Source organism: Nansenia antarctica (assembly GCF_963989245.1).
Source record: "Nansenia antarctica genome assembly, chromosome: 2".
In the NCBI taxonomy this organism is placed as follows: Eukaryota; Metazoa; Chordata; class Actinopteri; order Argentiniformes; family Microstomatidae; genus Nansenia; species Nansenia antarctica.
Window position 1 is genome coordinate 66770489 of NC_137675.1, and position 71493 is coordinate 66841981.

Genomic DNA, 71493 nt, shown 5'->3' on the forward strand with positions numbered 1-71493 from the left:
AAAATGCCTATTTTAAGTAGATAATGTATAATTTGTATATTTAAACATAAAAATTCTGAAAACAATAAATGTACCCATCCATGGGTTTGACCTAGTCTCCAACCTTGCCTTCCTGTCCAAGGTGCTAGAGAAGGAAGTTGCTTTCCCTAGGTTTGACCCTCACCTGACCTTCAGTGACCATATAAAACACCTGTGCAAAACCTCCTATCATCTCAGAAATATTTCCAAACTCTGTCCCACTCTAACCCTCAGATGCAGAGAAACTTGTCCATGCCTTTATCTCCTCAAGACTGGACTACTGCAATGCGCTCTTCATCAGGATTCCTGGCAAAAGCATACAGAAGCTGCAATGCATCCAGAACAGCGCTGCCAGGATCCTGAGAGTCCGCAAATACGAGCACATAACCCCCACATAGCCCCCATTCTACACTCACTACATTGGCTCCCTTATTCAAAAAGGCCTTTGACTGTTGAACTGTGTTCATTCTTGTGATTTATTTTGTGTGTTTTTTTGTTAAAGTTAAATGTTTTTAACTGATTATGTTTTAGGCTGTTTTTTTGTTTTTAATCTGTAGCACTCTGTAGCCTGCTGTGTACCCAGGCTTGAGACAGGGTTTTATATTGTAGTAATATTAATGTAACTTAATTTACGTTACATTTACAGAAGATTCCTTGTTTATAGCGCCTCTAAGTTGTAATGAGATCTGCCCCAATTACTGCACCCTGACAATATTTTAGTTTAGAATAAGGTTGGTAATTTAATGTCAAACTAGATGTATTCCTCTATTTCAGAGACCCGCACTAGTTAAGGCACTAGGTGGGCCAAATGCTACACCTGTTTAGTCTTCTACAAATAATTTACAATTCAAACAGTGCAGTTTTACATTTGTTAACTTAATGTTTTCCTTTTGAACCATTTATCTAGGAATCAAGGTAAGGCAAATACATTACAAAAAAGAAACAATACAAGACTATAAGATCTACTGTTCAGGAGACTCAGGTGCGTAAAAAACCCTCTGGTCTCACGTCTCTATCACAACCACAGCCCGACCTACGAGCGAATCATACTAGATGATGATATTAGACTAGAGGGAGCAAGATATGGCAGGGGACTTTTTCTGGCAAAACTCTTTTTTTGAAGAAAAGCAGTCCATACCTTTGAGAGGTGATAACCACTAATAAGCTGCCAAACCAAAAGGTATATCATATCAAAACATAATCTAGGGATGTAAAGGAATAAAATAAAAAATGTGCCCACCCAGATGGTAATGAAAAATGGTTTGGCCCAAGGACGATCTCTACTTTGTCGCTTTTACCACGTCACGCGCGGTATCAACCAATGAAAATGCGTGGGGCATCAACCAATGAAAATGCGTGGGGCATCAACCAATGAAAATGTGAAACACACCCCCATATTTGCATACAGATCTGATAATCGGGGAAAGAATGAAAGAATGAATGTGGAAAAGAAAGAATGAATGTGGAAAACAATGTGGAAAAGAAAGAATGAATGTGGAAAACAATGTGGAAAAGAAAGAATGAATGTGGAAAACAATGTGGAAAAGAAAGAAAGAATGAATGTGGAAAAGAATAAATAAATATAGAAATGTATTTCGTTATACTGTGTGTATTCATTCATTTATTTGTTCATACATTCATTTATGTGTCTATATATTTATTGTTAATTTTGACAGACTTGGTCCTCCATAGTGGAAGGGATGTTATCGCCATGGGTGGGGGGTTACTTGTGTATTTATAGTGGGGGGGTAAAATAAAGAAGAAGAAAAGTCAGGACAGACACTTATTTTGTTTGGTGTTATAATTGTGAATTGAAAGAGAAGTCCTCTTTCTTCTCTGCCTTAAAATGTGCGGACCTCTAAACATACTTCGGAAAGCAATGGCTTTATATTATAAGATATATAAAAGGGATTATCATTTCTGTCTCGTTTGCCTCCATTGCAAGTGCCAGCTGTCTGTTTACTTTATTTTCGGTAACCAAACGCATGTAGCTACACATGGTTGTTTCAAGTGTTACACAAGTGTAAGCAAATGTAAGCACAGGTATCGGATATGGGTCATTTTAAAAAGTAGATGTAAGCAGGCGTTCGAAAAATTTGGATATAGGCAAAAAATCTGAACTAGGCATTACGACCTGCAGTGCCATTTCTAACACAGCCACAGTCGAGATTAGCTGGAATCAGCCTTTTTCAACTAATCGCTGATTAGTTAGTTACCAGCCTGCCCACCTGCATGGCTGTAGACACTCTTGACACGTGTGTGTGTGTGTGTGTGTGTGTGTGTGTGTGTGTGTGTGTGTGTGTGTGTGTGTGTGTGTGTGTGTGTGTGTGTGTGTGTGTGTGTGTGCGTGCGTGCGTGCGTGCGTGCGTGCGTGCGTGCGTGCGTGCGTGCGTGCGTGCGTGCGTGTGTGTGTGTGTGTGTCAGTGGAGGCTGGTGACTTCTAGAATTGAGGCGGCCACATTTTTTTCCGCTTGCTCGCTTCACTCGCGATGGAATGTTCCCTGTTCTTCTTATCTGTCTTTGTTAAAAATTATTAATTTGTGATTGGCGGTACTGAAGGGATTGGGACACTCTCAGGATGGTGGATGAAGCAGCTTTTATTGCCTGCACAATGGGTCATCAAATAAACAAAACAATTGGCATGAATCTCTGGTCCGCCTGCAGCAGCTATTGTCCCTTCTGCTCAGGCTCACAACATTCACCACAACATACTACATACAATCAATGACATGTCAAAAGCACTCAAACACTATGTCAATCAGACACACAACATACAATTCAGAACAATACTTCATCCATTTCTAATATTTATCCTGCAGAACAGCACTCATACACGCGTGTGGCGGAAAAAGGTACTACATGTGGAATGCAACATGACGTTACTGACTAGCCATGCCCTAGATCGCGAATGCTAGCAACACCACGAGTGGACTCTTACAAAATGCACCAAAACATAGAACTCAAACAACATATGTAATAAGTTACCTGCACAATGGGTCATCAAATAAACAAAACAATTGGCATGAATCTCTGGTCCGCCTGCAGCAGCTATTGTCCCTTCTGCTCAGGCTCACAACATTCACCACAACATACTACATACAATTATTAATTATTAATATTAAAAATAAAACTGTTCAATAAATCCTAAATGTTGTCTACCTATTCGATGTATAAATCGCGCCAGAATCTCGCCGACTTCCGAGGTCATTTTAAGCAAAAGTATTTGGCCAAATGAGCTATTATTTTCAGGGGAAAATGGCTTCATGTGATTGGACGAACAAAATGTCAATCTTTCAGCCCTGGACTCAATGCATGGTGAGGCCAGGCCTCCTCTGCCCACCCATTTTCAGTGATTTGGCCAATCACATATTGCCATGAAAAAAATTGCATTACATTGACTTCTATGAGAAACCACTTTCCGACAGGAGGCCTGGCCTCCTCAATACAAACGGATAGGGATTCTGGCCTGTAGGTGCTTTACAATTGCAATATTGGGTTTTAGCCATGGAAAAATTCAGATTTATGAACAAAACGGAAATAATATGAATATTTAAAAAAAGTATGTTTTTTGTTAAATAAATAAATAAAATTATTGCTTTTTAAAATCTCTCTCTCTTCTCTCAAATTATTGGGGAGGCCAGGCCTCCTCCACCTCTATGGAGGAGCCTCCACTGGTGTGTGTGTGTGCAGAGCTGCCAAGTTTCACCAAAAGTTTGGAGTGAGATTTTTTGGCGGTGGAGCGACCCAAAACTGTGCACGTTTTGGCAGCGGCGGCCCCTCTCTCCCACCCAATTATTTGTGCTAGTTTCCTGCAATTTGACATGTTGTTCATAATAAACCAGCACAAGAAATGAAAATAATTAACATTTTATAAAACAAGAAAAAAAATCAGACAATATATCATATTTATGAAATCTTAATAAACAAATACAGTAGCCTACAGACTCTAAAAGAAAAATGGGCCCCATCAACAGGACTCAGCCCCTTGGTCAGCAGCAGAAAGACCCTTGGTCATCATCTTATATACAGTGCATTGCTCATAGATGGCTATCATGTTATACAGTACATATCAGGGTTTTTCCTGGGTCAGAATGAGGGCTTTGGTGGTTGATCTTGTGCGAGCGCAGCGCGCCCAAATTTGTTTTGAGGGACCCCCAATTGTTGTATTTGTATTGTAAATTGTAATTATTAATTATTATTATTATTATTAATGTACCTGGTTATGTTACAGTAGAGAAACAAAAAACAGTTACCAAAAAAACCTGAGTAATTACTAGCTAAGATTGACAAAAGATTGGCGTGGTGCAACCGAAATTAGTAAACAACTAGTTTGAAACTTGCTAGTAACAACTAGGGGTTCGTTTAGTAACTACTAAATGCCTGCATTTATAATGACTTACGCCAAATTGGTGCAACCCAGTCCAGTAGGCTACCAGATACGATGTTGTAATGTATGCACATAATTTGCTACCACGGTTGCCAGACGGAATTGACAATGTCCAGCCCAACCGGTCTAAAAGCTGCCGAATGCACCCGTCCAGTGTGACCAAAAGTAGCCCAATCTGGCAACCACTGCTTGCTACGTTCTTGCAGCTGCGTGAACACAGGTTCTTCCATCAGCGCTCGCCTGCCGCTTCGATTGCAGACTCAAGTTAACGCGCGTGCAGAAAGATGCCACGAAACTCATGTCCGGTAGCTTTCTTTCAAGGAATTTCAAAAATAAAAGTCCCGTAAAACAATTGTTATTTCTCGCCGTGAGAAATAGAGATGCGGCGTGAGAGCGTGAGAACTGGTTGAAATGCGTGAGTCTCACGGCGATTGCGTGAGACTTGGCAGCTCTGTGTGTGTGTGTGTGTGTGTGTGTGTGTGTGTGTGTGTGTGTGTGTGTGTGTGTGTGTGTGCGCGTGTGTAGACTAGCATTCTTGGCATCTAAGCAGTAGCGTGTTTCTGTGTGGATATCACGTGTGACCAAAAGTGTGAAACAATTTGGAGTTGTGTGAATTCTGATGCACCGATACGGTGGTGAACTAGTAGCATCATTTCTCATGTCGCATCCAGTCAGATGTTTCTCTATAATATTACCTGCCAGCACAGAGTAAAGGCAATATGGGGCTCGAAGGTCTTTTTTTTATACGGTGCCATTTGGACTTCATAACTTGTGAAAATGTAATTGTTGATTTATCTATATTTTAATGTTCTATTATATAAAGGACATATCTAGCTTGCTGAAAAACATAGTGGTCGAGCTCAGGCACCTACATTTTATTTTATTTAGAATACCCTCTGTAGTTGAATAGGGCGAGTGTCTCCAGAACAGAGTGGACATAGGGTGGACACTAACAGGGTGGACATTTTGAGTTAAAGTTAGCCTTTAGCCTGCCTGTGTTAGCATAATGCCTAGAATGACCATGAATACTTGATGAGGAATCTAATTTGCACTAAATACTTTTTTTGAAATTATTCAATTTGATTGATCTCCTCAATATTTAGGCATAACAGGGTGGACACGTTATGGTCAACCACATTAAACTCACTGGATAAAAACATAAAAATCAGATGGTAAAAGAGGTAGAAAATCACACAGCTTACCACATTTTAAATCCCCTCCACTGATGTGATGTCACCTCATGAGAGTGATGTGATTGAGAAATATGGTTTTCTTTTAAAGGGGACATTAACACAGCATAACAGGGTGTACAGTGATCGCAGGGACAAGCAATATTGTAAGCAAAACCTTAATTTTTTGTACAAAATTTAAAAAAAAAAAATGGATAAAAACTATATTTGATTTCAATAGATATTGATCAGGAAAATTAAATAATAATAACATATTTGGAAATGTATATGTTTTTAATAGTTATTTTTTGGATTGAAGTTGAATGAACAACACTGGGGACATCCCAAATCCCATGCAAAATCCAATTTACATCTTTAACCAAAGCTTTTAAAATGTAGAAACAACAACTTAGAAGCCCATATCATTGTATTCATAATAAATAACAATTGACTATACATGAAAAACCTAATGGAATTAGTATTTGTCCAAATTTAGACAAAATACAACATGATTTAGTATATTTATATTTTATATTTATTGTCCTTCTCATTTATTACTGTGCGGAGCAAGTTGCTACACATGTATCAATTACACATTGCTCCACAGTGGGAAATGATTGATCCAGTACAGTGACTGAGAAGCGTCTGGCTGTGACAATCCGATAATACAGGTAAAAAACAACATAATATATTGTAGCTTGTCGTCTTCGTCATCCACTTGTAAGGACATATAGTGGGTAAGAACCAAACCGTTAGACACCTTGACAAGTCGGACGTCTTAATTTGTGGCACAACCAAGCCTGAAATCTGCACGTGGTGCATGTAACATCCTGAAGCCAGCCATTTCTACCATCTACTTAGTCGCAATGGTTGTGGACGTGGAGTGGCATTATAAGTGCCCGGTCTTTATATTGTCATGGTAGTTTGATAACTGTATTTTCGACGTTTTATATTGAATCGTGCTCTTGTATTCTATTCTTCTATCATATGATTGTATAAAACATCATCCAACGTCATGGGTAAATCAAAGGTAAGCAATTAGCTAGCTAGCTAAGTTGGCTCCATGAATTGTGTTTAAAGATGTAATTATTCCATAATGAAGAAAGAGCTAACGTCTTAGAACTTAGTGGATGAAAATGATGTTTTTATGAGAATATCTGACTATGATTACACATTCATGACTGATGCATCCATTATGCAGTAAATTGGCTATGCTGGCATTTTTGTTAACATGACTGAGGACATCGTAATGGCACTATAGGTAGCATAGCATTTCAGTGTAATGTATGCCTAACGTGGGGATTCCGTACTTGCAGACCAAAAACCAGAAGAAATCTCGTACGAGTGCGAACCAAGTGGCTGAGGAGTTGTTCGGAACGGTCCCACACTCCTTCGTGTTTAATCGGGGTCCGGTCGGCAAGAATGTCAGCCAACTCGTGGTGGACATGCGGCGCTGCATGGAGCCCTTCACGGCAGAGTCCCTGAAGGTCCGCCCTGAACATTTGTTGTAAAGGCATTGCTGATTTATAACGGACATTTCCGTGAAATAGATGTTAATGTGTACCAAAGGGTCTATTGAATTTGATAAAATACAAAAGATTTGATAGTTTTTTGACGGTCTGTTTCTGCTTGTCTACCAGGTCAGAAAGAAAAACGTTCTGAAGGACTTTGTGGCTGTAGCAGGACCACTTGGAGTGACACACTTCATGATCTTTACCAAGACGCCCAGCACTCTGAATATGGTCAGTATTGTCCACAACAAACAACTGCACAAAGTCTTTAGATTGATGTACATGCTGCAACAGTCATGCCTGTCATGTTAACCTTCAAAACGCAGATGCAAATGATGAGTCATGAGAATATCTGATTTCATGATTATAATTATTTTCACTGATGCATCTAAAGCACAATTGTCATAGCTGGATCCATCAGAATATCACAGGAACAGTGTTGGGTCCTTTTCAAAATCACTTATTTAAAATAATACTTTTCAGAGGCTGGCTCGACTACCCAAAGGACCCATGCTCCATTTCCGGGTTCTCAAAGTGAGTTAACAAACCTGTGCTTTTTTCTTGCTGACAGAGATGGGCTCAAAAGATGACATTTATGAAATTGACTGTTAAGTGATGTCTTTCAAAGTAAACGCACTGATGTGCCATTTCCTCCCAACGAAACATTGCATTGTGGACCTTCTGTTGCCTCTTGACTTATTGCCCTTGTCTTTCCAGTACTCCCTCATTAAAGATGTGGTCTCATCTCTGAAGAAGCACAGGATGCACGAACAGCAGTTCTCACATCATCCATTGCTGGTCCTCAATAACTTTGGCTCAGATGGCATGCAAGTCAAACTGATGGCCACCATGTTTCAAAACATGTTCCCCTCCATCAGTGTGCACAAGGTATGTCCGGTAATTAAATTCTCGGAGTTGAAGGAGGATTGAAGGATTTGTCAAATATGATGAAAGTATAGTCTTCTGAGATTCTGTGACGATCATTCAAAAGTAAACGCTTTCTGATTTCCTAGAATCCTTTGATCCTCTGTTACCCTCACAAGCAACAGTATGGTGTGATTACACTTAAGATGTTGCTGTCCAGATCTATTTCAATACATTTTGCCTTTTGGGATTCTGTTTTGACACCATTGCTTTCTCTAGGTAAGTCTCAACGCCATAAAGAGATGTGTTCTGCTGAACTACGACCCTGTGTCACAGGAAATAGAATTTCGACATTAGTAAGTATTCAAGATAGTTGTTTGTTTACTCTTGAATTCGTTTTTGTTTTTTTAAATGTATTTGGGAAAACTGGGCTCAAAGGATGACAGACTGTGAATTGACTGTTAAGTGATGTATATTCAAAGTAAACGCACTGATGGACCCAGCCTACCTAGCATGACTGATGCCCCTTTCCCAAACGGACTGTTCATGACCCCATTGTGTGTCCCTGCAGCAGCCTGAAGGTGGTCCCGGTGGGCATGAGTCGAGGAGTGAAGAAGCTGATGCAGGAGAGATTCCCCAACATGAGCAAGTTTGAGGACATCAGTGAGCTGCTGATGAAGTAAGTCTTTTTAGATTGCAGTGTTCCCATTCTGGTGTGATGCTACTTCATGTCTGTTGACTGTACAGTGATCTCTCAGAGTAAACACTCTTGATCCCTTTTTTTGTTGTCGCATTGTTTATTAAATTGGCCAGCAGCTGTTTAGTCTCATCCTGCCTACTTTGTTTTCAGAGGGGCCAACCTTTCAGAAAGTGAAGCAGAGCAGGACGGAGATCACAACATAACTGAACTGCCACAGGTCTATTCCGGGCGTGGCAATATGGCATCACAACAGAGCGCTGTGCGGCTGACAGAGGTAATTAAGCATTTCGTCAGGCATTCTTACTGACGATGTAATTATTGTGCAGATACAATTATTTTGCCGGAGGCTTTAGATAGATTTCACAGCATTGTTTTGTCATCCTCAGATTGGTCCTCGCATGACCCTGCAGCTGGTCAAGATTGAGGAGGGCATGGGTGAAGGGAATGTGCTCTACCATGCTGTTAGTGAGTACACCTGTTGCTCTCTGTCTGTTGTTTCTATCAATTGGATGTACATGATGAAAAGATATCTATGATTACCTGTGATCTTTCTCAAAAGTAAACGCTTACTGACCCATCCACTGGGAATTGAAGGGTAGGATAGATATTGATCAAATTATTAAATGGGTCCCTTGTATAATTTCTCTGCAGTCTCAAAGACTGAGGAAGAACTGCAGGAGATCTTGATCAGAAAAGAGGCACAGATGAAGGAGAAGGCGGAGCGCAGGAAAAAACAAGAGCAAGATGTTGCCCAAAAGAAAGAGAAACGAGAGGAGAACCGGTGAGTTCTCTCAGGAAATGTTTCTCACTGCTTTTTCCATAACTACTATTGAGTTTATTGGAGGTTGAACACTGTCTGATGTTGGTCTCATAATTTGCAGACAAAGAAGCCTGGCAGGCTTAAAGAGGAAACGCCCAGAGGCTGAAGATGAGGACCCTGAAGTAGAGGACCCTGGGATGCCGGAGGGCAAGAATGCACCTGTTGAATCTGACGATGAGGAGGAGTACTACAGAGAGGCAGTTGGGCAGGAGCCAGATGAAGGTAATTATTAATCACCCTTTTGATGCTAAACACTTTCTTGATTTTGTATTAGTCTGTGAAGACTGTGTTGTCCTACCGTAAAGACGGAAGACTGTCAGTGAGCTGCTGATGAAGTAAGTCATAAGGCTATTGGATTAAACACTATTCTCTTGATGTTTTTCATTCAGACATGTTCCCTGCCAAGAAGAGGAGAGATCCAAGCAAGTCCCCAGGACCCTTCAAGAAGAGAAAACTGTCCACTGGCAAAGCCTTTGGTGATGAGAGGAAAAACAAGCGTGGTCCCAATGCCAAGTCACCCCAGAAGCCAGGGGGAAAACACAGAGACCGAATGGGTGGAGACAGAGACAGGAAGGGGGGTGACAGAGACAGGAAGGGGGGCGACAGAGACAGGAAGAAATTTGGGGCTGGGGGCAAACCTTTTGGAACAAGAGTGGCAGGCGGTAAAAGATATGGTGTGAAGAAACCTGGTGATGGGGACAACAGGTTTGGAGGGAAGAAAAAGTTTGAAGGGGGCAACAAATTTGGTGGGAAGAAAACGGGGGAGAGGGGTTCGAAGTTTGGCGGCCAGAAGGGCAAACCTCGTTCAGGTTTCAAAAATGGTCCTGGAGGGTCAAAGCAGGGCTTTAAACAGAAGAAAGGGAAAGGCTGAATTTCACAGTATGGAACTTGGGACTAATGGACATTTGGGTGTACTGCCCTGAAACAACACCAGGTGGCATCATGAACTTGAAAAACAATGTCCACAGCGTTTGTCGGTTCATGAAAAACACTGCCTTTGAGATGTATATAATGTATGTCATACGTTTATGATAATAAATTGCTGTGTGCAATATGTTTTTTTTTATTGTGTGTGAAGTTGTCTGATAGTTAAATATTTATGAAATTGTGCATATTATGGAATAATTACATTTTGTTATACTTGAAAATACAAGCTGACAATGGTTCAAAAGGAGAAGTGACTTTGTCTTTGTGGTTTCCTCCATCCGGAGCACTTTGGGCGGCAGGAAAAGCGCTATACAAATAAGGCGTTATTATTATTATCTTAAATGCCATTTGAAGAAGCTCTCATTGTAGTTCAGATATTGGCTGTAACAGGTTTTACCACATGAACTAACATCCACATTTGTTGCTGTCAACCAGTAAGTAACGCTGTTATGGCTTGTTTTTTAAAGTCATACTTTGTCTTAGAAATGTCTGCCTGATCACTGGGTTAGCACAGTGTAAAGGAGTATTGAAATGGATACCTTGCATTGACTACCTTTTTGGTCATTTGTTTTGAGAAATATCAATCCGTTGTATTTTATTTATTAAAAAGAAAGATAACTAACTGCAATATGACCCAAAAAAAATGGGCCGTAGATATCAGCAGACTTATCTTAAGATAGCCTGAGGATAAGAAAAATGTTACCACATGTTTGGAACAAAAACAATGTTGCACTTACGTAATGAATGTTAATAGCCAATGCAAGCAACGGTGTTGTGTCTGTTGAACATAGTTAAAAGGATACAACTTTAGAATAGGTGGGATCCTTGGGATGGCCCTGACCTTTACCCCTAACTCTTAACCATCTTAACTCCTTGATCCAGTCTTGACTGTTGTTGGGTCGACCGGAGGATCCCACTTAAACTTTTCTGTCAAAAAATCTACATGTAATGATGAATGTGTTTTATTCTGTTTGACCTCTTTCACAGGGATCCTGACTGAAAGACACCCTTGAGACTACAAGCAGTGTATAGAGCCTTTTTTCACCTTCCACAGAAATCAGCACAGAACAGACATGATGAAGAATCACAACTCTTCCTCCTGTGAAACGTTTCAAATGGAGTTACTGCCTTCAGTGTACGGAATAGAATTTTGCGTGGCATTGGTTGGCAATATGTTTGCATTGTGGCTTCTGGTGACCAGGGAGAGGCGCAACTGGCATACTGGTGTGGTGCTGTCCTGTAACCTAGCCATTAGTGACCTGCTATATGTCCTGACCCTTCCCTTGCTGATTGTCTACTACAGGCAGAAGAAACACTGGTTGTTTGGGAAAGCTGTGTGTAAAATGGAACGCTTTCTCTTCACCTGCAACCTGTATGGCAGTGTCTTCTTTATCATGTGTATCAGTGTGAACCGCTACGTGGCCATTGTACACCCATTCTTCACCCGTAAGCATGTGAACCCCGGACTGGCCAAGGCTGTCAGTGTCGTCATCTGGATTTGTGTGACAGCCATTTCCTCTCCAGAGTTAGAATTTGCTTCCACGTGTCCAGCGCCATACAAGAACAAGACACAGTGTGTCTCCTATTGCCACACTGCTGACACAACACCGCTGACACAGCACTCTCACTTCACCTACAAAGTGTTTCTGGCCGTGTTTGGGTGTTTAGTTCCGTTCCTGGTCACTTTTGCGTCATACGTTGCTGTGTTCTGGGTTGTGTGGAAGAATGCAAATATAACCTCACTGGAGAAACGCAAGGTGGCCCTAATGGTGGCATCAGTCCTTGTGCTATATGCCGTTTCCTTTGTACCCTACCATGTCTTTCAGATTTACCACTTGTACCTGAGGATAAAGAGGCCTACTGAATTTGTCTGCTGGGTCTACAACGCCTACCAGGTGTCCAAGGGGCTGGCAACTCTGAACATGTGCATACATCCACTACTCTATATGGCAGTGTTTGATAGCATCAGAGTAGCCTGCTGTGGAAAGAGCTCAGAGGACATTCATTAATGAGGGATGAAAAATATGTTTCCTGTCTGCTGTTTGAATGCTACACTGCTACTGACACTGTTTTTGACAAATAGTTTGCTGGAGGGCTTTTTTTTTCTTTTTTTTTAAGCCAATGCAGATAGTGCCAAAGCCTACTCCTTGGATCATATATTTCAATTGTGCTAGTCTTTAGAGTTTTTAATTTAATTTCACTGTAGACCACGTAGATCACTCTCAAATATTCAGATGTATTTGAATGCCATGTCAATAAAGGATTATGCCTCTACCTATCATAATTGTTTTATGTTATTACATTGTTAGAAGACTGAATACATCAAATAACTAATTTGTATGTATTTTATATTTACATGTTATGGAATTATAAGTGTTGAGTGTTGATCTCATTTGCATACTCACGCTGTGTGTTGTCATACGCATGTTTACGTATGTTGCTTACGTTCATGTTTATAAATGTAAGGGCGCCAAATAAATCTTCCTCTTTCCGGAATGTAAACCGATGCGAGCAGTCATGTGTATTTATTGATTACCAGAGACAGTTAGTAAGCATGGCTTCCACACCGCCAACAGGTTATGGGCCCAGGCGTGAAGTAGGAGGAAGCAGAGAAATTACGAACTATTTCTATTAATTACTATTACATCATATACAAACACTCCCATGTACAGCACATCAGTGGAGGCTGGAGGAGGCAGAAATCAGAGGACGAGGGTGTTACAATGACCTGCATCTCTGCCTCCCCCCATCTGTCTCTAAAGCAGAGAGAGAGAGAGAGAGAGGGAGAGAGAGAGGGAGAGAGAGGGGGAGAGAGAGACAGAGAGAGAGAGATTGAGAGAGACACAGACAGACACATCAGCAGTGGTAGGCAGCTTACATATGATGCCAGCAACCCTCCAGTCACCACCAGCTCACATGACCTGCTGTCACCATGGTGACCTGGCCTGACCGAGAGTACCTGCTGTCACCATGGTGACCTAGCCTGACCTCTAGACTACCTGCTGTCACCATGGTGACCTAGCCTGACCTCTAGACTACCTGCTGTGACCATGGTGACCTAGCCTGACCTCTAGACTACCTGTCACCATGGTGACCTAGTCTGACCTCTAGACTACCTGCTGTCACCATGGTGACCTAGCCTGACCTCTAGACTACCTGCTGTCACAATGGTGACCTAGCCTGACCTCTAGACTACCTGCTGTCACCATGGTGACCTAGCCTGACCTCTAGACTACCTGCTGTCACCATGGTGACCTAGCCTGACCTCTAGACTACCTGCTGTCACCATGGTGACCTAGCCTGACCTCTAGACTACCTGCGTACGTGTGCGTAAAATGCCTGTGTGGGCCACGAATGCTTTAGAGATTTTTAAGTGGGCCTTGAGTCCAAAAAGGTTGGGAACCGCTGCTGTAGTGGAAGATATTATCCTCATTTCCAGTGAAGTAGCTGCCATCTAGTTATGACATTTTTGTTCATCCCGCCCCATCATCACTCAGCGTTGATGACGCGGATGGTTCCGGTTACACTGGTATGAACGCGGGCTGGTTCGCCAGACAGCACCAAGGTTTGGAGGTTTCAGAATGGGAACGGTTCCTTGGCGGTGTGAAAGCCCTATGAGACAACTGTGTGTGACCTATGTCTGCTGGCCAATCAGGCCATCATCATCATCTATAACACAGTGGAGCCTTGGTATACTACAAGCCAAAGCAACCTTTTTTGTTACATTATCTTCTCAACACCGATTTAAAAACTTTTACCCGTCTTCCCATTTCAAGTCGATTTTGACTGACACCCATCACATTTTGAGGGCTGGTTTCCGGGACACCAATTAAGGCCTGCTATATTGGCCGTGATGATGGCGCCCTCGTGTGTCCATCAATTAGTATTGCATTTCTGTAGATGAATTATCCAATAGATTCTTTCGATCTCAAATCATTTCAAGGATTTTTAATGAATGTTAACTCGTTCATAAAAACACGACTGCTGCTTTCACACAGCACTCAAACGAGTGGCATTAATATGGAAAAGATCAAACATGGGAACCTGAAGGGGTGGGAGTGGGGTGAACTAGTAATAATGATAAACATAACTGACTCCTATTTTAACTAATTCCAATTCTTACTCTGGGCCTTCAGAACACATCACTTTATCCAAAGTGCACTGAGACATCTAGCTGGCTAGCTAGAAAACCAACTGTGTGGGATTTACAAATGATTTACATATTGAGGAGTGCATGTCAACACTTTTCATTATTTCATTAGCTCCCTCCGTCGGCCGCTGCTAATTGGAGAGAGACAGACTCCACGCATACTCAGACACGCTCCATTCTCACAAACGCGCTCACTCACACACACCCCATTCTCATACACGCGACACATACACATCCCTTAGCAACGTCTGTAAGCATCAGTCGAATGATGCGCCAGGCTGTTGTTGTTGTTGTTGTTGTTGTTGTTGTTGTTGTTCAGAGTTGTGCAACTAAATTGTTTTTGTTTGAAGAACAGATGGGTCAGATTATTCTCATTGCTCCAATGGATTTCGAGTCAACAGGTTAATTATTACTCTGCTCTTCCTCCATTTCTCTTTTCATTTCTCAAATTGACTAACGGTGATACCGGACAAGTTTGGACACAATTAAATAGGTAACCCAAACTATTAACCCTAACTATTTATATCAATAAGTTACTGTGACTGACGCTGGAAATGCGTGTTTAAGACATTTACTGTATAAGAGGCTTTTATGAGAGCATCTTGCTGCTGATTTATTTATTTAATATCCAGAAATTGTTTTTGGCAGATGATTTTCCCATTTGATGTAGTTCATATTTGGAGTTTTGCTAATTCTATCATCTATGTACCGTTTCCTCCATAAGTATTTATTATTCATTGCGTTTAAATGACAACATAATTAAATTATGATTATATGATTGGAGCACTTTGAGCTGCAACGTTTGCATGAAAACTTTTTAACTTTTCAAAAAATGCCGGTCGAGATTTAGTAGCTAATCTAAAAATTACAATATGATATTATCTACTATAACTGTACTATAACTGCTATAAATGTACTATGTACTATAACTGCAAATGAAATTATCTTATTTGAAGTATTGAGTTGGGAGTGAACCATTTTGGTCGTCTCTTGGTGCAAAATTCAAGCCATGCCATAACAAAAATCTCTCTCTCCCTCTCTCAGTCATGTTACGACGTAGTCCTCGCTTGTACCAAGACGGTAACGGCAGCGTGGTCTCTTACAAAGAGACCCGCGTGAGGTGTGTGTGTGTGTGTGTGTGTGTGTGTGTGTGTGTGTGTGTGTGTGTGTGTGTGTGTGTGTGTGTGTGTGTGTGTGTGTGTGTGACACTTGATGTAGAGGCATTAGCATTAGCAAGGTATGCAAATCCTTGTGTACTAATGTTCTCTGTCCCCCCATCCACACACTCTCTCTCTCTCTCTCTCTCTCTCTCTCTCTCTCTCTCTCTCTCTCTCTCTCTCTCTCTCTCTCTCTCTCTCTCTCTCTCTCTCTCTCTCTCTCTCTCTCTCTCTCTCTCTTAGATACAAAGAGACACAGAGGAAGAAGAGACAGGCAGCGGCCGCCTCCCGTATGACCCCAGCACCTGCTACTGTTCTGGCCCCAGCTCCGGCCGTGCCCCCCAGGGCACTGGTACCCAGAGGTGTCAGGACTACCACTGCCAGCTGTGGTAAGTACAGTGACAAATTGAATTTAGTTTAAATTAGTGAATTAGTGTCTGTGCAGAATTAGTGTCTGTGCATGTGTGTGTGTGTGTGTGTGTGTGTGTGTGTGTGTGTGTGTGTTTGCGTGCGTGCGTGCATGTGTTTAATCGAGTAATGTATACTTAACAATTAGCATTATCTCTCTCCTGTAGATCATTTGTTAGCATTACTTGTTTGTTTGTTGACATTAGCCTTTTTCTCTCTCCCTGTAGCTGGTGCGTTGTTCAACATTGGTGTGAGGAAGGCCATCCTGCTTCTCCTTCTCCTCCTCTTGACTTTCTGTGAGTGTCACTTCACATCCATTTCATTCTAGATTCATTAATTCATTCATTCTTACTTACGGCAATTGAAAAATGTGTAGCCTGTAGATATACACATGCACAGGGATGTCACACACTGAATAACTAATAAATTGACAGAGGGGCGGGACAAAAACAATATCCGGCATATGCAGTCACACAATTATGTATGAATTACCAATAATTAGGGATGGGAATTGATAAGATGTTATAGATACCAATGCAACACAATCTACAAATAGAATACGACCCACACATGCAGACAAATCATTTTGCATTCATTCAAATTCAGTTTTTTAAGTACAAGTCACTGAATTCTATTTGTGCATCATGATGTGTTTGCTAGTGGATTTTGAATCTATTTGTAGATCGTGTTTTCTATCTGTGGATCGTGAAGAGTAAACAAACTCTGGTTTTCAAATCAATTTGTAGATCATGCTGTGCATTTACAATACTTTTGAGATCGATAGTGAGTGGTTGAATACTGTCCTTGTTGAATACTGTCCTTGTTGCCACTAAATAAAACTTTACACTCCAATACTACACCGCGTAGAGTTTGACGTCAGACGCAGAGTTTGACGTCATGACTCATTAGTTTTTGCAACGCAAAACTGTAAGAAAAATATGGCAGCATCAATAAAAGGAATCGATATCCTTGGAGGCGTACGATTCCGATTGATCGAACAATTTGAAACCGGTTCTCAACTGGAACCAGTTCTCGATTCCCATCCCGACCAATCATTTATTTCACCAGTTAACATGGCAAGCTAATATCATGAATTTCAGAGACAGACATTGTAGCTTTGTCACTAGCAGCTTGGGTGCTGTTTCAATCAACCGACAGCATGGAGCATGTTGCAGATTTGTTGAGGATAGTGGAGCATACCACTTGATAACGTATTCAGTCCTATTTTCTATTCTCTGATTCTCCCTTCTCCCTCTGGCTCTCAGGCTTTTGGTGGTTTGTCATCACCCTGCCTTCCAAGGAAACAGTAAGGCAAACTTCATTCATTGTTTTAACAGATTTAATTGTCAGAAAAGTGAGGCGAGCGAGGGAAGAAAAAAATAAAGAAAAGACTATCAGAATGTAGAGTGTACGAAGATCCAGCTTAGATGGAAAAGTATGAGAAATATTATGCTACACGATTATTAAACACATTAACATTAATGAATTTGGTGTCTGTAGGCTTGATCTTATCTTAAGTTATTGGTGTTTTGGTTATAGAAAGGTGAAACAGTTGTAATTAAGTCAAGTCATATTTATCCAAATCCAGGGGGAGGGGTATACAGTATACATTATTTGTAATGTTTGAGCTTTATTGAGAATGTTGTGATTATTGGCCATGTTTGACCTAAAACCTATAAAGCATTATTCAATTGTAGCCTAATGAATGAATGATGAAATAACAGCTGTTTTAAGACCTCAGTCAGACCTCAGCCAGCCAGTGTGTCTATCTTGCATTGAATAGCACTAAACACAGCTGTAATATGAAATCTGTAGTAGAAATCTTCTCGTTTTGTTAATCAGGTCTTGCCTAAAGCCTGGTACACACATAAAGATTGTCTAAATCTTAACAGATTTTTTATCTGAGAGAGACCCCACACATGAAGATAAAAAATCATGGATTGAACAGTTTTGATCGTATTGTGTGTGGTGTGTTCCGATATTCTCAATACAGCACACAACATACATAAAGATCTGTCCTACGACAGAGTCTCGTCACTCAAGCCAGAAATCTCGAAAATCTCGAAAGAAGTCAGCTCGCTTCTTGATTGGCTACATTCCATCCACGTCACAATCGGACTCGGGAGCAGGGTTGCCAGATGGGATTGACACTTTCCAGCCTAACCACAGTCTAAAAACCGCAAATTCCACCCAAAAAACTGCCCATCTGGCAACCCTGCTCGGGAGTTGTTGGGACTCGGGAGTTGCCCACACACAAGAGGACTTTTGATCGTAAATATCAAAACAACTGCTTAATAGGTCAGGTCATGCTCAGTGAATACAGTGCTGACGTTTTTATGACTGCCAGAGTTGCAAGATTGGCAGTTTGCTGCTGCATGTCTACAAGCATCTTAACTCTTTGTGTGTGTGTGTGTGTGTGTGTGTGTGTGTGTGTGTGTGTGTGTGTGTGTGTGTGTGTGTGTGTGTGTGTGTGTGTGTGTGTGTGCGCGCGCATGTCATGCATTAAACAGTTTGGTCAGGATTGCAGTCCTCCAATGGCAGAGAGAATGCCTGACTTCGCCTTAGAGTCACAAGGTTTGTGATTCACTGCTCATTAGCATCTAGATGTGGTGTTTCATTTGAATGTGACACATGTAAATGCTTACCACATCATACATTATATACTCACTGAGAACTTTATTAGGAACACTATACCAATACTGTGTAGGGCCTCCCTTTGCTCTCAAAACAGCCTCGATTCTTTGTGGCATTGATTCCACAAGATGTTGGAAACATTCCTTTGAGATTCTGGTCCATAATGACATGATTACATCACACAATCCATGCAGATTTTTTAGTTGTGCTCTAATTGCGTTCTTCCCCTTCTTCTCCCTCTCCATTTCCTCCATCCACCTTTTCTCTCTCCCTCCCCAGAAGGTTCCACTTGAGAAAAGGATGATCTCCATCTTGCCCAATAACAGCAATGGTTTTGGATTGATTGCAGCTTCTGATAATCATTTAGTTATTTGAATGGCACACAGAAAATGTAAATGTCCATAGAAAATCTATTGAACACATGACCATAACCAGACAAAATCTATAGTCAGGTTATAGAAATTCACTCTATATTACGATCCCTAGTCTGATACTCAAAGTTGTAATAGGATACTGACGTTTTTTAAAGCAATCAACCAAAAATACTTTCAAATAAACTATTTTAGTGCTTGGTTTGCTGGCATACTCACTAAGAGTCCAAATTAAGTTACGTTTGTAAGTTTGTACTGATTACATTATTTTTATTTTTTTATGTGTACTGATTTGTACTGATTACAAAAATGTTAAACAAATATAATATTTAGATAAAATACTAATGGATTCCATGACCTACCAGTTGGATGCTGTTCGCGACCATTTGTGTCTCTTCTTCAATTGCTGTCATAATCCAGTATTCTTCAAATGTCAAAAGCCAAGCTAAGTGTTAAATATTGCACAGAATGAATTACTTCAACTGTAACATATGATTCAAGGTTATATTTTGCTCCCAGTGCACAAGAAGCAGGTTGAAGCTAGGGAGAACACTTTTATAGGGTCTTAAACTGAAGTATTAACCCATGTCCATTAAATGCCACAGCCGTTGCCCCGGTCTTAATATTGCTGTATATATCTGTAATATATCTGTAATCCCAGAAAAAAACTAAAATAATCCTCCACATGGAGGGGGATGATCTTCTTCTGATTATTACAAGCCTGTTGGTTTAATGCTATTTGTATGTTTTGTTAGAATTTATTTGTTAAGAATTGTTTTAATGAATGTATATTGGTTTTAAGAATTGAGCATATATCTACATACTATGTACAAAACATTCATATTGATGCTCTCCAATAAAATACTTTTTAAAACACAACAGTAGTACAGTTTGCGCCATTGCTTTACAATAACAACAGGTGGCAGTGCGAATGTGACTTGAGTGTGTTGACCTACAATGCAAATGCGAGACTCGAGATCTGCAGACACACTCAGCCCAGTGAAGAGGCAGTGGTCTGGGCTGTAGTAGAAGTCCACCTCGTCCAGCTGAAGCACTGTACCTCCACTGAATACTTTCTCTTGTTGATAACATTAAAACTATGTTTGTATACTGACATTTTCAATCGCTCACGTGAAAGGATTGGTGTGTAAGGTCAGGATATCCAGAGGAAGCAGGTCACACATTGTCCTCACTGCCACACGTGGTACTACTCACTGTGTGTACTGTACAGGGACTATTCTCATTTAATAAAGTTAGGACACATAACTTGAATTAATGCAGATTGTTTATTAATAATTTGGACAAAAAAGAACAACAAAGAAATGAAGGCCCATCACCCTTCACCACCATTTTTATAAAATGTATACATAATAAAAGTGCATGATTTCAGAGGAAGACACACTATCTAAGACATTCTGACTGAGATGAAACTTCAGAGAAGATACCAGCAGATACCAACTCAGTGGCAAGCCACACCGGTTGTAAATGGTCCCAACACCAAGCATCTTTGGTGTAACATTACAGCGAGCATAGGAGAGAAAACTTTGCACATTTAAGTAAATCTGGAGTCTGAAACAACTGAGATAATATATATCCAATATTCACAGAATCTTTTGATATATCAGATTAGCTATCAACAGTGATTTGACAGGGATGGTGCTATTACATACATACCTAAATAAAAGGGAAACAAAAGCGACAAGAACGGTAATGATGATTCACTAATTTGCAAGGCAATTACAGTAGAAGGCAGAGACAGATTCAAATAATCTCCATAAAGGTATACGTTTTAAATTAAATAATCAGAACAACATTTTTTAATCACAGCATTATTATGTACAGAACATCATTAATTTCACTTCAAGCATTAAAATGTGAGAGTTAATAAAAAAAAAAGAATGAGAAGTATATTTTGTTTAATGATTAGATTTAAAATGTCACTTCATGTTGTACAGTTGTCTCAAACTCTGGAACAGAAGATCAGTACCCAATCATGAAAGACTCTGAGACATTTTCCCAGTGTGCTCAGACAGCCTCTCATCCACACGAAGGCCTTGCCTAACAATCAGGTGGTGGTGGTGGTGGGGCCTGGTCCAGCTGCTTCAGCTGCTTCAGGAAGCTGGTGGGGGTGAGTATGTGAGAGGAGCCTGAGGAGAGGGACAGAGAACATCAAACCCATGATGCTGGGGTACTGATTTATGGCATGTTAGAAGTTCAGGAATCAAACAAGTTTCCATTACTTACCAATCAGGACCTCCCATTTGCCATCTGTGGCTCGGGTGACCTCATAGGCAGAGCGCATCTCAGAGTGTGACAGGCCACCAATCACGAAGATGATGAGCCGGGGACCAGAGCGATATTCTGTTGGCGACTTGTGTTTGTGCCAGTGTCCAAACCGTGCACTGCTACAGTATGAATTAACATGTATATTTGTAATAATCTTTCATAATGCCTCTTTATCAACACAAGTGCAGATCAGACATTACTTTATATTTCATTAGATAACATTCTATGTTGATAAGCCTCACAAAACCATCCTTTGGTAAGAGGACTGGAAAGGTTTAACATGAATAGCTATATTCCACAAAACAGCATAATAAAAGCACAAGGGAGAGCACAGCTGCTGGCTAAGGTTCAGTTACATTACCAGTTATAAAAGAAAAGTTATGCCAGTAACAGCTGTTATAATAATATCAATTTGACAATTACACTGTTTACAAACAATAGTGTAAAACAAGCTTATATTAGTGGTAAGTAGTGGTATATAGGGTAAGACAGTTGAGACCTGTGTAAGTTATATTCTTCAAGTATCAATGGCTATTATATAATTAAAACAAGTCCAATGGATGTACAAATCCCAGATTGCCCTTTAATGACTACTCAGATTTAAACCCTAAAAAAGTGCTTTTGGCAAAGAGGAAGCCTTGTCCATTAGTGAACGCAGATTAGGAAGCTTTACCGCTTCAGATGAGCAATTTGTACAGTACAGTAAATTTCACCTATTCACCTCTTGCAATAGCTTGGTTTAGGGTGAACAAGGAGATAAAAGCTTTGGTGGAAGCCTGGGGGGTAATTCCATCAACGTTGCTAAAAGAAAATCTAGGCTTATTTTTGATAACTCTGACAAGATTGATCAGAATAAGCCTGGATTTTCCTTTAGTGATGTTGATGGAATACCCCTCTGGTCATCCTCTCAGGTGGCCCCATCCCTGCTCTGACTGAAGCTCTTCTGTATATACACACCTGACTGCAGTCTGCGTGGTGCTGATGGGAGCAGGGTCTGAGATGAATGGCCACTGCCTTCTGTCCAGCTTGTCTTCTATGGCATTCTGGAACACAGATAAGTAACAGAAAGGCTGGTCAGAGACTCACATACAATCTGTTCAGCATTCCGACTGTATGACAGCTATGGGTTGAGTGGGTTGAGTTAAGACAGCTATGCAACACCATGCAGTCAACTACCCCTTCTTTCACTTCTTCCATACCTCCATCACATCTTTAATGGTGGGTGTCCATCGAGAGAGCTGGTAAGTGCTCTCTGTGCGCTCCTTCCTCTCTGGCAGTGTTTTCCCAGCATTAGGGCCCTGATAACACACAACAATTACACTTACTTATATTATATATTTATATATATATATATATGATATTATGGAATTTAAGTCTTCACTCTAGAGCAAAGCATTTGCATGGCACTATACAGAGAGAAAGGCTTACCCCAGCTATGATGGGGCAGCCCAAGTGCTGCAGGTTAGTGATGATGGGGTAGTGGTGGTCTAGTCTAGTGGATAGTGAGTTGGACTTGTGATCGGAAGGTTGTGAGTTCAAATCCCGCCTGAAACCACACCACTACTAGTGTGCCCTTGAGTAAGGCACTTAGCCCTCAGTTACTCCAGGGGGAATGTCCCTGTAATTCGTAATTGTAAGTCGCTTTGGATTAAAAGCGTCTGCTAAATGGCTAAATTAAATTAAATTAAAATTAAATGATGTTGCTGTCTGCCTGCACATTGGCATGCTGGATGAGCTTGGCCAGGTTCTCCTCCCCAATTCCTGTGTAAAGATGACAGTTACATAGAGTAGAGACACATTCTCCCTACAAACACTTCACACATTCTCCACCCACTCACACAACATTGGTCCTGAATGAAAGCTATCATCCCATTTTAATACCAGTCAGGTGGACACTAGGGGTTATATATCAAACTGTTTGTTTGCAATTACTTTGTTTACAAACAATAGAGTAAAACAAGCTTATATTAGGGGTTCTGATAGGGTAAGACAGTTGAGGCATGTGTAAGTTATATTCTATAAGTATCAATAGCTATCATTCCATTTTAATACCAGTCAGGTGGACACTAGAGGTTATGACGTGTACCCACCCCTTTTCTTGTGGAATATAAAGAGCAGTATGATGCAGATCTTGTCGAAGGGGTCAATGTCAGCGTTGAGGAGCACAGGGACGATGCTCTTCATAGCATCCTTTATGATTACACCCTCTGCATCTGTCCCCATGGCCAAGTCCTGAGAAGTACATGGAGAAACAACCATCAGAGACCCATCAAATGCCACATTATATTATACCTCTGAAATAGAGTTTTGTGTGATATATACAGCATACAACCTGGTGTTGTAAAACAAACAAGGTAATAAATAAAAGAGAGATTGGATGGCCTGTCCTGGCTAAATAGTTTGTTGTAATAGAGTTCTTGCCGATATCTTGCATGTGGTAGTGAGCTTACATACTATTTAACCATTTGAGAGAATCCATCTATCTATCTATGCACAGTCAGAACTGAACTGGGTGTTTTCCTCAAATGCCAAATTGAAGAAATAAAACACACCCTTCAACACATGTAGGACCTGTCACCCACATCTATATACATGTGTATATAAGTGTATAAGTGTATATGTATATATATATATATATATATATATATATATATATATATATATGTATATATACCCCCCCCCCCCCCCAAACACAGACACGGACAATAACAACACAGAACATATATGTTAACATTAAAAAGGCACTTAACTTTCCCAGTGCTGAAAGTGGTGGAACGCTCCTCAGTTGTTAGGAGCGCCGCAAACTGGAGTCGGGGAGTGGCTGTATGGCACCTAGTAGGTTTACCACAGTACCTTTGATCAGCGTGCGTAAAGTTCTACTTTTCCGAATAGTCACCGAGGCACGCTGCAAGCGCCCCGTTGTCCAGCTGAAGCCCCGTAATATGGGATTGTAGTGCTGCACACCTGGATTTTATAACGTTGTATTTGATAACGTTTATTCCGTTCTGCTTTTATTTGATAGTCGGGGTCTTATAGGGCTCTCCCAACCCTAGGTGCTCTCCGCGCTCTCTTCCTGCTGATTGCGCGATTTCCTCCGTGTGTGTGTGTGTGTGTGTGTGTGTGTGTGTGTGTGTGTGTGTGTGTGTGTGTGTGTGTGTGCGTGTGCGTGTGCGTGTGCGTGTGTGTGTGTGTGTGTGTGTGTGTGTGTGTGTGTGTGTGTGTGTGTGTGTGTGTGTGTGTGCGTGTGCGTGCTCCGTAGTAGTATGCAGTTATGGAATTGATTGTAATAAAGTTGATCTGGTAGGTATTAAACCTGGATAGGCTGAGAGCCGCTGCCACCACCTTTGTTTTACCGGTCTGGTCCGGATGTCAGAACCCTGAGAATACCACTCACACGACCACAGTGTACCAAAAAGATATATCACTTTATTTAATAAAATACAAGTTCAAGTTCATCAGCTCTGCGCGGGTTACTAGTGGGCCGCTAGGAGACCGGCCCTGCCACGATTAGGCCGTTGATGGCCCTTCCAGGTTTTGGCATGACAGCCGCCAAATAAATCTTCCTCTTTCCGGAATGTTAACCGATGCGAGCAGTCATGTGTATTTATTGATTACCAGAGACAGTTAGTAAGCATGGCTTCCACACCGCGCCAACAATAAGGCATATATGGCTAAATACATTTCTTAAAGCTAAATTACTAGTTTAACACGAACCCAAATGAATGGCTAGATCGACTGCATTTACACGCCGTGTCCACTGGTGTCGCTGTGACTATTAGTGGAGATCTTCTTCCTTCCCTCCAGACTCCACCGCCCTCTCCGGTCTTGCTACTCAGAGAACCGACAAGGATGCCGTCGATCGAATACGACGAGTGAGTCTTTAACTAAATATTTTAACAAATATAATGTGATGAATCGGGTCTTAAAAACATCTCATATTGTACTTCAATTATTTTTCTCAGTTCCAAGCCCAGCTGGGCCGACCAGGTCGAAGAGGAAGGAGACGAAGGTAACTAGCTAGCGAGTGAGCTAGCTGACGTTAGCATACCCAGACATCATCCTCATCCATTACCTTTGGTTTGCGTTCTTGATCGTTGCAGCCGCGCAGCACACCAGATGTTACAACGTCTGGAGCAAAACGTGTTAAACACTATACGAGCCCCCCATAAATCGATGTATGAATCTGCGGCACGACTGTAATATAGGCGACTTGGAACTCCATCTTGACCGCTTATGCTAGGAGGCCAGTAAGGCCTCCACGTGTTCTACTAATTCTCTCATTTTAAAAGCTAATTGGCAAACGAACCACTCCTGTCACTTTTCCTCTGTCTGGGAGTTACTCGTGTTGTATGCCATGATGTACTAGCCAGCGAAGTGTACCCATTTCAATGATTATCGTTGGCGCTGTCAAGTGCTATTGTTGTCAGCCAGCTGACTAGCTGGGAAGACAGTCTTGTATAAAGTATTAGTGAAGTTATTACCAATAGTATTGCGACGGAATCGTTTTCAGTCGTGCTGGTTGTGTGTAATGGTTTCCCCCCTGCCACCTTTAGGTTGACACACTCCATGACCATGTTTATGTTGACATCTCTCCCCACCAGGTACCCTTCCCCCTCTGAAAGAAACTATCAAAGGAAATATTAAAACTATCACAGAGTACAAGATCGATGAAGATGGAAAGAAGTTCAAGGTAATATCATAACTTGTTATCATGACTAAGTTAATTTGAATATTTTGCACATAACCTTTTCATTGTGTGGAAAAAATATATTTTTGATAAGATACCATGATGTAGGAGAACCTGACCTCAAATATTGACCTAATATGTCTCGTGTATTGTGTTTCAGATTATACGCACCTTCAAGATTGAGAATAGAAAGGCCTCAAAAGCTGTGGCGCGGAGAAAGGTAGGTTGAGGAGATCTGCATGATCAGTGTTCAATTAGAAATGTTTAAACATTTTATGCACAGTGCCACACCACCCAGCCTGCACAGTGCCACACTACCCAGCCTGCACAGTGCCACACTACCCAGCCTGCACAGTGCCACACTACCCAGCCTGCACAGTGCCACACTACCCAGCCTGCACAGTGCCACACCACCCAGCCTGCACAGTGCCACACCACCCAGCCTGCACAGTGCCACACTACCCAGCCTGCACAGTGCCACACCACCCAGCCTGCACAGTGCCACACCACCCAGCCTGCACAGTGCCACACCACCCAGCCTGCACAGTGCCACACCACCCAGCCTGCACAGTGCCACACTACCCAGCCTGCACAGTGCCACACTAACCAGCCTGCACAGTGCCACACTAACCAGCCTGCACAGTGCCACACTAACCAGCCTGCACAGTGCCACACTAACCAGCCTGCACAGTGCCACACTAACCAGCCTGCACAGTGCCACACCACCCAGCCTGCACAGTGCCACACCACCCAGCCTGCACAGTGCCACACCACCCAGCCTGCACAGTGCCACACTACCCAGCCTGCACAGTGCCACACTACCCAGCCTGCACAGTGCCACACTAACCAGCCTGCACAGTGCCACACTACCCAGCCTGCACAGTGCCACACTACCCAGCCTGCACAGTGCCACACTACCCAGCCTGCACAGTGCCACACTACCCAGCCTGCACATTATATTTTTATGATTATATATTTAAAAAGTAAGCTGGTACTGTCATGTAGCTTGACTTTTTTTTTTTTTTTGGGTCACTCATTAGAACTGGAAGAAGTTTGGCAACTCTGAGTATGACCAGCAAGGCCCCAATGTTGCTACCACCACGGTCAGCGATGATGTCTTCATGGTTTTCATCTCCAGCAAAGAGGTGAGGTGTCAGATCCTTGTTCTTGGTCTCACAAGCTGTTTATATGATGTCACAATATTATTATATTGAAGCAGCCTACCTTTTGTGTTCAGTTTGAGCTCTAGTGTTAGTCAGTTCTAAGAGTCTTAATATTGCTTGCCATGCTCTTCCAGGACCTGAATGCCACAGACCAGGATGAGGACCCGATGAACAAATTGAAAGGACAGAAAATAGTGTCCTGTCGAATCTGCAAAGGTGACCATTGGACCACCCGCTGTCCCTACAAGGACACACTGGGCCCAATGCAGAAGGAGCTGGCTGAGCAGCTTGGACTGACTACTGGAGACAAGGAGAAGGCTGCAGGTATTGTAATTGTAATGTTCATAGCTAATAACCTCAATAGTATGCTTCAATGAAGGTACACAGTTGTGCATGCTGTTGATTGATTCTAAAATAGACATGACTGATTGATTATTGTTTCGTCTCAGGCTCAGCAGAGCCCGAGCCTGCCCAGCCAGCACAAAGCAAGACTGGGAAGTATGTGCCCCCCAGCCTGAGGGATGGAAGCACACGTAGAGGAGAGTCCATGCAGCCCAACCGCAGAGGTGTGTTTCAGTGTTATAAGAGGGACTCGGCATCACCCCTGTCTCTTACAGCAGCATGTTCATGGGCCTGATCTTAAACTCATCTGGATGCCATGACTAACTTAGTGCATTTCCTTCTACAGCCGATGACAACGCCACCATCCGCGTGACCAACTTGTCGGAGGACACTCGCGAGACAGATCTGCAGGAGCTTTTCAGGCCGTTTGGCTCCATCTCCAGGATCTACCTGGCTAAGGACAAAAACACAGGCCAGTCCAAGGTGAGCACAGAGTAGGTTTAAAGGTCATATTTGTGTGTTTCTATAGTGCTGTTTGGCTCTAACAAGTGCCTCTTCTGTTTTACCTCTCTCCTTCAGGGCTTTGCCTTCATCAGTTTCCACCGCAGGGAGGATGCAGCCAGAGCCATTGCAGGAGTGTCAGGATTTGGATACGATCATCTTATCCTCAACGTGGAATGGGCCAAGTGAGTATTACATTTTGATTCTTATGGGAAGAGCAATAAATGCTTTAGATAAGATTCATGTTTGCTTTAAAGGTGCAATCTGGGATTAAAATTCATAGAGGGACTGACCATCCATGAGATAAAATGATTGTTTTAACCATGTTTCGAAGCTATTAAGCTATGTTTCTTTACAATTATATTATTTACAAACAATACTAACAGTACTTAATATAAGTCCCATATTGCCCTTCTAACTAACCCAATGACTTTCAATTGTTTATTTTTTCCAGACCATCAAACAACTGAGGCGGTGATATTTCAGAAATATTCCAGGAAGATGCCAGATTTTATTCTTCATGAATGTGTCTGTTGTCTAAATAAAGCAGTGATGAGAAACTGTCAGTCTTATTACATTGGTTGTTACACAAGATATGTAATGTTGATAGCAATGTGTAAACCAAGATTGTTTTACCACTTTAAGGATATGAATTACTACATACAATGAGTACATCCCACCCTCATTGTATGTAGTACTTTTAATGCTTAACATGTACTGAATGGTACTAATGGCTCTTGACTAAATAGAATGCACTTATATAGCGCCTTATTCCAAATCGCTTTACATTCACACACCAGTGGCGGCATGCTATCGTGCGGCGCCAGTAATTTGGGGTTCAGTGTCTTGCCCAAGGACACCTGGGGATCGAATTTCTGAATCGCGAACCTTGCGATCATTAGATGCTGACTACCTCCTGAGCCACAGCCGCCCCTGAATGTTATAGCGGTGTATAGTGACAGTAAAGCCAATATACTCCAGCAATTCGACATCAAATGATGAATGTGAGTATTCAGTTGATATTTTCAATGCACTTAAGTATTTGGACAGATGAACTTAATAAATGGTAGTGGTCACTCGCTTATCTCTTGCACAACACTTCAGGCTTGTGGTCGTATCTTAGGTGATACAGCACCCAAAGGAGACATTTATTTGTAGTTGAGCATAGACATGAACACCTCTGTTCATTCTGATACTTATGGTGAATCATGAATAAACACTGAACTTTCCATAAGCTTAAATATGTAGTACCAATACAGGAGAGGTTAGCACCTTTTCTGGTGTAGCCTCTAACTTATTTTGTTTTATATCAAGAGTTCAGAAACATTCCTGTTGACTTCTAAAGAAAATGCCTACCAACATTAACATCGATGCATGTGAGGAATATGGCCAAATACTAAACTTAAAGATCTACTTCAAATAGGCGACCAAATACAGTAGTGTATTTTTCTAAAGGATATAACTAATTATATGGAGGAAACAGGGAACTGACATTTGATAAGAGCTTTATTTGAAATATTACAACATATAAAAACGACATTCCATTGTCAATGGATATTTGCAAATACACGGTTAAAACCAACCAACCAAAATCATAAACACAGAATGGTACTGCACAGACTGTCCAGAGAGGCCACATAAGTGACACGGTTAAAACCAACCAACCAAAATCATAAACACGGAATGGTACTGCACAGACTGTCCAGAGAGGCCACATAAGTGACACGGTTAAAACCAACCAACCAAAATCATAAACACGGAATGGTACTGCACAGACTGTCCAGAGGCCACATAAGTGACAAGGCTCAAAGCCAGCTCATTGAGGAGTTCCTGAGGCTTGATCTTCAGGATCTCAGATGAATTTGATTAAGGGAACAGGTACTAGTCTGAGACCACCATCTTCTCCTGCTTCACAGTCTCTGGAGGGAGGAGAGAAGAGTTAGAAATCATAGTATGGATAACAATATGCCTCATCCACATCCTCTCTGAAAGGGTGGTCAAGGTCTCACCTGATGCAATCTCCTCTTTTATCCTCTGAAGGACACACTTCTTGACCTCTAGTCCGATGGCTCTGGAGAGCGGCGGAGGGACCGCATTCCCAACCTGGGAGATAATGGAATGTCAGTGAAGTCTTTTACAGGATTGAAAAGTTCAGGGTTTCATTCCTGATATGGACAAAAGCGTTTTTTTAAAAGCAACGTACCTGTCTGTGTTTGTCCAGAATGTTCCCAAAGAAGCGGTAGGTATCCGGGAATCCCTGGGAGCGCGCGCACTCCCTCACACTGACCACTCGGTGCTGCTCAGGATGCAGGACACGGCCCTGAAATGAGCACGACAGTCATTACCAGTCTGGAATGGAACATTAAAGCTCTGCAGTGGACCGATTAAAAATCTATTTCAGTAGGCCAGAGGGGGCACTACAATGAATTTCACAAATAATTGGTGGCGTAATGCACTAAACGTCGACCATGTATGTAACCGCAGGGTTCCCGGTTCGATTACGGCCGCGGACATATCCTGCATGTCATCGCTTCTCTCTCACTCATCCTTTCTGTCAAATCTCTAGAAATAGTATAGCCGTGTATGGGATGAAATTCTAATTTTCATCCAACATGAAGAGAAGGCGGGTGCTCTACCTGCTTGCCCATTGGCTCAGGGTTAGAGAAGGCGGGTGCTCTACCTGCTTGCCCATTGGCTCAGGGTTAGTTACAGTGGTGCTAAAGAAGCCGTCCCACTCCAGTCTGCCGTAGAGCCCAGCCCAGTGGTTGTGGCGGTTTCCTGTGTGAGGCAGGCACCATGGGACCAGAGTGTTGAACTGCCTGTCAGCAGCATCACAGGGCTTCCCTATGGAGAGAGTGCATCACCACCATTACAACATGTCACTCACACTACACCTGTTCCATCCAGACAAACAAAGTAATCGACAAAGTGGTTCCAAGTGCTTCATATTCTACAAAAGGTAAACTTGTTTACAAATATGCATACCTGCTGAACATGTGCACACTCCTCTCAGTGCTCCAGTGCTGCTGCGGCCATTCTTTTTGTCGGCGTGCGAGAAGCGTAGCTTCTTGGTGGTGGTTCCATCTCTCAATCTGACCTCGATGTTGGGCAGGTCCCTCCAGTCAGAGCCAGGTGCCAAGGGGATGTGCCTCATGCGCGCCGCCACCAGAGCACTCATGTCCTGGGAACAGTGAGGAGCGTTACCTTTCACAGAGGGCAACAGTGTTCACACCCTCTTAAACCTTTACCAGTGTTTAAGTCACCTGCTTAAACAATAGTGGCAACTGATCAGATTTCCACCAGCGGTACTACAGACATTAGAAGTCACAATCTATTTGTGGCCCTGAAGAGTTACACCTTACAATTAGAATAGTTTTTTGCCTAGCAAACTATAAGGCAGCTAACCTTGCAGATATGGTCTTTTAGGATAGGCTGGTACTGTGTGCCTCGGATTTGCCTCTGGAACCACGACTGGGGCTCCCCGTTGTAGGAGATCTCTAGTCCAGATGCTCCGTTGCGGATCTCAGGTAGGTCAGACATGGCATCCCTGACAGTGATGGTTCGGTATACACCTCCATTACCCCTGCAGGAGAAAATAAATTCAGAACCCCTGCTTGGACAAACAATATACATGCATTTCAACGTAGCCGACAACCATTTAAATCCAATTATTCATATTAATGGTTATTCATTACAACCACCAGTGTGCTCACTTATGCACTTAGAATTGTGAAGGTTGTCAATGTCAGCCCTTCACACACGGCTATCGGGAGTGACGTTCAAAGGGCTCAGTTGAGCGCAATCTTTTTTTTTTTTTGGGTCTCTTAGCGGTATGTTGGAGTGACTTGGGTGAGACAACTGGTTTACCGTTCAGAACGGTAACAATGCTGAGCACAGCAGACAGGAACGTCATGAAGAGCAGACAAATTAATTCCTGTTCATGTAAATAAAAGAGCATGTCTGTTCAACAACACATTTCTACTCAAACAGAACAGCCATTATTGTAGAACATTTATGTTTAACAAATATAATTTTGTTTGTCTCTTATCAATGGAGATAATTAGTTGAGTCCTTTTCATAAGAGCAATGTATAGCCATTACAGCACAGGACAAAGGCCACAATGGGATAGGACAACCTTCTGTGTTAACCATTTTCAGTTGTCACATCAACTGATTAGATCTTTATATTACACCAAAACACCCAGTCACAATCAATGACCTAGAACCCACGTAGGCTACAATGGCCCTCAGGACTGGACTTGCATATCCTTGGGTTACGGTATGTGCTAGGAACCCATACATTTTTTATCTGGCTACGGAAAAGCTTAGAGTATAGCCCTGTGAGGTACATTTCATTTGATTGTAGATTGACTCTACAGACAGGTTGATGTTGCAGTTACCGTGTGACGTTGCTGGTGTATCGCTTCTCATCCACCACCACGTTGAGTGAACATGCTCGGGGAGCAAACACATGTAGAGGCTCTGGGTAGCGGGGCAGCTTCTCCCCGGGAGCAGCCGCCAGGATGATAGCCCTGCGCCGGGTCTGGGCCACACCGTACTGCCCCGCCTGGGATGAGATCAGTGTTGGCCATGTTGAGGATGAAAGACTGCCTCATATCTTATAATAACATGCATCCCAATGGCCTGTAGTGTTAAGCAGTCAGAGAAACATGCAAGGACATCCATAGAACTCACCTGAAGGACCCCGAAGGTGCACTGGTAGCCCATGCGCACAAGGCAGCGAAGTGTCAACTTCAGGACCATGGAGCGTTTGAATGACACAAAGTTCCTCACGTTCTCAAGCAGGAAAAACTTGGGTCTGTAGTAATCGCAGTAGCTAAAAAGGGGGAGAAAATTGGGTGCATTTACTAGGGGGAAGTCGGTCATTGCATATTTCATTCCATCTCTCTATTAAGCTACTCCATAATCATCATAGAAATGCCTAGGGATGCACGATATGCATTTTTTCCAACCGATAACCGATGTTTACCCGCTTCTCGTGGCCGATAACCGATATGATAACCGATATAATTTCACAGTTGATAACCTGTAGTTCATGCACACCTGAAGGTAAGAAAGGCTATGTAGTGAGCAAAGATTGATGATTTAATATTCCATAGTGATCTCACCAAATCTAACTTGCATCACTATTGTTAACACAACAAAGAGAACACTTCTGACTCTTCAAATGTTGAAATCATTTAAGCCTCTTTCACACATAGTTCCCTGTAACTTCAATGGAATCCCAAGCTGTGCCGTCCAGCCATTTTCGCCGTTCACTCATGAGTCAAATGCCGGTAGATTCGTGTCTTGCTCCCTTTAACACATGTCGGCGTTTCCCTGGTTGCGAGATGTAAACTACTAGAACTAAAGGCGGCAGGTAACAGGCACCTAACATCCATATGCTGTATATATACAAATATATTTGACTACCAGCAAGACACCGGAGCACTCATCTATAACAAACGCGGAGATTGTATGAGCCCCGTGTCAGTCAGCCTTTCCGTAGAAATACATCGCTCCGTTATATATCTAACGTTACATGTTTTAAGGCTGATCTGTGCATGATAGTGCTGCATTATGTTGATCTATTTATATCGATCTATTCTTGCCAATTCCTTATTACCAGTGGAAAGGGGGAAGGCTAAAACACTGAATGGAATATAGGACTTTCCGTTCAATGTAGGAAGCATGATACTCGCGAGTTCATCTCGCTTTTCCCCCCGTTGATGTATTAAACAATCTAAGCAATCTAATCAGAGCAGTTGTTATTATGTAATATCCATGTGCCATTTTTGATGGAGAGCAGTGAGCGGATGACTGGATGTGAGCATGTATTTGACTAATGCCGATAGATTCGCGTCTTTCTCCGAAACCGGAGCTGTCGGCGCAGACAGGATTCTACAGCGTTCCTTCAAACTATCGTAATTCATGAACTATATGAACTATTATGCCCAATCAAAAAAATTCAAACAGGTTCTGAAAGCAGTGAAGTTGCACTTTTTGAACAGTTGAACTTTTTTAGGCTTATTACGGTAGTTCACCGAACTTTTGCCGAACATGTAGTGCGTTTGCAATATCTGCCTCAGAAACTCTGAAAAATGTCCACACCGGGGAAGCCATGTTTCGCTCTAGTCTCTCCATCTGCGTGGCTGTACGCAGGCGCAGCATCATGAGCGCGACAACCGGAACCGGAAATATTTCCGGCTTCATATTATCGGCTAAAATGTTATAAAACCGCTAAATATTTAATAACATTAATTTCCCAATATCGGGCCGATAAATATCGCTAGCTAGCCATCTTGCCAGTTACAGCACTGTATCTGGTAGCCTAGCAATAAGAGTCACACCTTTCTCTACTCTAGGCCACCGCTTTCAAGTACTTTCAGGTCAAGTGCGTTTGGTGGACAAGACTATCGAGATATGAGCATTTCTCCAACACCAAGTACGAGCCTCATTCCAGTAGCGGTGCATCCCTATCATCTAGGCTGGAGAGTTAGAGAACATCATTGATATTCATCCAGTTGCAGAGCTGAGACTATCCTACTGACCTTAGGTAGGAGACGACCAGTGAGTTCTTGAACTTTGAGTAGGTGCGGGAGTTGAAGCGGTTCATTCCGCTGAAGCCTTGGCAGGGAGGGCCACCACACAGCATCTCTACATCCCCCTTCTGGGGGAGCTTCTGGCCCAGGGAGTTGGTCTTCTCTCCAGACATGACCAGCTTCAGCAGCACGTTGCAGTCTTCTGTGAACACTGTGGTACCAGGATTATTCAGCCTGAAGGCCTGTGCTGCAGGGTCCCACATCTCTATGGCCCACTGAGTCTCAGCGATACCTGAGGGAAAGGACATGAACACAAGTTCATTTTAAATGTTGCCGCAAAGCAGTTAAGTTACACCTGTATTTATATTTGAATATACCGGTGTATGAAAATACTTTTAAGTGATGATACATTCTGCGCTCTTGATTGGAAGGAACACTAACCAGCCTGGTGGAAGCCCTCAGACAGGCCTCCGCAGCCAGAGAACACATCCAGGGTGCGCAACTTGGTGATCTTGGGTTCCTGAGGCTCCTGGTCCGGAGTTTCCTGCACAGTTGAGGACTTCCCTTTGCCTTTACCTGGAGGAGAGATTCAGGTTCAGATTCAAAGTGGCCATAGTAGTAGCTTCATGACAAGCTCAACCCTCTCATGGGCCTATGAGGACATTAAGACAAGAACTATATGATTTGAAAGACTGAAACTAGAGCACAATAAAAAGTTATTACCTTTGCCCTTGCCTTTTCCCTTGCCCTTTTGTACAGCTGAGCGGGCATGGTTAGGTGGGTCCTCAAAGTTTTTGGACTTTGCGTTATAAGCCTATTGGGGACGAGAGAAAACAGGTGTTACCAACAGAGGCTTTAGTGCACTTAACAGAAAGAGTAGTGTCTCACTGATTTCTTAGCATGCAAATGGAACAAATGATTAACAAACATATTTGCATTCAGTCCAGCCTCACCTCAAGGAAGTAGAATCGGTCAGGTCCTCCGCTGGAGAAGTCCGCAACAGACTCATACAGGTCCTCTGCATACTCCACACGACAGCGACCCAGCACGTCAGACATATTCACCGTCACTTCCTCATCACTCCAGTACAGCTGGTTGATGTCTGTGCAATAACCTGCCTTCGCACCCTTGTGAGTATTCTCAGGCCTAGAGTTTAAATAACAGAAAAAACAAAACAACTTCAAATGCATGCACAAATGCTGACTGCATTTGTATTTGTGTAATGCCATTGGACTGGTAGCACACCTGTAGAGCTTGTATATACGCAGTTTGACTTCTGACAAGTCAGCTTTTCCATTGCTGCGTTTGGTGCAGAAGATCTCCTTGATGCGGCCGACGCGGAAGGGTTGTGGGGCGTCTAGGTTAGAACCCTTGATGTAGTCTGATGACTTCCTGTAATACTCTGGGTACAACTCCTCGTCCACATCCTCCTTCCTGTGAGAGCGCTTCACTGGACTGGCTGCCTTCACCCTGAGTGACGCACACAGTACATTTTCATCACCAATGCTTCATTTGAGAAATGGGATTATGTAACAACCAGTCTGTTTACACCCATGAACATGCTCATGTACAGTATCCCTGGATGTTCCACTCACCCAAAATTGAATGAGTCAGGCGGCAGGTAGACACTGTCTCCCACCCGGAAATGGTCTCCTTTCAGGCACGCCATGGCGTAGTAGGCCTTGTTGTCGTGGTCCTGATCCTGCAGGGGTTCAAACGCACGAGGGGTCTCCTGTTCTTCTCTCTCCTGAGCCCTGGTACAGCTGGCACAGAATCTGAAAACAGCAAACAAAGTTCCAAATATTAAGCCAAGACCAAACAGTCAACATCAAGGTCAGAGGCTCGTCAATGGACAGGAGAAGGCAGTTAGATGCCCACTCACTTGTATTTGCAGTCCTCTGAGGATATAATGGTAGGAGGGGTCTCAAAGCGGGCACAATCGCCTTCATACCACAGTTGGTAGAAGAAGCTCTTCCCATCATCCTCAATCACCTTGTCGTACTCATCACTTCCACCCTGAGAACACAATAGGCAAGATACACAAGTGCTGAACAGGCAGATTGTCACCAACCCTCTACCTCAAGAAAGCAAAGGCTCAAGTGGTCTTACCTCCATGAACCAGTTGTCGCTGGGGGCCTTGTACATTACGTTGACCTTGCCCGCTACAAAGCTCAGCTGCATGTCTTCACATTCATCCACTAGGAAAAGCTCCAGTGGGTCCGAAGACTCTCCCAGCACGGTTTCTGTGCCACGCAAGAACCAGTGGGCATGGAACATCTTTCCATTATTATCCTCCCACAGGGATGAGATCCTATAAACCAATACATAGTGTCAACATAGCGGCCTATAACTGAACCAACTTGTCTCCCCCCCCCCCCCCAGTCTATGACAAGAATAAGTAGATACCTGGCAAGGTAGAGTGGATTTGATGGATCATCTGGACTGACAGAAACACAATCTCCCACCTCCACCACCTCATTATCCACAGTCACCTTCATGTAGTACTGCCTCTTCCCCTCAGTCTGAAAACATTTAGCCGAGTCTTATGTTGGATTCCTAACGAAGCAGAGTTGGTATTTTGAATCAGTTTGACCTGGAAAACTTCCAGAGCCCTGAGGAGAACATACCTTAACAGGCTCTCCGATCCATGTCTGCTTGCTTTGGGTCTGCTTCTTTCTCTTGGCCTGGGAGACCTTCTTGGATGGTGCCTTCAGTATAGGCAACACATCCTCCTCTTCTACAATCTCATCATCCTCAGCTTCCTTTACAGCAAGGTTGGGGCACCTGGATGGAAAAGAAAATAAGGTTCAGCCCTACTCCAAATATGAGGGAGCACACCACATCAACTACATGCACGTTTCCAAGCTACTTCCCCTGCAACCTGAACAGGAGTAAAACTACAAGCTCAGAGGCTAGTCCCCTACCCTCACCCATTTTGACAGTATGAGTTTAAGAAGGTCTGGAGTGAATTACTTTTACTAAGTAAATCCCTACTCAAAAAAACAAAACAAACAAAAAAAGGCCAAAGACTAGCGTTTCAGAATGAGATCATGGAAATATTATGTTCTGGAACAAACAGAATAGTTGTAATGGGCTTCATGCCATTGAAGAAACAATGTAGAGGGGAGTACTGCATTAAAGGTCACCTCACCTCCTCTTTAGACAAGCCTGCTTGCTTCGGCCACCGCCCCCAAATTTGATCATATCCTTACAGGGTACACACTTGCCACAGTCGGAAGCTTGGCAAACCTGATGGCAGAGGAGACTATTTGTTCAAACATCACAAGTAAAAGGCCCCATGGGATGGGGCATGTCAGTACTTGACAGCATTTGTTCCAATTTTAGACAATCACTTTCTAAGAATAGCAGCAGCAAACTGAACTACACAACATTCAAACAATAACTACATGGAGATGGGCAGCATACCCTTTTAACCGTGGCAATCTTTACAACAAGAACACCAAGAGATGCATAAATATTCAGGTTGACTTTTGATGCAAGGTTGTTTCTCTAAGCACAACCAATAACTCACCTCACAGACACCACAGCGCTGTCGTTTGATTCCACCACCCTCTTTATTAAGCTGATCAATCTCATCAGAGAAGAAGGTGTCAAAGATTGTGTAGACCAGCTTGGTAGTGGTGGCTTTAGTGGGCCCCTTGAGGTCCTTCTCAATCTTAGTGGGATGGCGAATGGCCTGTCTTCTGGCAGCTCTCCTGTTGAGGGTAAAAAACAGTGTTTGGTTGAGTTTATACAATACCAGAATAAACATGGTGTAATGGTAAGCTCTTATCAGGCTCGACAGCCACAGCAGCAGTGTAGATGGAGCCATGCAGTTTAAATTAGAGGAATGACAAGCAAACACAAACACAAACATATTGATAAGGATTAATCCAGAACAAACCTCAACCAACCTTCAAACGTAACACCACACACAAGCGAGGACGCATTCTGAGCAAGTATTACCTACCAGTACAACAGCATGCTGCATTAGGAAATGTCAGAGGAGTGTTAGAGACATACGGGATAAGAGGGAGCGAGCAGCAGGAGGACAAGTACACCCCCCTCTACCCCAAAAACTAAAACCAGCATGGGAAATGGTACACAGCTTTGGTAGCCATCATGGAAGATAGAAAGCAGTTAAAAAATAATAAGTTAAAGCTAGACCAACAAGGCTCAGCTGAGGGAATCATAAATTGTCCATGATCAACCCATGACTTCATAATCAATTTGCCACAAATGTACAGCAAATAAGACTGTATGAAGACAATACAGCTTCACTACAGCTATTGGCTGCGAGTATTGTCTGGGTGTCATTCAGAAATTTAAACCCCATGCATCGAAGGCCTGGTATTGGAGTTTGGAACTCTCCCACCCACACCTTATAATGAGAAGCAGGTTAACTGAGGAGGGACAGGGATTGTGCTCATAACAGCCATCCAGTTGAGTTGACATAAACCAACCATATCCATCAGCACATAGTACCAGGCCCAGGTCCTACCTCTTTCCGAGAGTGACTCCAGCCAGCTTGATCAGGTCCCTCATGCAGGGGGTAACGATGATGGGCTGCTCATCAGAGTCCCCGGCCTCATCATAGCTCTCCACCTGCTCCACCACAAACTGGGCGTGGCGCAGCAGGGTGTCCTCAGTGAAGCGGTTGAAGTTCAGCCCAGCTGGGGGTACTGTTGTCTGAGGGGAAAGAGGAGCGGTGGTCAGAGGGCTGCTGCTATGTGGCACAGAGATGAGGTCTGTTAATACTTTGTGGTTGTAGGCCCTCACCTCGATTTTGTTGAGGAGGTCCTCATAGGAGACGTCAGGATTCTTCTGCAGGAACTCCACCACTATCTTGCTCATGTAGATCTTCTCCTGCATCAGTGCAAAGATGGGGGCATACTCCTCACTCGAGTGCATGAGGATGTAGTCAGCAAAGGCTGGAGATGGAGAGACAAGTGTCAATATAAAGAAGGGATCTAGACAGAGGGATTGAATTCAATCGATTTAAATGTGAGAAAGAATCTTTAAGATTACCTGTAGTGAAGCCAATTAAAGCCTTTTCACCACCATCAAAGCCAGTGATCCACCAGGCATTGATGGGACCAAGCTTTTTGGAAAGAACTCCACCTAGAAGATAAGTGTTGCGCAAATATGTAGTCAGTCAATCAATGATTCCAAAGTGGGTTACAAGATTACAGAGGATGGACTAAATAGACAGTTCTGTGAAAATGACCAGTGCAACTTCCTCTTACCATCCATGCAGGGGTTGTCATCGTAGATGGGCTTGACTGCGCAACTGAAGTACAGCTCTACATTCTTCTCAATCAGCCCAGAGTCAAATGGACAAAGGTGGCCACGCTTATCATAGACACTGTAATAAAATAAAAAAATCACACTTCTCTTTTACTAAGGTGAGAGCACAAAGCAGATACTGTTATGCCGTGTACAGTATTGCGACAGCACAAGGGGCACCACATTTTGCTTGACGTAAACTGGGAGCGCTCATTACCTGAAGTTTGTGATCCTGTGCTGGGGTAAGTCTTCATAACTCTCAAAGCCATCCTCATTTGAGTCGAACAGGGAGAGTCTCTCATCTGTTAACATTTCTGGCTCATCCAACTGAAAGCATACAAGTTTAGATAAGCCTCAGGCATTCAATGCTGATATAGGGAATACAACTAACATTAAAGTCAAATTTAATTAACTGTGACATGCTATTTTACCAGGTAACACTTGTCCCACTGAAGGAATTAGTTGCCAACACACTTTACCCTTTTCCCCACTTGGGCTTAAGTTCCTCACCGCAGTATCAGGATCTCCCGTAAACAACTTGAGGTCAGTGTCATCCAGATACTGCCTGCAGTCTGGACATTTGGGGGGTGGCGTCTGAAACAGGAGTGAAGCATCAATGACACTGACAAATGGCAACTAAGCGTCACAAATGATGTTCTGGCTTGAGGGTAGCAATGGGGATTACCTTAGCTGCAGCCACTGGCTTAGTTTTCTCACAAGTAGAATCCTCTGGGACCACCCTGGGAAGAGAATAGACAGGGGACAGTGAGTCCACATTCAGAAGGGAAATTACATGTTGAATGGGAGAAGGTAGAGCTCTTACTTTTCATCCGACTCCACTTTTAGGCGCTTCTCTTCCTGAACCTACAAAATGTTTTATTTGTTACCAGGTGCATTCATCAGCATAAGATTAAGTTAGAATATCTGAGTGATGGGCCCCACACAGCAAGAACATCTCACCTCTTCCTCAGAGTCCTGCTCCTCTTTTTTGGGTTCCGGTTCAGCTTTTGGAGCATCTCCATTCACTTCATCAGACTTGCGCTTTTGACTGTAAGGGAGAGAGAGAAGTTTACTCTAGAGCAGAAAACACAAGAGCCTGAAATATCAAGAGAACAATCCTGAGAAGGCAACAACTCACACTTTTGAAAACATTGATAAGATAGTAGGCTGTTTTCCAGAGTTTCTTGTGACCCTGGAACTGGCAGTAGATTCTGGAGGAAAAATACAATGAACAATATGGCATAGCATTATGGCATAGCAACTAAATTCAGGAGTCTGTATGCCTCTAAGACACTTTCACTCAAACTCACTCTTGGACTCAGAGTCAGCTTTGCTCTTCCGGCCACCCTTTCCTTTTGGAGCAGAGGGCGACTTCATAACATCAGTCTCCTCCTGGGTGTCCATGGTTCCCTCTCCTTCATCCTTGTGGGAGCCATTTTCCACAAAGCCATTTGTTTTTCCATTCTTCTTCTCACCGTCTACATGCGAACCATTTTCCACACACAGCTCTCGTCCCAACAAGGCCTTCACCTTAGAGAGGTAGCCCTCCTGAGAGAAACACATCAAAGTGAATGACGGGGCAGTGTGGACTGGGAGGATTCACAGGAAGCCATTCACTTACCTCTGAGAGCTCTGAACTCTTCATCTTTTCCTCTAGGCTGCTAAGTTGGTCCTGAGCATCTGCATGCAGGAAGTCCTGCACCAACCTGAGCTTCTCTTTAACGCGCTCCTAAAATATAGCAGATTAAAGGCATGTTTTTGAAAAGGACTAATAGCATTCAACACTGTCATGTGTACAAGGCAATTGTATCATTATGAATGAATGGTCTTTATTGTCATTGCTATAGTACAGGTACCAAACAACGAAATTTGGGAGGGGGGCTCCCCTGGTGCTAGGAAAGAGAAAAAAAAACAAAAAAAACAAGGGAAAGGAGCTAGTTTACATAAATAAAGGCTATGTACACTATCCACTATACTGTACAGATAAAACGACTAGGGTTGTCATATTGCACATAGTGTTATTGCACATTCATTTAAAGTGTCGCAGTTTGCAGGCTTGAAATTTACACATTTGTGCCTCAGCACTACACCTGATTTTTTCATCCAGCAGCTGCCATCAATCCGTCCAGACTGTCCAGGGCCCAGAACCTAGGTCTTTGCTGTGTTATTGACTGTATGACATTCAGTGAAGTGTTAGTGCATTTCAGGGTGCTCTTACTCACCTCATCTGAGAAACCATCGTCATCCTTCTCCAACACCTGCAGTCTGAGAGCAAAAGTAGATGTGTAAAACAAATGTCTATCTTAAAATGACATGTCCGTCCATCCATCCATCTACCTCCAAAATATATAGCACTACCAAACGTTCAGACAAATGCCCGTATACATGATAACCACGTCTTGTCGAATACTTTGCTACAACTCAGGTGGTAGTGATTTGACATCATTAGCTTTCATATCACATGGCTGGTGATTAGCTAGTGAATATAATGATTGACTGTACATACTGGCTTGAGTCATGCTGTTCAATCTACAAAAAGCCTACATTGCGACATTAGAACACAAATCAAGCTAGCTAGCTTGTTGGCGATATGGATGTTGACATTAGCTAGTTGCCATACAACATTCCACCAGAAGGCAACAGCTGACACAAAGCTTATTTCCTTTGGCGCCAAATCTCCTCCAGCCACATCTCCCCAGCTAGCTAGCTAGCTAACGCTACAGAATGATTGGCTAGCTGCGCATCAGGCTAGCCAGTAGCGTCGCTAGCTGTCTACTCGCAACTGCGAAAGGAAATCGCAGCTTTATCGCAAGAATACAAACACATTGTATGCGAGAACGTGTAATGGTAGATCGTGTGACGCAATGAAAATAAAACCCAACAATTGCATGTTCGGCTAGCTGACAGGACAAAGAGAAAGTGTATCATTGAACGCAGTGTGTTGCTAACCTAGCCGAGGAGACATATGACAGTCTATGAAACGCTAGCCTCTGTTTTAGCGCGTACCACCATACCTTTTCCTGACATCTTCCGGCAGAGACAAGGAGGTCTTGGCTGGCATTTCAACGTTTAAACGTGATCGGTTAAAAGGTTGAAATCTAAAAGAAAGCTGGATTTAAAAGCTCAATAAAACAATATGGTAAAAGCACGGCTCTCTGAACAACAGTGCACTGTGTGGCAGCTGCTGCGGACTGACGGGGGCTAAATAGGGTGAAGGCGTGCGGGCCGTGTTTTCGCGCGGAAACCCGGGACATTCTGGGTTGTACCAAGTGAGTTCAAGTATAGGTGAAAAGCTTGTGGGATGTGGCAGCATATTTCGTTATTAATTGTATAAATTACACGGGTTTTTTAAGAAAATGTATCTTACGCATGATAAAAAACCAACATGTTTATATGTTGCCATGTTTTATACATGTTATCAACCTAGGTCAATTGAAACATTTACATTGTCGTCCCCCTTTTGCTCCCAACTTGGTTAGCCTCAATGGAACACAGCCAAGGAGGGAACTCGTATCGATACAATCCACGAATAATAATTGTTTACTGACTGCTCTGGTCGGCATAGTTTAATTCTAAACTAACTGATTAGCGTATATATATATATATATATATATATATTTTTTTTAAATGTACAGATCAACGAGTTGTTTGATATCACATCAAAACCTATATGAATGTGACTGACGTACACGTGGGGGGTGTGGTTTGTTTATGTACTGGCTGCAATGTATCAGAATCCTCCTAGCAATAGTCCATCCATACGATATGTTGCACCAGAGAGGTTGCACTCTCTATTAGCTAATAATTATGATCATCACCTTCTTTACATTGCATCTCACTGTCATCAACCTCATTCTTTTGCAGTCATATTATTAGCAATATTTGTTCTCACAACTGAGTCAACATTATAAGACACTTTTATACCTACCTTCACCTATAAAGTCTAAGGTCACTGTGCAGTATGGATCATCAGTACAGGACAAATAGACAAAGTAGACGTTTTCGAATGCTTCTGTTCCTATACTTCACTACATCGCTGTGTAATGCATATAGCCATGACATATAATACATCATTTAATTGCAATGTTCTTCCATCTGTCTGTAAAATTGCTTGTTCAAAGTGCAGTGCGAGTCAAATACAAAAATAGTTCTGTTTTGCGTTGCTGTTTAAAAGTGCAATGCAAGTAAGTGTTTTGTAAATTCTGATAATCAAGACCAATATGATGGGATTATTGTGAACACTTTCACATGCAGATATAAAGTTACATAAAGTGACGTAATGTACTAATGAAAAACAACTGATACAACATATTGACAGGCACTTTCACGTCAGCACTAGGAACTATTTCACTTCACCAGGAGGTGGCACTGTTTAATTAAAGTTGATGTTAGAACCGTAAGGCGCTTGACACATTAAACGTAGCCTATAATTATAGCTTGATAGTGTATCAGCTCTGCTTTGTTCGTGTGTTTGCAAGCGTGTTATAATATGATACACCAGTTACCAGCTGTCTCAAATGAGTTGTTCTAAGCTTTATACACACACACACACACACACACACACACACACACACACACACACGCACAAACTTGATTTTCTCATGTGGATGTTTGTACCCGTGTCTGCCTGCGTCTTGTTGTTTCAGGAAAAGGTTATATGTAATAATAATAATGTGCTCTGTAGGATTTTTTTATTGTACACTTCACCTACAGGTTTCTGTGTGATGTCACATCCTGCTGTGCACTGGAGAGACTTGGCAGCGCTCCCAGCAGCGCAGCATCCTGGGGCTGATTCAGCCAATGTTCCCACCCAGGAATCCTGGACGTCTGACAGCAACCAAGCCAGACTTTCTCCCAAGGCCACACTCCCTCAGACTCTCCCGTGGTCCCAGAGTCCGCCCCTGAGCCAAGAGCCTCTCCCAAGACCTGTCTGTCTTCATGCATCTCCACGAGAAACAACCTCCCAAATAGCCATTTCTCAAACTGCCACACCTCACTTTCTCCCTCTCTGCCCTTATCTTACCCCCCCCCCCCCCCCCCCACATGATAACATTTGACAAAAACAACCCTCTCACGATAGTTAAACTGCTTGAAGACTAATGTGTTAGACGTGACGGCCAAGTTTAACAGGCCAAGTAACATTTGCATCAAGTTGTTCATGTTGAAACAAAGATTCTTCTGACTTTGTTGGAGCATGCTTGAGATTTAAATACAGCTTTTCGATTACATCATGCAAATTAGTAAGTCACAGCTATACGCCTGAAAAGAAGGCAGGATTTGTAGATGGACAATTCAACTGCACTTAACCACATATATTTCTATATTGGCCTACAGAATGTATATAGTAAACATATAAGTTGACAAAAATAGTGCCTAATTGTGCTTGTTTTTAAACACCCAGATTCATGTTTTTGATCGGTATTACTGGCCTATATGTAAAACATGTGTTTTCTTTGTCTGTACACATGCTCTTGATTAAAATACACATTGGGTTCTTTTAATATTTCATTTATTTTATAAAAAGGGAATGCAATTAACAAAATGTTTATGTACCTCTATTAGTGTTTAAGATTGTACCGATTTAACACAGGCAGCGTGCTACTGGACACACAAGGCTATTGCACACAAGACATTCCATACATTAACACAGTTCATACATACACTGTACATAGATACATACATACATACTTACATACATAGTTATTCATATATTTATAAAAAATCATACAGGGATAGGCAACACAATAATGAAGTGATAGGTATACCTGCACAGATCTAAACACGTCTCGGCCTTTACAACCTGGGGGGAGAGCAGATATCATGGAAGCTGCCAAAGTGCTTTCACACTATTCCTACTTGGCTGTCTAACTAGCAAAAACCTGCATGGAAATATGCTGAGGGACAAATGTGTGGCCAAGTGTGAGTGAGAGTGTGTGTCTCGCAAAAGGAAGATGAGGTTAATCCTAAACAACAGGAGCCGCCCTATGAAACACAGGACTTCCTGTGGCCAAAGGAAGTCGAGTGTTGTAGGTCTACAGAGAAGGAAGAAGCTGACCTCCCATGAGGGCATGAAGCCCCCAGACCCTTTGAAAACGGATCTGCTCTCTTTATTTGGAGGGGGAGAGAGGGATTTCTGGGAAGACGAGACGTGTTTACTCTGGACCGATCCCATTTCTTCCTGTGTTCAATGGGACTTCTTATTTGTTATGTTCTTGTTTGTGGTGCTTTTTAAGACTTCACAGTGAGAGTGACCTACCCTGTTCATCCTACTCTCTGCACGTCAATGACAAGTCAATGCACAATAATCAAAGATCAATAATACTGTCGATGGTGGAGCTGTGGCCCCAAACACTTCATACTTACATTCAGCCTTATTCCCCAGTTGGAAGTCACAAATACAGAAAGCACACACTACTGCTGCTGTGTTGCTACAACATCGTCAAGACAACAGCCTCATTAGTCAAAGGCTGCTGGACAGCTGTCATTTGGTGAAATGTATCAGTGCCAACTCACTTCAGGAAATGTGCTTTCTGATTGTGTTTTCCTCTCAGGAAACTGTTAAGTTACAAAAGACAACAGTAAAAGCGAGAGGGACAGATTAAGAAGGCAAATAGAGAGGGAAAGAGTGTTAATGATGAAGCTGGAACTGGAATATACCATACACATTAGTTCTTACAAATCAGTTAGAATTTCATGCAATATACGTAAGCAGAGTACTTTAGTTTTTGCAGTAAATCAGAGGGTTCTAGGCATGTTTATATATGTGAGTATATAGCCCTGTTTTTTCTTGGAGATTTGGCCTGCATGGAGTGCAGTGCTGAGTGGGGATGGTCACTGCCTCCTGTCTCTCTATGAGCCAAGAGTACTAGATATAAACAGTACATCACTTTGAGACTTCTGTGGTTAAAGAAAGAGGGGAACAGTCATAAACAATCACACAATGCTTACATGTCTACAAAGTGCAATTTTGAAAGCTTTGCATTTTCGAGGAGCTGTAAAGACCTCAACAACCATAACCCCATGGTGTTATGTATTTTGGTGTTTGCATACAGTATTTGGCTTTCAACAGGAGCCCGCGTACATGAAAACAAGCTATCGTTAATTAATACTCCCGACCAAAGATTGTGATTTCACTCTGTGACTGCTGAGAGTCCCAATGAAAAAAATAATATTGTGAAAAAGCTCAGCTATGGCTGCAAGTTCATTGAATATAGCGAATTCACCCAAGAATGATTGTGTTATCACGCTCTTACATTGGTGAAACCCACTGAATGCTGACTGTGAATTCACAGGTATGATTGTAATGAGAGATTGTAAGTCTACATTGTACATTGTATCTCTCCAAACAGACGGTGTCTGCTGTGTCCCAACCATGAGCGGGCAAAGGGTTCCAGGTGTGCGTTAATCTTTAAGTCTCTTCACCTGCACACAGCCCCTCCCCTTGTTCCATCACTCTTTCTTTCTTTCTCTCTCTCACTCACTCACTCATTCACTCACACACACACACACACACACACACACACACACACACACACACACACACACACACACACAAACTTACGCACATACTCAGACACACCGCGTGATGCTAGTGCTGTCAGACACAGGTGGTGCAGTCCTGCATTATAGGGGTGCTCTGGTGTTCATGTTTGTTGGTGCAGTGCTCCAGGGAGCTGGAGCTCTTGAGGGGGACCAGGCAACGGTCGGCAGGGCGCCCGCTCTGCAGCAGCCCCCAGCAGCAAAGCACGCGCAGGAACTCCTTCCTCATGTCCTTACTGCGCAGCGTGTAGATCACCGGGTTCAGCGCCGAGTTCAGCGTGGCAAAGCCAAAGAAGATGTCAGCCTTGGAGAGGGCGGGGCAGGAGCGCATCGTGTAGGAGGTATCCAGGAGGAGGATGGTGAAGGCGGGCAGCCAGCACATGATGAAGACGCCCAGCACGATGGTGACGGTCTTCAGCAAGGCGTAGGCCGGTGAGTTGGTGGCCTCCTGTTGGCTGGAGCGTACGATCAGGTAGATGCGCACATAGAGGATGACGATGGAGAGCAGGATGATGCTGAAGATGGTGACAACAAAGAGGATGTACTTCTTGGAGTAGAGAGGCAGAACGGCGGAGCACTCCTGGAGGTTGTTGATGCAGTTCCAGCCAATGATGGGCAGCCCCCCCAGGAGGATGGAGGTGACCCAACACGTCCCGATCAGTAGGAACATGCGGCAGGTCTTGTTGGAGCCGTACACCTTGACCTTTGTGATGGCGATGTAGCGCTCTATTGCAATAGCGAGCAGACTGAAGACTGAGGCGGCTAGTGCGATGAACGCTGTTCCCTCTCTTATGAACCACTGCACCGGCACCAGCTCAAAGGTCCATCGTCCTGATAAGAAGATGTTGGCGATGTAGGCGGAGCCTGCCAAGAGATCAGAGAAGGCCAGGTTGCCGATGAAGAAGAACATGGCTGAGTGGAACTTCTTGTTGCGGAAGACAGCGATTAGTACCAGCAGGTTCTCCAGGATGATGAAGCTGCAGATGATGACGACAACTATGTTGAGGGTGGTGAGCCCTGCCTTCTTCTGAGTACGTTCCTCCAGCTCCAACTGGGTCATGTTCTTGGCAAAGGCATAGTAGTACTGGATGAGAGTCCTGTTGTAGTACTGGGAATACTTGCTCTTCATGGCGACGGGGTGGCAGAGCACGGCAGCTTTTCGGCAAAGAGTCATTCACACAGCGGTATGGTGGAGTGTGTCTGGGCCGATGGTCATTCTCTCTCAGAGGGAGACGGGGAGAGGGTGCAGGGTGGAGAGAGAGACAATGCCGGTCCCAGAGTCACGTCTCAGTGGCCCAGGAAGCCTGTTTGGGTCACCTGCAGAGACACAGAGAGAAATGTTAAGAGTCAGGTTACTGACAATAGACTAACACAGAACTGGAATGAGACAATTTATTGTGAAGCTAATAGGGGAGATGGTAGTTGTTCTTTGTTAGAGAATATCCTTTGTACAAACATTTTTAACAATCAACAGATAATGTTTAGCTTACTCACTTCCATGTTGTCTAATTGCACGTAAGAATCAGATGATCCTGTATCATATGTATATGATTAATAAACTTAAAATAAAACCGAGGTGATATCTATGGAATCAGAAAAAGATTCACAGCCGGTCTGATATTTCTCTCTAGGCACAACCTGCCAAACACAGGACTGGTCTGTGTGGCCACATGTGCTCTTTTCTGAGAATACACAGCATAATGTGTGTCCAATTGCTACAGTACATCTCCAACGGTATACCCCCGCAGTCAGACAGTTGCTTCCTCAAGCTAGACAAGCAGAATGGAATGGAAATAGTAAGATACCGTTGAATGACTCAGAAGGGAGATTTAAGTAATCATAACACACCATCATGAAAAATTACACTCCATGTCTCCTGGAACTATAACTCAGAGGAGTATCATCTTAAGGTAAACTAGCCAAGGAAAATAGCAAAATTCTGCTTTTTGGACAGAATACTAGCAGACAGATCACCTGTAGATAGAAAAATAAATGCCCTGTCTAGTGGTATGCTACTCAGTTAGCAGCTAGGTCTCAGTCTAGCAGGGACATTCCACTGACCCCGTCCAAGCACTCTGCTGTCAACACTCTGATCCACCACTCCATTGTTGTCTGGAGCACCGTTCCACTCGATTGAACTACCTAACCTCAACATAGCTGATGGATCAGGCAGGCCTCAACGTGGTGACCCTACGACAAGAGAGCAAGAAGTAAATACCTAGGAACTTATATATAGGAACTTTCTTACCTTGTGGAAAATATAAATCAACCCTTCAAAACTTCAACAATTCTCATTGTTTGGTTGTAAAATGGCTTTTAACTCGCCAAGCCTATGGGTACTAGGCTAGTTCTCTTATCTTCTCTACCCTTGAACATTTACATGCAGTTATCATAAATACATTTACATATGTCTGCCTGTTTATTAAAATGACTCAACGGTAATGTGGAATTATGAGTGTAATAGAGTGTAAAGAGTAGCATTTGCAGGGAACTATAAACTTTCAATCTAAAGCAAAGCTTGCAATAGGTAGGTCTCCAGGAAAATGTCTGTTCAAACAAAAACAAAAGTTCAACAGTAAAAAGGTTCTGGAAAGCTAATTAGATTCTGAGCCGGTGTCTTAAACATGTCAAAGGCAATGAGATTCTTCTGGAGAGTAGCTCTGATGGTAACCCAACACTAATGCTTCCACAGCCCCTCTTCCCCTACTGCCCTGGCTGCTAGTTCAGTCCCCTACTGTATAAACCTTTACTGGCTGCTGCTGCTGGCTGTTGGGCTGTGACGGTAAATCCCGGTGAGACTGAGAGGGACTAGGAGTGAGAGTGTGCGCCCATGTGGAATGGCATCTGGACACAAAGGCAGGAATCTGAGACATCTCTGTGACGCACACACACACACACACACACACACACACACACACACACACACACACACACAAGCCTGGACACACACACACACACACACACACACACTTATGTGTACATACGCACACAGGGAGATGACCAGTACACCAGTCCAGCTGCACACAGACAGGTTCAACACACAGCTGCTGGTCGTTGCTAATAATAACTATCATACTGTTTCCTCAAGCAGGAACAAAGAACAATAGTCTCTTTCAGTATGGAGCACTGTCATTCAACCTGAATACAGCCATGTCCACTCTTTGGACACACTACTTACTTATGATTACTTACTTATCAGAACTTTAGCATTAGGTTGCCTCCCTGGCCTGACCCTTTTGGATCCATAAAAGACATAAACAAGAGCTTGAGGCTTAGCATGTCTGCCAGCCACTGCAGTGTAATTACATTACGTTACATTACAGCAGCCTGTAATGATGTTGTTACTGGAGGAGTCTATCGAAAACCAACTCTCTCCAGTACTAATGAACCGACATGGAGAGGGAAGTGACTCAAAACATCATCTCCTTTCATTCTCTCTTCTCCTCAAGTTCTCTCTGCCAGTGAGTGTTTTCAGACTTGTGGCATGCAGCTCAAGGCCCCTGAGTCACTGTGGAGACCTTGGCGTCTGTCATCAAAGGATTTGACAGCGTGTGAAACCTGACGGGCAGGTTAATCTTTAGTGCTGTGACTGTCTCGCCCCTGCATTGCCTTGCCTGCCCTGCGCCATGCATCCAGACATCTCCACGGCAACTGGCTGACAGGACGGGGGACAGTAGACTTCCTGCTCCACAGCTCTGTCGACCCAGACAAAGCCGAGCTCTGTGTTTGGCCCAAACATCACTGTCATATGTGTAAACATAACACAAAAACACACATCAAACACAGGCTCATCACCTGTCGTGACTTCTTCCCTACCAACGTGCTGATGAAAGAGGGACTTCTTCTGTCAACACCGTGGAGTCCAATAAAAGAATAGAGATAGTGTTCTACTGACTGTAGGTGAGATGCAGGTGGCTAGACAGATGTTTGCAGACCAATGCGGGACATAGTATGGTAAGGGGTTTCCGCTCCATGGTTGGAGCTGGAGAATGGTGTCTCTATTGTTTGAGTGTAGAGCATGTGCATGTTGCCAGAGCTATAATAAGGTTAGAGGAAGTCAGAGGAGCCAACATCCTGTTCAAACTTCAGAGCAAGCTGTGGAGGTGAGAGAAAGAGAGGGGCAGGGGGGGGGTGGGGGGGGGTAGTGAAAAGAGGGAGGGAGAAAGACAGAGAAAAATACAGTACAGAGAGCAAAGAGAGACATGGCTCACAGGTGTCATTTGGAGAGACAGGATGTCGCAGAACTCATAAATCACACACACTCGTCTTTGTTTCCGACTTGGATGACTTATTCTTAGATCCCGTGTGAGAAATGCTTCTGAAACGCTTCATTCTGCACGTTGCATCGACCGGGAACGGAAGATATACCACTAGATGTGTGCATGCTGTAAACGAGGCCTGACTGATAATGAAAGCTATGCAGCTTTTACATTCACCAACAAAAAAACGTTTTCATTACAACTACAACGCTTCTAATGTCAACTAAGCTGTGTATCTAGGACAATACTACTGTTATTCAAATTCCACATGAATATTCAGGCACAATAATAATGCTGTTATAGAGTCCTGATGTCCTGAAACCTGATCCCTGGATCCTAATCCCAGTATGAGACTGGGATCTCCCGGCGGTATTGAAACGACTGCATAAAGGCCCCAGGTGTTGTTTGTGTTTCCAAGCAACACCTGATAAGCCCCAATTAGCAGCAAGTCTGCTCAGGGGTACCACCACGCTGTCCCATTACACACCTGTCACAGCACTCCAACCCAACTCCACTTTCTCCTCAGGAAAGCACTAAAACCTCACCCTAGTGTCTCTTGATACTTCAGACGACACAAAGCCCTGTTATTCACAATGCACACACACACACACACGCACACTAACAGTGCCAATATTCTGGATTAGTTAACTACAGTGATTAACCTTGTCTTGGGACAGTTTACATTTCCTTTGCTTATCTTTCTGTGTTTACATATCGTAGCCTTTAACATTGTGTCTCTAGATGAGTCAGTGTGTTTACTGTTCAGCAGTTCCTCTACTGAGGCCTAACTGCCTACTAGCCTGAGCCCAAGAACTTGCTCAAACATAATCACTCTCTCCATCCGCCCTTAACACTCAATCGAATGAAAACTGTTGTATTGGCAACACACAGCCAGCCTCATTCTTTTTCCTCTGGAGTACGGTCAATGCTCTTCTCCTAATCTCTGTCAGGCTTTTACAGCAGCATGGGGGTTATCCATTACTGCTCCTTGCTGGGTATCTGCCCTGATTGGACGCGTCGTCTTCCATTTTCGCCCCTAATGGCGTTAGTGTGCTCCGTGTGAGTGCTTCACTAGCTGTCAAGGGGGATCATTCTACACCTCTGCCCCCTCCCCCTTGCCCTGTTTTAACGGCCCCTGACCGCTGATTCTCCACCATGGGGAAGTGGTGTACACAAGCACACCAAGATGGTTCACCATCTAAGTAGTCATTGCAGAATGAACAGGAAGGAAGACAAATTGATGCAGCAGGAAGATAGCTGTTTGGCGATGACTCGTATAAAAGTTCAAGATTGAGTCCCAGACATCAAAGGCATAGATCAAACAACATCTAAAACAAGTACTGTAATTACTTGTATTCTGCTGACCTACACATGTATGCAACATGTACTGTGGAAACCACACCACAGAGAAGGAGAAATGAAATACTTTTTCTGTCCAACACCCAAACCCAAACATACCAAATACTCCACATAGCACACTACAGTATGTGATTTGATTTCATAATCAAGAGCTATGCTGGGTGAGTGCAGTGTCAGAACAGGGGTGGGTGGGGGGATGCTTTGGGAGGACAATTCCATGTCAGCGCAAGGCCATGCCGTCAGAGCTCACCCCAGTCACTGACTTTTGCTCCATCTGAGGTCAGACCACAGACACCCCTCATGCATTAACACATGGTTTCTCAACGGCCGTTTCATTTGAACTGAAATGAATGTAGCAAAAGTGCTTCTTCCTGCCTAAAAAAAGAGAGAAGGAAGAAAAAAAGAAGCAGAAAAAAAGAAGAAAAAGAAGCACAAACTATCAACACTCCTCATCCCTACACCCACAGCAGCTTAAGACCAGCAGCTAGATGCTACTTAACTTTCACAAGTCATTTCAAACATGGGCAGGTTAGGGCAGGCCCTTCTCACTGAGCGAGCAGCCCCTACCACACTGTGATTAACACAGCCTGTATCTACTGGTGTTAGCAGGTGGTAGCAGTGTGTCTCTCTGCCCATCATGGCGCCCGAAGGCTCTATCCATAAACTGATTTGACACCATCATGGGAGCAGCATTGATTGCCCAGAGGCAGTTCCCAGAGCTTTTGCAGAACCAAGCCTGGGGGGGTTAAAGGGCAGTGGTCACGAAGCCCATAACAGAATTTGTACTGGTAATGATCACACATGAGCACAGTCATGATACAGATGGAAATTGAGGACATTATCTTCACTCACAGTTAGACTTGTGTCTTATGGTTCATGGGAAATCATGTAAGGTACCACTGTGATACCCATAAAACCCTACAAAACGACTACATGAACACAGGGCCATTCTTTGATCCCCCGGTCATGTGGTCACAGTGATGTAGATCTGTAAAGGGAGCGGAGCACTGCAGGCATCAGAAAGGGCAGCCCTCCCCATGCCTTCTTTCCTCTGTTATCTAGATAGATAGATAGATAGACTTTATTTGTCATTGTTACAGTACAGGTACCAAACAACGAAATTTAGGAGGGGAGGCTCCCCTGGTGTTTAAGAAAGGAAAAAGAAACACATTTTGGAAAAAGCATAGATGCATAAAATCACAAGAAGGTAAGGAGCTGGTTTACATCAATAGAGGCTATGTACACAATCCACTGTACTATACTGCACAGATAGTCAAATAGGGTTGTCATATTTCACAAGAAAGTATTTTTTTCACATTTTTTTTTAAATTTTTTTTTTATCTGCTCTACACGGCTCAGTGCTGACATTCATGCTGATAACATAGACGGCCAAAAGAACCCAGGAGACAAACACACAGCTGACACAGAAAACCAATATATAAACACATTTGTGTGTTTTAGGCTATAGATGGCTATACTTACAGGCTGTACAACCACCAAAAAAGCCACCATCACTCAAATACCCACTAGCATACACCATTACATATAGATAGATTCAGACACACAAGTATCTTATCTGTGCATACCACAATAACCAGATATTCACAACCGTTTGAAATAAGTTGAACCACTTTCCTAAACAAAGGAAAGGGCAGTAGTAAAATCTCTAAAAAGCTCTCTACTCCTGAAGACTGAGAGGGATAAATAGTGAGAGAGTGACGCAGCATGTCTGTGATTTGAATTTGTACATACTGTTGCATGTAGCACAAGGCTTTGTGTTGAGGAGGCTAGGAGGCTAGTCTAGTGCGTGGGCTGTGCATGGAGGAGTGAAGAAGAGGGTCTGTTGTTGGAGACTTGAACAGTTCATATGATCACCACTAGCTAAATGAAAAAAACAGAAGGCCGCTGATTGAAGCGAGAGAGGCTGTTTCTGTGTCTTTCTGTGACTTGTACTGTCAGGGGGCGGAACGACCAGAGATATGAGATGGAAGCCTGCGATATCTCACAGTTTTTAGCTTTAAGAGGAATTCCACAGGAGACCCCCACAGGGGTCTTGGAAAAAAAATAAAAAATAGAAGAAAAACATGTCTTCGCTTTGTGTAAACTTGTCAAGCCATGTCCCAGACATAGACAATTTACATTCCTTTGGCTTTGTACAGTGACTGTTAAGTCATACTAAAACATTAGTCAGTAATGATAATTGAGAAAAGAAAAGTAGTAATGATAATTTGAATATTACCTTTATTCATAGATGTATCATTATCACAGCTATAGTGTGTCATGTAAGTCATATATAAAATGTTATAAGGAAAAAGCAAACATCAATTTAGATAAAACATCAACTGCTGCTTTTTGGAAAGTTCTTGCAGAGATGGTTTTTCGGTACAGGACACCATGTTTATTTGCTCAAAGGAGAGCATATGTCTGCCTCTCCCCTTGTCGGTTATTATGGTAATTTCATAAATAGGAAGTTCTTTCAAATCTTGTTGAGGCTGCTTGGTATTTGGGGAGTGGGTGACTACAGAATGAGGGGTTTTAATCATGTAATTAGGGATTAACCTTTCTCTCATCAGCAGTTGACAGTTTGAGCACAGCCTCTTCTAGGGGTCTAGTCTGTCATCATAGTTCTGTCAGAATGGTAGGGCAGTGTTTACTGGATGTGTGCTTTATGGCAGTCACTGTGATCTCTCCTTCTCTCAGTTTCTCTCTAACTTTCTCAGTCTCTCTCTCTGACTTTGTCATGGTTTATTTATGGGGTTCTTAGAGTGAGAGTGAGAGAAAACGGGAACAAAGAGATGTGTAAAGAGGGGCAACGTAGCGCGGAGCCCCAGAAGCAGTAACCCACATGATCGACAGACCCCCAATCTGCCCGGCGGGGGGGCCAGCCCTCAGAGGGGTGGCGCCTTTGAGGAAATTACTGTAATACATTCACCCTCTGACTGTTCCTGTCAACCCTAGGCCCACAGTTCCTAATTATTCATATTCTTACGTCGCACAATTTTGCATATTTCCCTTTTATCCAGCTCCCTAATTTACAGAACCACATCTCCCTCTCTCCACCACCCCCTCCTCCTCTCGTATATATTTTAAACTTACCACAGAGATCAAAGGAAGAGCCCACAAAGAGGTGATTAAAAGCACATCAGGAAGGATTTATTTAACCCATTTGGAGCAGACATGTTCTTATAGGGCTGTATTAAGGCCTCATTACACCATAAGGAACTGCTCTATTCTGAGGCCACTCTAAGAGCTCTTTGCAGTCAGCACCAAAACTAGGTTACTAGACTACTACTAATATATACAGCCTGAGCTACGATTATGTCACATGGGGTTTCCACGTAATATCAAACCTGAGAAATCACGCCTCGCCTAACAAACTAGTAAACTACAGTGAGACAGGCTCTGGTGGTTTTCTACTCTTCATCAGCGGTCTAGCTGTCTCTAGTTTTTTCAGTGAAGTGAAAGTGAGTTATAGCAACAAGCCACGTCCGTGTTGGCTAATGCTAAGCAGTAGTGGGCCAGGGAGGAACTGGTGCTGCTGGATCAGAACCGGCTGGTCTGGATCAGAACCATGTAGTCTGGAACAATGTGTACAATTATGGGTCAGATCTGGATCGCAGCCTTTCTCAACAGCCAAGGTGTGCTCGTTTCAGGTTTCAGCAGCGCTGCCATTCTCACAACTTCCCATGTTGTTGCCTACTCAGGTAGATACCCCTTAATTAATAGGTTTGAATGCACATTCACATTTTCTTTGTCCTGGCTCCCTGCTCCTATTCTACTCTGTCACTAGAACTTGGACCCTTGCCTTGTTAGGATAGTGTGTGCTTGTGTGAGTATATGAGAGTGAAGCACACATGCAAACGCGTGTGTGTGTGTGTGTGTGTGTGTGTGTGTGTGAACACGCAAAAGTGGCAATAAATCACTCAATAAGTTGAATTGAGTCCATCTTAATGCAAGGATAATAGTTTATGTCATTTTGGAATTAATATCTTTGTTTTTACAGGGTCTCTGATTTGCTAGGAACCAATTACACACTGTGTGGTGGTTGTCATTACAGGTTGTCATTACAAACATAACAAATGGAGAGGAACAAAAATGCTCAGGAATGTGACCCTGAAGCCTGGGGAGACTTCTACAAATCTAAAGTTGAATGGTGGAAAGGAAAAAGCACTGTCGATGGGACATCATCTCAGTCACTCTACAAAATTGGTCTATAACCAACTAGCCAAAAAGAATCCCTTAATGGAAAAGAATCTATCTCATATTCATAATTGTGTTTGCAACAATGAATTTAAGTGATACAGCAAAGAAAGTGGCTGGAAATGTGTTTAGGCCTATTTGGTTTTAATACAAAGCATTATGTTTAGTGCAAATCCAACACAAGTTTCTGCACCATCTCTCGTGTTAATAGTGGTAGCTACATCATTTTATGGGTATGTTTGTCACCGGCAGGGACTAGGGAGTTTGTCAGGATCAAGAGAAAATTATGAAATTTGCTGAGTTGTTGACATCTTAATGTATACAGTGTGTAATTCATTCCTATGAATTATCAGAGACCAAAGCAAAGATATTAGGCTAATTCAAAAATTACATAAACTACTTATCCTTGCATTAAGATGGATTCAATTCAACTTATTGAGTATATATAATATTATTATATATGTATATATAATATGGTTGTGTCAAAGGGGGTAGGCAGTGACTGTGACACTGTATGTCTGTTCCTCTGATCTTTAATTCAGCATCAACACCAGGATACTATCACAGGACAAGAGGCAATGATATATGAGAAGAGAAGAGAGAGGAGGGGGATGGTGGCAGTAAACAAATAAGATGCATAAAGAAAAATGATAACATCTATGCACAGGGGGACAAAGCAGTCCTGATTGCTTTTGGCCTCTGATAAGATGAGGCTCCCCCATCTTTCATTTTGGACCCAAAAATTCAATGCAGAAATCATCTGGCAAACCAAGGTCCTTATAACACAGCGGTTGTCACAGAAACACACGGTTGCCTAGAGAGAAAACAATACTGTTATAACACAAACACTGTCCAAGGTTTTAGACATGTTTACATTCTCTAGAATGAGAATGCTAGTGAGGGCTAGCAAATCCCCCCCCCCAAAAAACTAACTACCATCTAAACAAAACAACTATGAGCTCATCATCCTCCATGATGAGAACGCCAATGCCCCCTGAGACGGGACAGAAACTAGGTAATACAGATGACACAGCAGTACATGCAGTAACACTACATTGGAAATGCAGACCACATGCAGAGAGAGAATGAGCAGTATATTGAAACAACCCCACAAGGTTTTAGAGTTATGGGGCTTTTGCAAGACCTTGAAAAACTCATCCATGCATTTGTTTCGAGTAGACTTGATTATTGTAATGGTCTACTAACAGGCCTATCTAAAGGAGCTGTTCGTAAATTGCAGCTCATCCAAAACGCTAGTGTCCTAACAAAAACAAAGACGTTTACACCAATCCTGAGATCCCTGCACTGGCTACCAGTCTCTCAGAGAATTGAATTCAAAATACTCCTAATTACATACAAATCACAAAATGGTCTTGGACCAAAATACATATCAGATCTTCTCCCACCATAATATATATTCCAGCAAGGCCCCTAAGGTCAGCTGAGACTAATCAGCTAATCATTCCAAGAGTGAAAACAAAACACGGTAAAGCAGCATTCAGTCACTGCCATATGCTCTTGAAACAAACTCAGAAATCAAAAAATAAATAAAGCCCAAACCCTACAAATAATTTAAAGTTAAAACTAAGCTAAAAAACATTGGGCCGGTTTCACAGACAAGGCTTAAGCCTAATCCTAGACTAAAAAACATCTTCAATGGAGATTTTACATTGAAAGTGTGATTTAGTCCAGGACTAGGCTTAAGCCTTGTCTCTGAAACCGGCCCATTATGTTCTGCAGCAGTTATGGTTAAACACTAATGCTCTATCTATGCCTTTTTATCCATTAACTATTATCTTTTTACTTCTTATACCTACAGCAGTTATGACTTTTATCCATAATCCAATCCTAAAATTCGCTGGAAATATAGGCTAAATGTGTTTGCAAATGTGTAATTTTACACTGCGATCTCACACACCGTATCGGCCAGGATAGCGGTTGAAAACAGATGCAGTACGGTATCTAACCTGTCATTTTACACTGTGATCTTACACGCCGTATCGCGCAAGATAGTGGCTAAACACAGACGCAGTACCTGCAATCTCACACAGCATATCGGGAAGAGCAGCACTTGAATACAGTTGCAGTAATAACACTATATCTATATCTTTTTATTTATTGTCTTATTATATTGTTAAATGTTTAACTATTTATTTTCTAAACTCCTCAAAAAAAGTTCGGAAACGTTATTTCTGTTGATTATTCCTCCCCTTTAATAATACCAATTGGTATTGTATTTCATATAGGCCTAGTTGGAAAGCCTGATTAGTCACCTTTACAACGAGGTACAACTTGTAAGGATCATGCATTCGTGAAATGAGCAACACAGCTAAACGTGTGGGTAATCCCCACAATATTCTTCTGTTGGTATTCACTCTCGTTTTGAGTTGCTTGGTGGATTGGATGATTGCACTCTCCCACAGTAATAAGGAAAAAACAACACATATTGGCCATTTTTACACTTTATTCATTTTACACTGTCAGGGACCTCAGTAGCGTGTGGCAGATCCATACGCAGTCCTAACAGCTTGGCATCTCCTCCTCATGCTGGTCACCAGCCTGGTGAGGAACCGGTCTTCTTGGGGTGTTGTCATCCTGGGACGGCCACTTCGTGGTCTGTCTTTGACTTCACCATTCTCACGGAACTTGGTCCTAAGTTTGGAAATGGTACCAAGGCTGACACCAAATAATGCCGCCACTCTGCCTACCGGAACAACAGCTTCCACTTGCCCTATTGCACAGGCCTTATCCTGAAGGGACAAACGTGGCATGTTTATGCTTGGAGCACACACAAACTCAACAAAGTTGCAGGACCCATGCACACAAGTGCTGTCAATTAGGTGCCAAGTAGGTGCCAGTCACACACCTGTGACTGGCATACACCTGCCAGCACTTGAAGCTCAAAACGAGAGTGAATACCAACAGAAGAATATTGCAGGGGATTCTGGCACTTTTTTATTTTTTGGGCCGCTACCCACATGGTTAGCTGTGTTGCTCATTCCATGAATGCATGATCCTTACTTATTAGTTGTACCTCGTTGTAAAGGTGACTAATCAGGCTTTCCAACGATATAAAATACAATACCAATTGGTATTATTAAAGGGGAGGAATAATTGACCGAAATAATGTTTCCGAACTTTATTTGAGGAGTTTATATATGAAATCTAACAGCCCTAAATAATGTATCAATTCTTGCAATTTTGTATGCACTTTGAATTGCCCATTGTATGAAATGTGCTATACAAATACATTTTCCTTGCCTTTTGGGGCATGCTATGGATATTTTACTGCCTTGCAACATCCCCGTCCTTACAAGAAATGGGGCTGTAGAGCATCTGGGAGTGTATTGTGTAATACTGTGACACGGTCTAAAAGTACTTTGTCATACTGTGCAGGAATTACTTCAAGGGCAATAATAACTGCTACTTGACTTTGACCAAGAATAGAGAGAGATGATCTCACAAGAAGCACATTTGACCAGTTGTCATATTTGGTTTAGACAAACACCATCCATTTCCACTTCATCTGTCAGCTCCTATAAAGCATTCTGAACTGCTGCCTGACCTGGCTGCAGTCGCTTGTGGTGCGTTTGTGTGTGTGCTCTGTGCGGTTCATTTAAAATGCAATTTAATCTAATGAGACAACTCAACCTCAGTTGATTGCAGGGTATACAGCCTAACAGCCATTTCTGACAATGGAGACCACCATTTCTGACCACCACCAAGTCTACTTCATCAATCTTTATTCAGAGAAATTTGGGCCTGGGACAGACCTACCCTATCAGTTATAGTGCACCACACTTCCAACACTGCTCTCTCTAAAACCTTCAATGTAGACTCCGAATTACACTGGATGGAAAAATATGAAGGGGATTGACTCCAACTCCTCATCTCTCTCCTTCTCCTTTTCTTTCTCCTTCTCCTTATGTGGGGGGTGGGGGGTTGAAGCAGGGCTGGTGGGCTCTTCCAGCTGCACAAACAAAGCCAGGCTGGATAACAATGACTGCCAGAGAGGGAGAAGGAGGGGTTCCAAAACCGCAGCATCTCCATGTGTACCTGCTCCAATATCACTGCAACATGACCACTGGGATTGACCAGACATCAGGAAACCACAAGATGACCACATTGATTGAGCATACAGCTATCACCCGCAGAAAGAGTTCACTACACTCCCATCCATAAATCACACTGAGATACTGTATATCTTGTAGAGTTTACAAAGTGTTGCCGTTCTCTACCAAAACCACAGCAGAAACCAAAAACCTCAATGGTAAGTTACTTTGTCATAGTTTCAGTGAGATCTATGACACTCGTCGATGTGCTAAGATGGAAGACTAAATAACCAATTTTGAGGCCCACATTTTTTTTTTCTACCTAGGAACATAGACTGACAGTACATTTAAAAATATATGGGTGGTCCACACTAAAACATATGATACTTAAATGCCACTGCAAAGAATAATTTCTTATTCCATTCAGTTATATATCAGGCATGCTGGCATGTTGCTAAGTGTATTAGGGTGTGTAACCATGGGGGTCTTCTAAGAAACTAGAGAAGTAGGGAGATGTAACAAGACATCTTCAAGCTGTTGAATTTTTAACTCCGTCCTATCCTTTCCACCAAATGCCAGCTCGAAAAAATATTTATTAAGTATTCCTAAAAACTCTGACAATCTCCATGTCGTGAGCTTAGAATTATAAGGTTCTATCTCCGTTTAGAATGAGAAGGTTCTATCTCCGTTTAGAATGAGAAGGTTCTATCTCCGTTTAGGGTAGTTCAGAGATATTGAGTGTCAAAGTTTTTACATTCCATTCTGTTTTGTGAGATGGAACCTTTGTATTTTTATTAATTACTAACTCAAAAATTTCAACATTTTAAAAATAACACCACACACGCATTAATAAACACCTAATGGATCAGATTATGTAAAAAACTCAATTTTGACAAAAATGAAGATAGAACCTTATAATTCTAACGTCACGATGTGTGTTAGACAGATTATGTTCCGAGTGTGTGTGTGTGTGTGTGTGTGTGTGTGTGTGTGTGTGTGTGTGTGTGTATGTGTCTTCAGAGGTAGGGAAAAGCAGGAGAATGATGTATATTTCTCTGATTAGAGACACTCCCAGTTCTTGGCCCTGTTGTCAGCTGTATGTTGCGACTTGCACTTCGGCAGCTTGCGAACAGAAGGCGTTGACTTTGCTCCAGCTGCCACACCCAGGGAAAGTGTTTTTCAGGCAAAGGGTAAGCTCCAGCTAAAACCAGCCTGTGGAACCCAGATGGCTGTGGTACCACAGAGCACTATTAATATCACTGAGGAAAGACCACAACCAAATGACCAAATACATTACGCACATGTGATCATTTGATGCTGCTCTTATCTAAGAGTAGTGGATTGACCCATGACCTATGACTGTTTCCATATCAACCAACTACAAGCCAGGGCACTTCTGGCTAGCCTCTGTCATTCTGTTCTTTGATCTTCTAGTGTTTTTACCTCTTAGATATGACTTACTAAAGTAGTGTGTGTAGTAGACAACAAAAGAGAAGTCAGCCTCCCTGTGGAAAACTATCTCACTACTTCCTATTAGGGCCCTCTCCCAGGCCAGAGCTGAAACCCGAGCATCATTCAGGGATCGCCCCACCCACCCATCCCAAACACATCTCCGCCTTCAACCCCCATGTGACCCGGCCCAAAGATCCCACACGTCCAGTTCCCACCGCTGCATTACCACTCATTTATTTATCCATCCGTTTACTTATACATCTGTTTATTTATCCATCCATTTACTTATACATCTGTTTATTTATTCACCCATTTATTCAACTTCACTTCTTCTCACGCACTCCACGCAGCCTTCATTCAGAAGTGTCTAATTACAGCTTTGACCCTGGGACACATGAGCAGTGTTCAGGAGGAATAAACTATCAGGAGCCATGAGTAGGGTGGGCAACAGAGCCCAGAGAACTCCTGACCTCATGATGTCATGTTCTGCTGGATTTAACCAGTCTCACAGCAGTCTGACATAATGGAGTTTAGAGCCACTCTATATGGACTGGTAAGGCCAAAAACATGTGTGGCAGAACTTCCTATGGACCCCTCTTCTTCTTGAAGCCATAAACAGTGACTATGCCTTTATAGTGACTGTCTCACTGTTAACAGCACCCCAGGACTCTCTCACTTGGGACAGGGATGAAGTGTGTGAACGCGTGTGTGAAGAGGGCTGGCAGCGGTCAGCGGTTGCGGTGTGGCAGGTTTTGTTCTGGTGTAATGAGCCAAGAGGTCACATGGTCCAAACGCAGACGGCAGGCCCCCCCTATCAGGTTCTATCTCCAGCCAGTCCCGAGCATGCCGGAGAGTCGATCTGTGTTTACTAGAGAACATAACACCCCAGTAGCATCTGAATACAGGCGTCCACACCCCAAACAACCCACACCACTCTCACAACATCCCCATCAATGAAGCTGCTGACAGTCTCATTCAACGACTGATATTCCTCTCCTCCTGCATTTGTCCTGCCTTCCTCTCCCTCCCTCTCAAATGATGTTATCATGGAGAATGTTTGCCCGTCTTTATTTGGTGTTCGGTGGCTCCCAAGTGCATTTGAACATTCAGTTTAGAGTACTGTTGCCATTGGAGAGGCATGGGATAATGTCATCACAAGCTTTTACTATTTTAGAGAGGAGCTTAATCACCACCACAGAGAAAATTGACCAACCTCAGGAGAGAGAATGATGGATGGAGGGTTTTTATCTGGGCAATAAACATTAGTTCCTTCTCCTTATCAGCTTATCTCTGTGTGAGTTGAGATCCTCTTGGCACGAGGTGCTGCATGACTTGATTACCGACACCTCTCTCTCTCGCGCGTGTTTTTGAATAATGGGATGCATATCATTGTCAGTGTGACCCATACTAATACACACAACTTCATTCATATGGGCCAATGGGGTGCAGAATGGGTAATAAAAACACCATAACACACAACAGCACTGACCTCAATAGGAAGATTATGAACTATCCAGTTCCCATTCACACATCTACATCTAGTTATTTGAGATATTTGACAAACACCCTGTAATACACACAGTTCTTGAATGATAGCTATATTATATAAAAACATGATTTAAAAAAATATTGAAAAAGTGTATAGAAAGTGTGTAGGTCCGAATTTAACAGTAAAAACAAGCATAATTATCTTTCCAGTTCAATTTTCTTAGCCCGTTACCACTAAACAAAATGATGCTTTTTTGGGGGTGTTTAGTTTTGATGATTTTAACACTGATATTGGAATTGGAATTGAAATGAGGTTTGATGTGGAATCACAGTGGACCCGCGCGCTGCTGCCAGGGGCTCCGGACGACACTACAGTGAAATGGTATAATGGAAGCTTTTGTCTTATTAATACATCCTTTCAGGACAATGTGGCCGACAGTGACGGATTAGCTAAACTCGACCACATCCGACGGGGGAACAGCGGGTCTTGCAATGGTTAAGAGAAGTAGTGGAGCCCCCTCTGCAAGGCAGGACCAGCATGTCCGCCAGCCACCGCTGGTTGCTTGATCATATTTAACGCTGCATGTTACTCATTAAACATAGTAGTGTTACCAAATATCACCTGTCACTCTCTGCATACGTAATGAATCAGTTTAACGACAGTAGCTTAGATTTAGATCTTAGATTTAGATCTTATGATCTGTGTTGTTTTCTGTCATCTTTTTACATTATCTTGACATCATTGACAATAAGAAAACAACCTGTCAACGTTTGACTGTAGGATTTATAACAATTAACCTCGTGCGGTCCAATTGTAGGCTAGACCGTTACATTAATGTGATGATTAGAGGTGGCTTCCAATACATTATGAGGCATATTGTTGCTCATTAGATAAAATAAAAAATCTGTCTTACAATAGCCTACCCCGTTCATAGTCGCAAACACATGTGGCATATTAGGCTACATCTGGCACAGGACAGGACTAATGGATAGTGTCTTTGTTTAGTTGTTTTGTTTTTCTAAATGGCACGTGTAGACTGTAGGCTATAGTTACACTTTTAACAGTGTTGGTAGGTTAGCGATAATAACACTTACCCCATGTGCGATGTCGGAGAGAACTGCGAAACGAGAGTAGGTATTTGCGTTCTGTGTCGACAAAGTTGTATCATGTGGTTCCCAATGTCCTAATGCTTTTTTGGGAGAATTGTCTTGGTGTGCGCGGTCTTCTGGGTCGCGAGGGACACAGCGATGATGACAATCAAAACTTTCGCAGACGACTGGACAGTGTTCCTCGTCTAGTCATTAGTACATCCATACTGTGGCTGGAACCACTCTGCCTCAAAATCCGAAGACAAATTCTATTGCTGAATGTTTCCAAATACAAAAGGCATTAAAGACAATGCCTAAGACTTTTCCTTAGACTCATACTGTCTCTTTTGTTGCTCTATTCCCAGAGTCCGTCCGATTGTCTCTTCTCCAACTCTGAGAACAACAGCTCCACGGGCTATGGAACGTCAGGGAGGCGCGCGCACAATGTGCGGTCACACACATTAGCCTCTCTCCAAACGATTGAAACGTCCTACTAGAATATTATAAGCCCCGGTCCCATTGGCCGCTCATGAAATGGTGATTCTGACCATTCTAATACACATACGACCCTACAACCTGTTATTTCTAATCACTAATTACATTTAAAGGATTAGAAAATGCGATTTAATTGTGTGTTTTTTTCTCTCCAGGGTACAAATGAAGTCCAGATGTGTTTGTCCTAAGGTTCCACCTCTCCACTTCCTATTTTCTTCGACTTGAATGAACGCTTTTCAAATTCTCAATTTGGCTGAGTTCCCTGGAGAGCTCAGAATACCGCACAACCTGTCTCTGAGGTCTCTTTCCCCCATGGAGACTGCTGTAGAAGAACTTGCCCAGCACACTGTCCTCCTCAAAGCACATGCCTATTAAGCAAAGAGACTACACAATGTAATGTTTGCAATACCTTCTTCAACTCTTTTGGTCAACTTTTCATGGCAATAATGGAGATATGGCAAATGAATTGCCATTTCAGCTATAATTCGCTATGTAGACTAAAAGTGCTTTGAGTCAAATCTGCATGATAACTCATTGGTTTCTTTGTACTTTAATCAACACAATATGGCCTTGGGTCTCCTTGTAAGGTGGAGTGAAAGGTAAATCAGGGCATGTTAGTCAACATCTTGACTGCTATAATGCAGCATGGCATCATAGTAACCATGTTGTGGAGTGCCACACTGCACATTACACATCTCGGTGGTGAGTCATATATAATGCAGACACACATTTCCAAGATGAGTGTCTATTTTCTCCCTCAGACATATCACACCTGTTGGTGAGTGAGTGATTCAGAGAGCTGCAGGGAGAGGAGGCAGGGTCATGATTGGGCAATCCCCATCCACAATAATCATCACCCTTCCCTCCAACTCATCAGCTGCTGTGTAAGATGTGCATTCTGAGAAGAGCGGAAATTGTGAAATAACCCAAAATGTAGAATAGTATGTTTGTTACGGTTACAAAAATCATTAAGCATGCTCCTTTTCTCTAAGACCTGTAATGTGTACCTTTAACGCAATTGCCTTTCCTTCTTCCATATGAATGTCATTCTCCACTTAAGTGTTGTCAGGTTTAATGGACAGTGAGTAATCTGGATGTCTAACAGGCAGTCTTTATGGACTGACTGCTCATTGTCAGTGGGTTTATGATGGGACAAGTTTAAAACTGCAGAGCTACATTGAGGAACCCCATCCCTGTATTTCCCACTTAGCTCAGGGGAGGGGTCAAGAGCCCTGACCTCACTTCCTGTAGGGGCTACTCACAAGCATTCCATTGTCTGTGAGAATGTGACTGGGCTCTGGGGACTCCCCACATCTGGCAGCTGTTATTACCGCCCCCTATTCCTGCCCCCCCAGGAAGACCAACGTGTGTACTGGATGCGCACCCCACGAAATCCCACAAAAAAATGCTCAGGTTATTGTTGTTTCAGAGACTCTTCTGGATGGCAGCATGAGGTATTAGCTTCTTCTTCTTTTTTTTTCTTTCTTTTTTTTTTCTTTTTACAATTTTTTGGTTCCCTGTCAACCGTGTTGTGTCACTGCCAACCTAACATGGGATTCACACTTTCCAGTCAATATGTTCCTGAAAACCTTCTTTCGAAGTTACTCTCACTGTATTTACCAGAATAAGATTGTGTAAATGGCTTTCATTGAGATGCAGTCTGTAGTAACTTGAACTTTATCCCTTTGTTATTATGGGAAAGATTGACAGACAGACAAACTAAGAAACCAAAAAAGGTACAGTTCATATTATGTCTCATTGAGTGAGACCAGATATTCTATAACTCATCCTGTTACCCTTCTCTCCAACAAAGTTTTAAGACCCAAAAAGGCAGTGGTATTATAGTAGGATCCTTCGGTTCTACTTTTAGATGCTGGTGGCCTACACTGGGGAAGTCATTACAACCGTCAACTGTATCTGTTCTCATGCTCTATTTCAGAATGAAAGGGGACTTTCCATCACTGGATGATACTCATTAAACCTATTTTCTACAGGGTGTATAGATGCACTACAAAGGAGGTTGTCAACATCATGTGTGACAATCAAAATTGGGGTCATTAGTGAAAGACGATCAACTGAATAGGCCAACTTGTTGTCCTTAACAGAGGGGTTAGTTGACTGAATAGTCATGACCATGTCGCATTTGTAGACTGAATAGTCATGACCATGTCCCATTTGTAGACTGAATAGTCATGACCATGTCCCATTTGTAGACTGAATAGTCATTACCATGTCCAATTTGTGTGTGCATTGCTGAAGAAAGGCTACCATGTATTCCCAGAACTTCGGATTTAAAAGATGCTATTCTGCTACTTTATAGATGTGAAGGGAGAAGCAGGAGAAGCTTCTGTACTCTCATCACTTCCTCACGAGTTAGGCTTATATTTTTAGCGCTGCAAATGGCCTTAGGTCATTAAGTCATGTGCAACACAGTCCCGTGATACAATCAGGGCTGATGTCCAAAATGACTTGTATGATCCACAGAGGATTCACATTCAGGTCAAAGGAGAGGGGAAATGTGCTAATTTTGCATCTTCAGATGATACATCTGCTTCAGACAACCGAAAGTCAGAGTGACGCATGTGACACAAACTGATGCTTGTGACAGAAGGAAACAGAAGGAAACAAGTTGCTGCAACTATTCAAGTTAAATTCTGGGGTAGAAATATGGTTTACAACAAGAATACATATTTCCTATATTTGTGGCTAGCACTAAAAACACACAACCTGACGTGCATGCAGAGTCATACAGTAGTTTGCGTGTCTGAAAGGCCGTGAGCCTTTTGGTTATGATGCACTCTAGATTATTAATAGGGCATATTCTGTGAATTGTCAATGAGATATATGGATGTTAAAATCAATAGTGTTATGGCTTTTAAATAAACAGGCATCCCACCCTAAGGCTATCGCTACAGCTGCTTTTAGCCTCTCTGAAAAATCACTAAAACCTGTGCCAGTAACCTGGGCATAGTATGATTCTATCATATGAGACAGGCTGTGCAGGCCGATGGTAGAAGAGTGTGTAGTTCCGGGTCCCCCCCCCCCTATAACCCTATCCCTTCAATCCAAATCAGCTATTAGTGGCTTAAGTGTTGGCCTTGCCACATGTCTCTCTCTGCTGTTCACAGGTTGGTAAAACTGGCCCCCTCCCTCCCCTCGGCCTATATACTAAGGTAAGGTAACACTACAGGCCCTATAGTGTTACCTTACCTCTTATCTCTGCCTCATCTAGGGTCCTTTTTCTTCCACAATAGAATTCTAGTTCTTATAAAATGTGATCCGTTCATTGTGGTATAAAGTTGGTCTCACCGTCTACATTCAGGCTGCTTTATCTCTTCACACAAAGGAAACCTGATGTGCTATTGTTGGGCAACATTATGGTGTTTATAATGAGGCATGTGTGAGCAAGTGTATATCATCAGTTTAATTGAGAGCAGATTGGTTTATGCACTAACCGCTCAGCCTTGCTGTAAACATAATCTGTTTGCTTCCTGTGTGTTTCCTGTGTATGACTATGTGAGGGAGGTCTCGATCGAATGTATATGATCTGTTTATTTCTGTATGTTTGTTCCAGAGCTCTCTGTGGGTATAAGTGAGTGTCTCTGTAGTGCAGTGGATCTCAGTGCTCACCCAATATTGTAGAGCTCCACCCTTTCTGCACAGGAGTCCCTCTAGGGATATAGAGTTACCTTATTATTATAGCCAAGGCTGAATACACTGTTCCCATGGTCCACTTTGTATGTGTGTCTGTGTTGGTAACTATACTTGCATATTGGGTAGAATATCCATTGTTTCCATTCATGTTGTGTGACTCCATCATCATCTCTCCTCCATTCACAGAGATGGGGGGTATGAGGAGGGCAGGGAGGTCCTCTATACTCCACAGTGGGGGGGGGGGGGGGGAGTCATGAGTTTTGTGGCTTCCTGGAGATTAGGCGTCTGTTTACAGAGCCTTGCTCAAGTACCCTTATCAAAACACATTCTAATCCACACATCCATTATTACACTCTGCTCCATTAACGATATTACTGAGAGAAAATGTTTTCATAAGCAGGACCAGTCAATTGAGGAGTGATACGACTCCTGTCAGTGCTGTCATCCAGGCTCGGTCTAAACGGTTGGAAGAGATGTGTCTTCGGTCAAGTAGAGACAAGCAAGGGCCCTTTGAGGAGTCAACAAAGCACAGAGAGGTGACAGTCATGGATGATGTTATTTAATCTTCAGAGGCATCAGAGAGGGCAAGGGCAAAATCTGTTGTTTTGACCTGAAGCCATATGGCAGTCATCAGTGACTCCCTTCGTCATTGCAAGGAAACCTTACCCTGACATGTCTTGCTAATACTTTGACCTGTGTGCGAGTTCAAAAGCTTGCACACAGGTTTAAATCAATGCCTGCAATGTGTTGTACGATATAGGATGGTCATGGGTTGCTGTTTTGCATTCTCTGTTGTAGCGTTGATAAACTGCACACACTCCTTGACCTCCTTATTAACTGGATGGACAGTCGCCTTGGTGACTGCTGAATGTGTAATCAGGTAGATTAAGAGAAAGGAATTGGAGCACAGATGTTTCTCAGCATTGGCTCAGCAAGACATCCGAAGAAGGAAGGCTTGGTCTTCTGAATGCAGTCATGCAGACTGTTGTTACCCTGAAGATTTTTTAGGAAAGAGAGTGTGGAGGGGGCAATATAGGGGAGGAAATGGTGTGTGAGGAGGAGGGGGCGAAGGACATTTGGTGGAAGAGAAGAAAAAGGAAATAGCGGTAGGTCGGACGGGTGCAAGCAAGGGAGTGAAGGAAGTGAAGTTGGTCAGTAGAGGGTAAAATAAGCCTTCAGTAAGCAGGTCAAGCGTAGGACTATTGGAATCTCAACTCAAGGAGTTTACACGCATACTGCCTGTTGTATGCCTGAGACAGAGAGGGTAGGCCCAGCGTATGTGGATCGTACTCTGTGTGTTTGTGACAGAGCGAGAGCATGTCGTATTTGCTTGTATGGGTGTGTTTACAAAATAGTGTTTGTGCCGACACGTGTGAAATGCACACATCTCTCTCTCTCTCTTTCTCTCTCCACATCTTATCTTGTAATTCCCAAAGGGAGGACTGTTGAGTTGACTGCAGGGGTCCATGTTGGGGGTCATCAGATAACAAGGATCAGGGTCAGGCCATAACGAGAGCTTTAATCTCAAGAACAACCTCCCCCACTCTCCTCCACACCCCTATTTAATTTATAAAATGGTCAAATTGACATGAAGATGAGTATGTCTGAAAGAGTATGTGTGTGTGAGTGAGTGTGTGTGTGTGTGTGTGTGTGTGTGTATGTGTGTGTGTGTGTGTGTGTGTGTGTGTGTGTGTGTGTGTGTGTGTGTGTGTATGAGTGTGAGTGAGTGTATCATGACAGACCGAGTGACAGTGTGAAAAAAAATATGTATCGTAAAATAACAAAGGGTCTGCAAGGAGATGACAGGGAGGCAGCAAGGGTCTAAATGTCACACTCTACCGGCACAGCCTCAATCACTGCAGTCTATGGACAAATCAGTCACACCACAGGGCTGGACATGCCCCAGACAATCACCTAGACCAGGAAATGACCACAGTGGGTGTCCAGCTGGGACTGTGACAATCACAGAGCTACTCTCCTGTC

The 71493-nt window shown here is 42.9% G+C and overlaps 6 protein-coding genes across 7 annotated transcripts; 3 read left to right on the top strand and 3 right to left on the bottom strand.

Annotated features, from left to right (window-relative positions):
* Nucleotides 1-6435: 6435 nt before the first annotated feature.
* Nucleotides 6436-10468, top strand: ppan (peter pan homolog). Its single transcript, XM_080524125.1, has 12 exons — nucleotides 6436-6604; nucleotides 6891-7061; nucleotides 7215-7316; nucleotides 7569-7619; nucleotides 7803-7973; nucleotides 8229-8305; nucleotides 8521-8628; nucleotides 8800-8923; nucleotides 9036-9114; nucleotides 9301-9430; nucleotides 9531-9691; nucleotides 9859-10468. Exons 1-12 carry the CDS (start codon nucleotides 6590-6592, stop codon nucleotides 10338-10340), a joined length of 1671 nt encoding a protein of 556 aa, XP_080380251.1. The 5' UTR covers nucleotides 6436-6589; the 3' UTR covers nucleotides 10341-10468.
* A 1001-nt stretch (nucleotides 10469-11469) lies between these two features.
* Nucleotides 11470-12405, top strand: p2ry11 (purinergic receptor P2Y11; the record flags this gene model as incomplete). The annotated part of the gene is made up of 1 exon (XM_080523312.1): nucleotides 11470-12405. One exon carries the CDS (start codon nucleotides 11470-11472, stop codon nucleotides 12403-12405), a length of 936 nt encoding a protein of 311 aa, XP_080379438.1.
* An 8726-nt stretch (nucleotides 12406-21131) lies between these two features.
* Nucleotides 21132-22867, bottom strand: LOC308150952 (syntaxin-binding protein 2-like). Its single transcript, XM_080523742.1, has 5 exons — nucleotides 22831-22867; nucleotides 22602-22700; nucleotides 22360-22445; nucleotides 21361-21521; nucleotides 21132-21263 (listed from the first exon to the last, which is right to left on the bottom strand). Exons 2-5 carry the CDS (start codon nucleotides 22605-22607, stop codon nucleotides 21175-21177), a joined length of 342 nt encoding a protein of 113 aa, XP_080379868.1. The 5' UTR covers nucleotides 22608-22700; nucleotides 22831-22867; the 3' UTR covers nucleotides 21132-21174.
* Nucleotides 22868-25216: 2349 nt separating this feature from the next.
* On the top strand, nucleotides 25217-28655 carry eif3g (eukaryotic translation initiation factor 3, subunit G; the record flags this gene model as incomplete). 2 transcript variants are annotated; one of them, XM_080524939.1, is made up of 10 exons in its annotated part: nucleotides 25217-25274; nucleotides 25365-25411; nucleotides 26004-26092; nucleotides 26250-26309; nucleotides 27130-27234; nucleotides 27387-27576; nucleotides 27702-27818; nucleotides 27941-28077; nucleotides 28174-28280; nucleotides 28550-28655. In XM_080524939.1, exons 1-10 carry the CDS (start codon nucleotides 25252-25254, stop codon nucleotides 28563-28565), a joined length of 891 nt encoding a protein of 296 aa, XP_080381065.1. In that variant the 5' UTR covers nucleotides 25217-25251. The 2 variants fall into 2 exon arrangements, with proteins under 2 accessions (XP_080381065.1, XP_080381066.1); XM_080524940.1 differs by lacking the exon at nucleotides 28550-28655 and having other exon boundaries at nucleotides 28174-28284.
* Nucleotides 28656-29609: 954 nt separating this feature from the next.
* On the bottom strand, nucleotides 29610-42151 carry dnmt1 (DNA (cytosine-5-)-methyltransferase 1). Its single transcript, XM_080522336.1, has 33 exons — nucleotides 42146-42151; nucleotides 41545-41652; nucleotides 41234-41471; nucleotides 41062-41134; nucleotides 40884-40971; nucleotides 40747-40787; nucleotides 40609-40663; nucleotides 40434-40517; nucleotides 40141-40250; nucleotides 39884-40002; nucleotides 39666-39758; nucleotides 39417-39568; nucleotides 39139-39326; nucleotides 38170-38353; nucleotides 37789-37886; nucleotides 37265-37421; nucleotides 37044-37159; nucleotides 36747-36948; nucleotides 36520-36653; nucleotides 36233-36412; nucleotides 35883-36107; nucleotides 35591-35783; nucleotides 35361-35451; nucleotides 35079-35213; nucleotides 34647-34929; nucleotides 32791-32932; nucleotides 32496-32662; nucleotides 31501-31678; nucleotides 31081-31276; nucleotides 30776-30939; nucleotides 30299-30415; nucleotides 30105-30198; nucleotides 29610-30014 (listed from the first exon to the last, which is right to left on the bottom strand). The coding sequence occupies exons 2-33, from the start codon at nucleotides 41566-41568 to the stop codon at nucleotides 29977-29979; spliced, it is 4359 nt and encodes a 1452-aa protein (XP_080378462.1). The 5' UTR covers nucleotides 41569-41652; nucleotides 42146-42151; the 3' UTR covers nucleotides 29610-29976.
* Nucleotides 42152-47520: 5369 nt separating this feature from the next.
* On the bottom strand, nucleotides 47521-48636 carry s1pr2 (sphingosine-1-phosphate receptor 2; the record flags this gene model as incomplete). Its single annotated transcript, XM_080522461.1, has 1 exon — nucleotides 47521-48636. One exon carries the CDS (start codon nucleotides 48634-48636, stop codon nucleotides 47521-47523), a length of 1116 nt encoding a protein of 371 aa, XP_080378587.1.
* Nucleotides 48637-71493: the final 22857 nt, after the last annotated feature.

Bases quoted from the DNA above. Each gene is read 5' to 3' on its own strand.
- LOC308150952 (XM_080523742.1), bottom strand. The intron at 21,522-22,359 runs GTGTGTATATAC...TTCATACTGTAG, and splicing joins ACCACGCAGACTGCAGTCAG to CAGTGCACGGTTTGGACACT. The intron at 21,264-21,360 runs GTAAGTAATGGA...CCCTCTCCTCAG, and splicing joins CAAATGGGAGGTCCTGATTG to GCTCCTCTCACATACTCACC.
- ppan (XM_080524125.1), top strand. The intron at 7,620-7,802 runs GTGAGTTAACAA...TTGTCTTTCCAG, and splicing joins TCCATTTCCGGGTTCTCAAA to TACTCCCTCATTAAAGATGT. The intron at 8,629-8,799 runs GTAAGTCTTTTT...CTTTGTTTTCAG, and splicing joins ATCAGTGAGCTGCTGATGAA to AGGGGCCAACCTTTCAGAAA.
- dnmt1 (XM_080522336.1), bottom strand. From the start codon at position 41,568: ATGAAGAGTTCAGAGCTCTCAGAG. The intron at 40,251-40,433 runs GTGAGGAACTTA...GTATGCTTTCAG, and splicing joins CGGGAGATCCTGATACTGCG to TTGGATGAGCCAGAAATGTT. The intron at 32,933-34,646 runs GTCAGTAGGATA...CCCCCTTTTTAG, and splicing joins CTGGTCGTCTCCTACCTAAG to CTACTGCGATTACTACAGAC.